This window comes from Liolophura sinensis, chromosome 6 (genome assembly GCF_032854445.1).
Source record: "Liolophura sinensis isolate JHLJ2023 chromosome 6, CUHK_Ljap_v2, whole genome shotgun sequence".
Lineage (NCBI taxonomy): Eukaryota > Metazoa > Mollusca > Polyplacophora > Chitonida > Chitonidae > Liolophura > Liolophura sinensis.
In genome coordinates this window covers 42,471,419-42,525,795 of record NC_088300.1, presented here as the reverse complement: position 1 = coordinate 42,525,795, position 54,377 = coordinate 42,471,419, and the positions used below count along the sequence as shown (strand labels likewise).

Below are 54,377 nucleotides of genomic sequence, written 5' to 3'. Positions count from 1 at the left end.
TCTTCATATACAGTTAGAAAATCACATTTTTCTTTAACTTCACTTACATGAATGTACATAAAACATTTGTTCATATAAATTTATTTATTTATTTGATTAATGTGTAACGCCGTACTCAAGAATATTCCACTTATACGACGGAGGCCAGCATTATGGTGGCAGTAAACCGTGCAAAACCCGGGGAAACCCACGATCACCCGCAGGTTGCTGTCAGACCTTCACACGTATGGCCAGAGAGGACGCCAGCATGAGCTGGACTTAAACTCACAGCGACCACATTGGTGAGAGGCTCCTAAGTCATTACGCTGCGCTAGTGCCCTAACCAAGTGAACCACGGAGGCCCCCTGTTTAATTAAAAGGGAATCCAAACGTTTCAATAGCTCTACGCAATTTATATGCTCTAAGCGATTTTTATCTCATACTGTACACAATTATTGTCTAAAGAATACAGCATTAAACTTTAAGCTAGATTTGATGCATGTTTGGTCAATTTTGGCAATTCATGGGAAAGGTCTTTAACTATATTTTATCAAACTTATTGTGAGAAGAGTGCTTTGTTAATACAAAATATTCAGTATGATCAGTGACAAATATGTTTACTTCATCAGTATCTGTCTTTAGATGGAACAGCTTTTCAAATATACAATTCCAGTAATCTGTACTTATAAGGATGCCCAGCTGGCCATTGACTGGACACTGGTCAAGTTGCCCTCCCATCTCATGAATGAGCGATCACAACATTCACGCCAAAAGACGCTATGGGATATGCTGCATATTAGTGGCAAGAGTAATTGTAATCCGCAATCCACTTGTATAAGTGAAAAAAAAAACTTTGCAAATTAACAATTATATGGTGTGGGAGAACAATCATCTTAGTCCAACCATGTCAAAGATGCGCAGTGAATTCCACAGTTTAGCGAGGTTTTCATAAATTTGCCTTGCTGGCCTATCTGAAATTGATCACAAAACATTGTACCCCAACTATTTAAAATTTGAATTAAAATTTATTAATTTTGCATTGTGTCTGATCTTATCATTTCAAATTATTGTAGTTATGATTTTTTTTCTGACAACCATAAAAATGCAGCTGATTAAACCAGTAGTATCCAGTTCTAACTCATGTGTTAAATAAATACACATATACACAGATATAAATGTTACATAAAACCAGCTATGTCAATATTCATAGACAAGATGGTCAATGTGACAGCTTAAAATTATAAAAATGTTCAGAATAATAACACATTTTAGAAACTGGAATCATGGACGAGAAGTACATGTATAGTAGTAATTTAGGGAGAAAGAGGCCATTGTAGTAGACTGATCATGCCAGACCCAGGACATTTCACCCTATGGACATTTTCCCCTGGGTCATTTCCCCCATTATATCCCAAGGACATTTCCCCTGGGTCATTTTCCCCTATGGCCAATTCCCGTGGACATTTTCCCCTGGGTCATTTCCCCCATGGCCAATCACCGTGGCAATTTCCCCCAATCCCAATTGCCCCCACGGACATTTTCCCCTGGGCCATTTCCTCCTATGCCCAATATCCTGTGAACATTTTCCAATGGGTCATTTCCCCCTATGGACATTTCCCCCTGGGTCATTTCCCTCATAGCCAATCCCCAGAGGACATTTCCCCCTATGGCCAATCTCTGTGGACATTTTCCCCTGAGTCATTTCCCCCTATGGCCAATCCCCGTGGACATTTCCCCCTGGGTCATTTCACCCAGTGGCCAATGCCCAGTGGACATTTTCCCCGGAAACATTTCCCCCTATGGCCAACCCATGTGGACATTTAACTGGGAATAGTGACATCAAGTCAGATTGGGTTCTACATGTATCTGTCTCCATATGAAGACTGGGAATTAAACGAACAGCTTTGCTTCATCATCCCAGCAGGCCGTGAATAAGATGGTATGATATCTGCATAATGTTATGCATATTAAGTTAGGTTAGAATTTTTTCAGAAACAACACTGAGAAAAGTCAGAAATTTTTGACTGACAGACATTTTATGAAAGAAGACCCTAATTTTTGCATAAGCCACTGAAGGCCCCAATATATATACAAACCCACAGTGTATTATGACTGTGGAGGAAGCCAGGGTGCCTGGAATAGCCACCACAAGAGCATACATCAAGAATGTTACAAAACATATGCAATATCATTGATTCTCATCACTGTTAGTCAAGACAATATCAGCCTCCCTCATCGTCGCTGGAGTTTCTGACTGGTCCTTCTTCTTTTTCTCTTCGTGTTCACTGGTGACATGGATAACTTTGACGTCCATCTCTGTGAGTTTCTGTTCGGCCTGTGAGGACAGCTCTCTGGCTTGTCTCAAGTGTGACTGACATGAGAACAGCTCCTCACCTGTCCTGATAGCTGACACCTCAGCGCCTGTAATGAACAAGACTAGACTTCAAAAACATGGATGAAGCAAGGAAATAACAGTATACTGCATTTCACCTAAAGGGTGGCCTATAAAAGTTCACTTTCAGAAGCACATGAAGCCCTTACAATGATACTTTTGATGCAAACACTTAAGCTTTTTGGATATCAAATTAATGAAACCTAACAAACAAACTCTGGAGTGGCTCTATAAGGCTGATGAATCAAGCAGAAACAAACAATATGAGTACTTTGAGAAAGGCTAAACTTTAGGTAGAATGCAGCACTGATTAGTTTTCTGCCACATTTGTTTGTCAATACAGGTAAATGTACGACTAAAGCTGTAACATACGAGGTGTGTTAACAGATCTGAATGTTTCATCTGGTACTTTTTCATCTTTTACAACTGTGATGATTCAAAAAAGGGGGGCATGGTTTAAAATCATGGCAAATATTTCAGCAAAATCAATACAACTTACCAAATACATGTGAAGGTAAAAAAATGGATTACAGCTTGGAAATCTGACATTTTCTTTTTTTTCATTTTGTGGAAGAGACAACCAAGACTTATTGATCATATGGCCATTCCAGATCCAACGGCTTTTCTATAAAAGGGCCACAGTTTGGTGAACAGCTTTATATCCAGCAAGAAAATTAAAGTTCCTATGGCCTATGTTGTAGATGTGTGAGACCAATGTCTTGATAGACACTGGATATGTGCAAACTCTTTGACTGTCAGAGAAAGCTGCTATGCTCAACTGTCTATGTCTATAATGTATGCACGAATCCTTTGAGTCTAGCTACATGATACTCTTGTAATTGTATGTTAATGAGTGACTGTGGATTAACATCATATTGTGGTGAGCAAATGTATCTTAATGATACTGTGAATTAACACCATATTGTGGTGAGCAAATGTATCTTAATGAGTGACTGTGGATTAACATCATATTGTGGTGAGCAAATGTATCTTAATGAGTGACTGTGGTTTAACACCATACTGTGGTGAGCAAATTATCTTAATGATACTGTGGATTAACACCATATTGTGGTGAGCAAACATATCTCAATGAGTGACTGGAATAACACCATATTGTGGTGAGCAATTGTATCTTAATGAGTGACAGTGGATTAACATCATATTGTGATGAGCAAATGTATCTTAATGAGTGACAGTGGATTAACATCATATTGTGGTGAGCAAATGTATCTTAATGAGTGACAGTGGATTAACATCATACTGTGGTGAGCAAGGGAATCTTAATGAGTGACAGTGGATTAACACCATACTGTGGTGAGCAAATGTATCTTAATGATACTGTGGATTAACACCATATTGTGGTGAGCAAACATATCTTAATGAGTGACTGGAATAACACCATATTGTGGTGAGCAATTGTATCTTAATGAGTGACAGTGGATTAACATCATATTGTGGTGAGCAAATGCATCTTAATGATACTGTGGATTAACACCATATTGTGGTGAGCCAATGTATCTGTGACATGAAGATAATTGCTACCTACCAGCCAGAAAGGCAGCCTGTGCCAGACTGTTGAGGACATTCTCCACTGAAAGGAATAAAAGCTCAAGTTCCTGTGAATAAAAAGGGAATTAAACTTATTTAACACAATTTAATATTTTTCACTTTACAACAAACCCCCTTTATTTATTTACTGATTTGATTTGAATATTTATATTTATATTGATTTATGACATACTAAAGAATGTTTCATTTATATGATGACAGTCATTTTCATTTATTTATTTTATTGCCATTTACCAATATACTCAGGAATTTTCACTTACTTCTATACTACTATTCTTAGGTACATAATGGTGGTCAGTTGTATGGTTAGAGGAACTTGGAGTGCCCGGGGTAAACCATCAACGCCTGTCATGTGACTGTAACTCCTACATGGGATGTACAGATATACATAATGTACTGCTGGAAGATTAGGGGTCAGTGGCCTTATGGCCATTGCTCATTGCTTACTTTCACTAAAGTCCCACAAACTGTGAAAGTGGTCTAATCTATAAATCTTGTGCCCTAGCAATTAAAATCAGTCACCTTCATGCCAGAGGAAACCATACCCGTACCACAAAATATCACCAACACCATATTAATAAGTTTAAAATAATAACAGCTACCCTGGAAAAAAAGGAGACACAAAGATTAATTGCATTATCAAAATGATCATTACCTGTTTGTTCGCTTTCTTCTCGTTCACAAGTTGCTTCTGGTTGACAATCAGATCCCATATCTTGTTTTGCTCCTTTTCATCAAAATTTAGAGCTGACAGATGGAAGTCAAGAAGACTTATAAGTACATACACAGCCTGGAAAGATGGCGACAAAAAGCCTATTCTAAACAGCATTCATGAATGGTTTTAATCATTCATCAAAACAATCTGATGTGACAGATCTTGCTAAAATGATAGGCAAGTCAAACTCCTTAAAGTATCTGTCTACATTCATCATGAACAATATCCTTATTTGATTTGTTTTTTTTTGCTTTACTCAAGAGTATATGACCTATATATATGTGATATTTATATTCAATTCTTTCTTTGTTTGATTGAGGCTTCATGTTCCTTTCGCCATTATTTCAGTCATACCACAACTGTGTCTTCTTGTAGCAGAAGGGACCCAATGCGGACATGTTTGCTGCCTCCACTAAATGACATGCTGAAGACACTGAACAGGTCACCCTATCCAGTTACATTATAATGTCACCACGCAGACCAGAGCTTTGTCCATTTGGGACTGAGCCCTGGATGAGTCTTTATGAGTTTTACACTCTATCCACTACCATATGCCACCGCAAACAGTTTATCTATATGAAATTTATACATTTACATTTCTTACCTCTGCATAGTCTTTCTCTGCATCCAACAGAGCTATGAGAGTCTGATGGAATAGAGCGGACGCAGAATCTATGGATAACGCACAAGCGTTCCGTATCAGATAGGAGTGTGTCAGCTTGTTGGCATCTGGCCCCTGAAACACAGGTTGACATTAAATGCATAAAAGTTTACTTTATGTAGAAGTTTATTGTGTTAGAAATATGACATCTATTCTGATAACATCTAGCCTAACACTTACAGGTGAAAAATATCATGGAACAGCTATTTAAACCGTGTCCTGGTGGCTGCCTAAAGGGGATAGAATTTGATTCTGTGAAACTGAATGTTGATTTGGAACCACACGACTATGCATTGTACGTAAGCCTAGCTCTGATGGGCCGTCTCTTCATCCTAAAAGATAACGGTCCTAATGACAATAATGCTACCTGTTATATAACCGTACCTGCTTTAAGTGCTATCTGTCACACATCGATGTTGGGGCGGATAAAAAGTGTCTGCCCGTACTCGTTATTGACTGAAATGCTCATCGGCCAGATGTCCCTCTTCCAATCACTAGTAAACCCAGCAGAGCTGAAACTATGTCGTCATCGCTACTAGGCACATAACATAAAAGCCATGTTGATCTTGCAAGTTCTTGACAACCCGCTTATATCGGAAGAGGGACATCCGGCTGAGATGAGAATTTCAATCAACTACGAGTCGATTTTCAATCTGTCCGATGTGTGACGGACAGCACATAAAGCAGGTACAGTTATTTGACTGGTAGCATTGTTGGCATCAGGGACGTTATCCTTTAGGATGAAGAGATTGCCCGTCAGAGCTAACGTAAACCTAGTTTAAAGCTGTCAAATTACATGTACCACTCGTACAATTCAAGTCCTTATAAAACCATTTCCGGTCATGGCAACTCCTAAGATGCAAAGGTGTACTCGAAGCGAACGTGAAATAGCAATACAGTACATTTGTATTAAATTATTATATGTTCATTTCACAAGAACTGTCGATCGTATCTGGGATTAAGAAAGACGGATTCGTCTATCTTAATCCCAGGTCGTACACATACGAGGCACACATTGTTTCCACACCTTCAACTTTTCTTTGTCATCAGGTGACGCTGAATTAACTACTGGCGCTGCAAACAATGCTGATACAGAAATACGTCTCCCGTGACGTAAAAGTTTGGAGCGTAACACCCAACATAACCGCGACCTTGCAAAGACGTGGGTGTTTTGTAGCAGACGAAGTCCACGTGCAAAATTCATATTGTATCGATTTTTAATGACAGAGCCGCATCAGCGTATTAACTACTCGTCGGTGTTTTTCTTTCGGTTTTACCACAGAAATATATAAAAAGTTTGAAACCCCGAAAGAGATTATTATTGATGAAATTAGCCATTGGATACCTATTACTTGGATTACTGCAACGCCAGACTAATTCTGCGCGCTACGTATTGCGGCTTCAAGGTGTGGAGATATCCAAGATGTCTGCGCCCAGAACGATAGCGTTGCTGATCTTCCAGCTTTCCGCGCTAACACTGTTTGGTCCTGTTGCGATACGTTCGGACGAAGGGTTGAATCTTGAAGATGATAACTTACCCGAAATTGGTAAATTCTGAGTCGTTTGCACAATTTTCTTTGTGTTCTAACATGTCTTGCCATTGTAAAGGTGCCGGTCACAGTTTCACTTTCACTCAGCAGCTGTTCTCGGGTACTGGTAAGCCAACCCGGCTTCACTACAGTTCATCAGTACCGAGTCTGTAGTCTCAGGAAGACTTCGGCTGATCATTTTCTTCATGTTCAGCTGCCATATGGCAATGTACATGTACCATATGTTTTCTGGAGGTTGCCGTTGCAGATTACGAAAAAAAAACAGGTTGTATTTTATTTAACTGGAATGGAAAATTCTAGCCAGGACAATCAACGCTCAACATGTTCGACCATTTAGCAATGTGTGGCTCAAATCACCTGTGATCTGCATCTCAGGGAAGATGAAATTTCCATGTTTAGATTCTGTATTGGTTGCTTGATTTGAAGAAAAGACTCAAACGCACACCAATGATCCAAATTTACTTACTTATTTGAAGTTTTCAGAATGTAAGGTGATTAAGAGCCATGCTCATTCATGTTTGACATGTGCAGAAACCCCCTGTCGGGAGTGACGAGTCGTGACCTTATAGTTTCACGTAAGGAACCAGACAAGTCCAGGTCACCTGTTTACTATACAATGAATGCACCACCCACATGTTATGTATGATTTGATTTTGCGTTGTATTCTTGTTTCGGAATTCAGCAATTATTGGTGGCGGCATTGGAGGGACTACAACAGCATATTACCTGAGGAAGCTGTTTGGAAACAAAGCCAGCATTGACCTGTTTGAAGCCAAACAGATAGGTGGTAGAGTGTCAACTGTGGTTGTGAATGGGCGTGAATATGAATCTGGAGCCTCCATCATTCACCCCAGAAACCAGTACATGGTCAACTTCACAAAATTGTTCGGTAAGAGTTGTTTCATTTTTTGTATGTTCAGTACAAGGTAAATTTTTTTTGTCTTCATATTTAGCTCTGTGTGATAATTGTTCATCATAAAATACATATTTTACTGGTTAATAAACCTACAGAACTTAGTTTTTAATAATAATGAACATTAAAGTGGAGTCTTCACCACATAAATGTAAAAGGTTCACAAGCTTTTAATCCACATGCTGGGATCAGTGTTGAAAGCTTGTGAAACCTTATACATTTACGTGGTGATGCCTGGACTTTATTACTACTATTGTTGAACACACATGCGACGTTGAGTGTAAAATAGTATATAACTTAAAAGTTTTTGTTTGTGGTAAAATCATGATAAATGTGTATTACTGTTAGAATTGTCAGTTAGTTTAGTTAGATGTGTGGTTATTGTATTTTCACCTCCAGGTCTGAGAAAACGTGAAGGACATTCTGAAAAATTAGCTATATATGATGGAAAGAAGTTTGTCTTCACGGGTAGCAAGTTCAACATTGCTACTATGGCCAAGATGTTCTGGCGTTATGGGATGGATGTCTACAATATAAATTCTTGGGTTGAGAACATTTTGGACAAGTTTGAAAGGTCAGCAGAATTCTAAGTACCTGTGTTTCAGTTCTTCAAATCGCCGCTAATGGTGATTTGAGATATTGAAATATTTCATTCATTATAATAATATGTGTGTGTATTTTTCACTGGATACTTTCTTGCTGTGCAGGATATGTTCTTATGCAGGTTTTCTTGTGTATATAACTAGTAGTGACAGTTTTGGCATCTCCTTTCATTTTTAGACTTGTAAAAAATGCAAGAACTACAATTCTGTATTATTATGATGTATGTTAAATGGCATGCTAGCAGTCCACTGTAAAGTGATGTTTTCTTGCCTTAAATGGACATCACTTCTCTATCATAAATCCACATGTTCATTGTCATTTTAGGGTTTACCATCACTTAGAAGATGGAATTGCATTCTCTACAGTTGAAGGTCTGCTTGAATCTATGGATGCTAGCTTTGTTGATCTTACCAAAAAAACAATTAGAGAAGTTCTCAAGGAGGATGGATTCTCAGATTTGTTTATCGATGAGCTAGTGACAGCTGGTATGAGAGTGAATTACGCACAGGGTGCAGAAGTGCATGGATTTGTAGGTAGGTGGCATTAAAGTGAACATAAAGGCCTCCAGTAAATGAGTTAATTCCTAAATGTAGTTTTCCGGAGATGTTCTGAAAATATTAAAGCAATTATACACTGTTTAATTGCAAAATAATTAGCAAATGATCATCACTAACTAGCCACTCATTTGGTGACACCATTTTGCCGTGTTATAGCTACATGTATATAGCATGACCTTGCAAAACTTAGAAGCTTTTCTGTACCATCAGCATTAATGAATGTGTCAATGAGAAAATATAAACAAAAATGCCAGATACCCAACTGAAGAATTTTAGCTTTTCTGTTCTCAAGCAACCGATGTTTCTTTTAGTTTGGCGGTCACTGTCAGGGCGATCTTCGTGGGCACAAACTTCCTCTTTCAGTTTCAGTTCTGTTCACCTTTGTCCTTTGCTGGCTTGGGTGTCAACATCAGGCTTAGCTGGGTTTACTGATATTAGGGCATTTAACGAACTTAGCAGGATCTTCTCATTTAGGACTGTTACTTGTAGATCCTGGGAAGACTTTGCTAAGGGAAAGTAGTGCAAGGTCACAATATCTTTCTCAAGAAATCACTCGCTCAAGGTAATTTTCTTGGCATCTCACCCTGACCAGTTACAGCAGTCTTCTGTCCAACATGGAGGCATTGTCACGCGGATAGCCATTTTCAGTTCCCTGCACATAAATGGGTAGTCCAGATTGCTTTAGTTTAACACTTAAAATACCCTCAAATCTGATTTGTTGCATTAATATCTGTCTATAAACTTCATGAAGCCACATTGAAATTGAAGAGCTTATAGTTTTTTTGATCTCACAGGTTTTTTGGTCTTCACAGGAAGTTTTCCTACGCAAGTGGTGTTTTGTCATCCCATTTTCGAAGTGTTCTATGTTCCCGCCATTTCATTTTGAATACCGTCATTTATATACGTAAACATATACAGTTTTCTAAACTAACACGTGTTCAGACCTCATTCTCGCATTATTGTCACTGCGTAAGTCTTACAGATAACTGACAGCTTACAGAATTCAACATTGACCAAAAAGATGAACTTAGTTTCATTGACCTACCCCTTGGAACAAAAAGTTTAGACTAGCAGATGGAGGCTCAAAATTTTACATACCATCACATGCCTAGTGAGGAGACTGTGCACTTTAATTTGAACTTTTAGGTTTGATTTTGTGGCTAAACCATTACAGCAAAGCCATCATAAAGTCATGTGCTGGTATAGGTATATTCACAACACTTAAGTCTAATCTTTTTACCACGGGTAGAATTCAAAACAATTACTAAAACAACAGGTGGTTGGATCAGGTCTCTTCTGTGATTAACGGGTCCTACAAACAATGTTGGAACTTCAAAGGCTATATCCAAAGCTGGGCAAAGTTGTGATTTGCATATCAGTACAACTTGGCTGTTTATATCTGAATACGCTGACAGTTTTAGATTAACCCTTCCTCCCCAAAACTTCCATGCAAAGAATGATATCATTAGATCATGAAGGCCTTCATTAGTAAGGTGTGAAGACATGTGTATGTTTTGATGCAAAAAAAATGGGTGAAAATAAATTTTCTTACTAGAAGAAACGCTTGAGATGGACCCATTATGGCGAGTTGATCGGATTACACACAACAGACGACTGATTTCTGGCGCGAGTGTATCCATGCACATCGCTGGCCAGTTGACACGTGCCGTCTTTCTATATTGTCTATTTTCATATGGCTTAGAACCATCAACCAGCGCTATCCAACTTATCTGATCAGATTCCCCTACTGCCTCTGACCCTGTTTTGTCAACTTTCCCTCGAGCATTCCAACCAAGAGTGCTGATTAGCTTGTCGAAAAGCTCATTGAATTACGATAATGCTGCAGTAGCCGCTGATCAGTTTAATATTTAGAAAGATGAGAGGAATGGTTGGGATTTATATGTTCCTTTATCTGAGAAGGTAACATCAGACAAGGTGCCTGTAAACTGAGACTTGATGTTGAGTTGTCAAATGGGTCTGTTTTAGGATTTTTATGGTTTATAATTGTAGGTAGTGTCAGCTTGGCAGGGGCGCTCCCTGGGCTGTTTTCAGTACATGGAGGCAACAGACTGGTGCCGGAGAGAGTTCTTCAGGCTTCCCAGGTAAACTACCTACCAGCTGAGGTGACTAAAGTCTCGCTGGTCCGAGATCATAACAACAACGTCAGGTATGATCTCAGTTTTCAGCACAGTGACCTCCCCCATGGGGCGGAACCCATGTCCGTTACGAAACAGTATGATGTTGTTGTCATTGCAGCACCACTGCACAAACGTGTGAGTGACATCGCATTCTCTGGATTCCCAAAACCCATTCGCTACGCTCAAGAGGAATTTCATAGAACTGTTGCAAATTTTGCTTTAGGGTCCGCCAATATCTCCCACTTTGGTAACTATGGCATGGGGGACTTTCCTACAGCCATACTCTGCAACAATTTGGATTTGTTTTTTAATTCCTTTGCTCAGAATACACCTGTGGATTTTAGTTCTGAGCGGGATAGCATGGAATCTGAGAAGGGTTCAGTGTGGAAGGTATTTTCCAGTACCCCACTGTCTGAGGAAGAGCTTTCGCAGCTTTACGAGGTCCACAGTAAGACGAGCGTTGTTGATTGGTTAGCATACCCAGAATACACACCAACAGAAACTCTGCCGTCGTTCGTGCTGTATGATCAGTTGTATTACGTCAACGCAATAGAGATGGCAGCGTCTGCCATGGAGATGAGTGCAATTGGGGGTAGGAATATCGCACAGCTAGCCTTTAACCATTGGCATGGTTTGTTTGATAAAATAGATGAAATCAAGGATGCACCAAGTCATGAAACACCAACCAGTGATAAAGATGAAAAGAAGACTGAGTTATAGTTAAAAGTAATATTTTATTCTTGTGAAATTGTTGATGTTTATTTTGGATAAATATTGGAGGTGATTTTGAGATTTTCTCACTTATACACGTAACAAATTATTTGTTGTGTTGCCTGTTACTGTAGTTCAGCTGATTGTTTGTCATTATAAGTGAATGTTATATCATGTCATTAGGGATTAAATTTTACTTTAATTTGCCGCAGAGACCTAAGAATATGACGATGTTAAGCCTTTTCTTGTTATGTGTAATCAAGCTGTACTTTGATTTTCTGTACGGACTAACAGATATCACTTACTGTATATGTCATGAGTAATCAAGTCTTATTTTGATTTTCTGTATGGACTAACAGGTATCACTTACTGTACATGTCATGAATGATGAGTAATCAAGTCTTATGCTGATTTTTTCTGTATATCACTTACCGTACAAGTCATGAGTGATCAAGTTTTACTTTGATTTTCTGTATGGACTAAGAGATATCACTTATTGTTCATGTCATGCATGATGAGTAATTAAGTCTAATCTTGATTTTTTTGTATGGACTAACAGATTTCACTAACCATACTTCATGAGTAACCAAGTGTAACTTTTAGTTTTCTGTATGGACTAAGAGATATCACTTATTGTACATGTCACGAATGATGAGTAATCAAGTCTTACTTCAATTTTCTGTATGGACTAAGAGATATCACTTATTGTTCATGTCATGCATGATGAGTAATCAAGTCTTACTTTAATTTTCTGTAGGGACTAAGAGATATCACTTACTGTATATGTCATGAATGATGAGTGATCAAGTCTTACTTTAATTTTCTGTATGGACTAACAGCTTTCTCGTACCATATGCATTATGAGTAATCAATAGAACTGTGTAAAGTTTTGTCTTGTTACGTGAACGATGAAGTCCTTCTTTTGTGGCAGTAGGTCATGACTTTTTCATTTGGATAAAATGTCCATCTCCCTTGTTTAATGAGGCTGTATGATATCTCATGCTGTCAGGAGAATTTTAGGTACCAGGTTATTTTTTCTTTGTATAAATAGAATATATAGAAGTCATTAAACTTGCCTTTCACAAGCATGACATATGCCTTTATAATTGGCCAAGGGTTAGCGGTTTACTCTGAGTAACCCTCTTAGGTTCGCCCACAATATACTGGCCACCATTTTGCAAGTGCAAAATTCTTAAGTATGGCATTGAAGTAGAGCAAAAAAAATAATAAAAATTTACTGGTCAGATTCACAAATATGTGATAAACCTCATACTGTGTTCTATCCTTTAATAACTGTGCATTCCATTAGCTGTAGACATTGTTGTCATGGTTTAATTTTACACTTATTTAAATGTGTACATATTTATAGAAGAATGTAATTTTTTTACGTGATTAGGGTTTGATTTTTCTCAGGCATACATATGAATGGAGACGTGCAAAATGGACATGATCCATACATTATGCTTTAAAACAGACAATAAAGGAAGGGCCAATTACTGCTCGTCCCAATGTCAGCATAATGTGACTGCATGAGGTGTCTTGTCTGGTGTCATCAGCATGATTGATTGAGTGAGATATCCTGTGTAGCCTTGTCTGAGTGGTTGACTCTTGAGGTTTTGTGGCTGGTGTCTTCAGCATGGTTGATTGAGTGATATGTCTAGTGTCACCTGGGTGGCTCACCTGAGTGGCTCACTGTCTTCAGCATGGTTGATTGAGTGATATATCTAGTGTCACCTAAGTGGCTCACTGGGTGAGATGTCTTGTCTCGTATCATCACCGTGGTTGACTGAGAAGACTCATAGTTTCTCTGATGTCATCAGCATGGTGAAGTTTCTTCTCTGGTGTCATCAGCGTGGTTAGGTTTTTTGTCTGGTATCATCAGCATGGTTAACTGAGTATTAAAGATGTCTAGTATCATCAGCACGGTTGACTGGGTAAGGTCCGTTGTCTGGTATTATCAGCGAGTTTAACTGGAAAAAGTGGCTTGTCTGGTGTCATGAGCATGGTTGTCTGGGGGAGGTGTCGTCTGGCATCATCATCATGGTTAACTGGATCAGGTGTCTTGTCTGATGTCATTGGCATGATTAAATGGGTCTTATCTGGGGTCATCAGCATTGTTGACTGTGTAAGGTGTCTTGTCTGGTACCATCAGCATAGTTAACTGGGTGAGGTGTTGTATCTGGTGTCATCAACATGGTTGACTGGGTAAGGTGTCTTGTCTGGTGTCATCAACATGCTTAACTGAATAAGGTATTTTGTCGTGGTATCGTCAGAATATTTAACTGGGCAAGGTGCCTTGCCTGGTAACATCATCATTGTTGACTGGGTGAGGTGTCATGTCTGGTGTCATCAGCATGGTCAACTGGTTAAGGTGTCTTGTCTGGTGTCGTCAGCATGGTTAATTGGGTAAGGTGTCTTGTCTGGTATCATCAGCGTGGTTAACTGGGTAAGGTGTCCCGTCTGGTGTCATGATAATAGTTGACCGTTAGATAGCTTGCTGCAAGAAGATGGTATGACCAAATTAATTAAGAACTGTGTTAAATTTAAAACAAAGTGAACAAGAATGAGTCATTTCATTTGAAACAGCATTCATCATGCATTTGTGTAATAGGCTTCAGCTTTATCTGGGTATTGTGGGAGCTATTGTCTATAAACAGGATTAGAAAGCATTTTGTACTTATCTGTTCTAAATTATTTGATTGTATTGGAGTTAAATGAACCAAATTAAATTTTGTTTATTGATTGTGGAGTGTATTAGAAATTACATGATGTACTGTGTAAATTATATGATAAATAGTTATATTCATAAAAGAAATCACATATTTGTGATTATACATTGCATTTATGGCCTACTTTTCTAAACTGCCTGCGTAAATTTTATATTTATAAAAGTGATATCAGTTTCTTCCATGAAAATCTGTTATCTTTGTCACTTGCTTCTGATACATGTGTAGCTTATAGTGGTGATCAAAGTGACAAAGGAGACGTACATGCATACATTTATTTCTGTCATCAGATTGTTACGCTCGCATATTTCAGCAGCTGGATGTTGATCTGATTTAGATTAGGCATATTATTTGTATTCAGCAGGAACGAGATGAAATGATCAAAGCCTTATAGGTGGTACCTTTTCAACTCCTTTCTCAAGTTTTTATGAAAGTTGAATTATTCCTGTACCTTTTTGTGGACAGGCATTAGTCATTCTGTGGTTAAAAACTGTTTATGTGAAAATAAAATGTTAGGTATGTGAGGAATCAAGCAGAAATTAAATAAATAATACACCTGATTAAAGAGGGGTTTTTTTTTGTTTGTTTGTTTTTTTTTTTGACAAAAATTGACATCTTTGTACACATTGATTGTGACTAAAGAAAATTTCGCTGTGAAATGTTGTTTATGGATGTTTCATGCGAGAGTATTTTGCGGCAGTCATACGGTTTACTACTTCTGAACAAGGGGCACACAAGGTACAGGTTCAATGCCGGTCTGGTACAGGGATTTTGTCTTTGTCCTTAGCTCTTGTTATTTGTATACTTATGTAGCCTTGGTGATATTAAGTGGACGTCCATTGAAATTTGAAAACCAATTTTTCCTCAGGTAACAGGTGGGAAAGTTTGTCAGTAACATGCCAATGGTTTGTGGTTTACCCCAGACACTTGTGGCTCTTCCACCCATAAATCTGCCTTCATAATGATTAACTTTTTTTGTAACATTTCTGTCTCCTATCCATGTTGCTTTGTCAGCATAATAAGATAAGCATAAGATGATGTGTGTACAGATATGGTGTCCCAAGAAGAACTATACAAATATGTGCTTAGATGCTGCATTCAGTGCTGATGCTGTTTTGTATGTTAATACGCCACTGTTAACAGACTGATCAAAGTCTATACCTGCCCCTTTGATAAAAGTAACCAGCTCTTGGCCGTCTCCACAGTCTGTCTTCAACATGCCTGTGGTATCACCACCCCTCATCAGGTGTCCGCACTGCAAGGCTGGGTAAGTAGTCTCTGCTCAGTTTAACACCTTCGAATTAACATGTTGTTTTAATATAAATCAGGTATGAAGAGCTATATATACTCCACTTTCTTCTCTTGTATTTTTGTTATCTGTATTGTTTGATGGGATTTCCAGGCAATACCAGTGATGTATTAGTAATTTACAGTACGTCACGTATAATTTCAGGGAATTGTTTTGACATCTTAATCATCATGGGTGAAATTTGAGGTCATTTTAATATCGTATTTATTTGTTCATTACCTGTCGTCAGCCATGTACCCTCAAGTGGGGAGCTGGTGGAGGGGGTGTATGCGGCTAACTGCCAGGCCTGTGGGCACTTCTTCAAGACCAGAGCTGTTCCCACCCCCAAGTCACAGTTTAGCTTCACTGTGAATGGCCAGACCCACACAGGTAACTATAGGCATCTTATAAGCCCTAAACCCTGAACAAATTCAACCATAGTGCATGTCTTAGCATGTTGGAAGAATGCTTATGCTGTATAAGTTGAATTTGTGAAAGATTTAGGGGGTCTCGCTTTGATGAAAGTATTTTCAATAAAAAATTGCATTTATGCATTGAGAAGTTGTTTGTCTATTTATTTATTTATGTATATAGAAATATAAAAATCTTTGAATATGTTTTCAGAGACCTCAGTAAAAAATAATTTTAGGTAGAAAATGTGTCATTGAGAGCAAGTATTAGAGCAACTTGTTGAAAGCTAAGTTTTAGGTCTAATATCTTGTTTTGTGTTTTCTGTTACAATTCTGTTGAAGGAGTTTTGAGTTTGAACTCTTTTATAACTGAAGGTAAATAAAAGTCATACTGTTCCATGTAACCTGTCAAAAATATCACACAATAATTTTGGATTACTGGTACATTTACTATAACATGGAGATCTGGAAAAAGTTTCACCAAAAATTATGTAGAATGGACGAATGATCCAGAAAGTTGAGGAGCTGAGCAGTTGTGAAGGAAGGAAAGGGATGCTCAAAACACGGTGAGATGGATTGATAAATTAATATTATCAGAAGATTTAAGTCACATGATACAGAACTTTTTTTGACTTTAATGGGCGTTTGAACTTAAAATTCCCTCACTGCTTTGGTGGCCCAATGGTTAGAACATCCACCTTGAAGTTTGGAGACCCATAATAAAATCTTGGTCAGGTGATACAAAGACTAAAAATGGTACTTGTTGCTGCCCTGCTTTGTGCTCAGCACTGAGATGTTGGTTCAGGTAAACAGTGTCATTGTTCTGTGACTGGGTGTCATGTCTGGTTTCTGCAGCATAATACTTGAGCAGTAGCAGTACTTTGGTGGCATGGTCCATGCCACAAAAAAACTCAGTATATGTAAACCCAATGACTCTTGTCATCATGTGCCTGAAAAATTGTAAAGTATGACATAAAACCCCAAGTATGCATGCATTCAAAACTTTGTTGTTGACACAGACAAATATGATACAGAAATTGGCCAGTGTGTGGCATTCAAAAATAAAGTTAGCTAGTGTTTTTTAAGTTTGGATTTAGCTTGTTGTTAGGAAGTAGGGCCTTGTAATGTGATGTGGGAAAGCTGTGGGATCTCGGCATTCATGTTTGTCAGAGTCGGTGCAGTGTGGTGGTGTCACGTTTGCTCTGCATTGTGGTGTGTAGTGCAAATAGAAGTGTTAGTGCACAGGCATTAGATGTAACTACCAGTACATTTGTATGTGTATCGGGAAGGGGTTTTCCATTTTTTCATGGAAATTTGTGCAATCCATATCTAAGCTATTATTTGGCATATGATTCTCTATGTCGTGCAAAGTTTGCAAAATGACCTGCAACTGTGCGCCGTGAGGTGATCTTGTCTGCCCTTGTGCATATTTTCCGTTCCATTGATTAGTAAATTTGTGTTGGATATATTTTGACAAATATACGGGAAATAACTCTGGTATAATATGGCATATGTTTCTTATACTCGCATAAATTGTGTAGGATAGCCTGAGGTGATGCACTGTAACATTACGTTTTTTTTTTTTACAGTTTGATTTTTTAAGTAGTTGTCTGCAATTTTTCTGTACACATGTATCTCTGGTATGATATGGCATACATGTAGGATTCTCAAAGTTACACAGGACCCTCTGTGGCCGAGTGTATCTCTGGTATTATACAGCATACATGTAGGATTCTCAAACTTACACAGGACCCTCTGTGGCAAAGTGTATCTCTGGTGTGATACGGCATACATGTAGGATTCTCAAAGTTACACAGGACCCTCTGTGGCCGAGTGTATCTCTGGTATTATACGGCATACATGTAGGATTCTCAAACTTACACAGGACCCTCTGTGGCCGAGTGTATCTCTGGCGTGATATGGCACAAATGTAAGATTCTCAAACTTACACAGGACCCTCTGTGGCCAAGTGTATCTCTGGTGTGATACGGCATACATGTAGGATTCTCAAACTTACACAGGACCCTCTGTGGCCGAGTGTATCTCTGGTGTGATATGGCATAAATGTAAGATTCTCAAACTTACACAGGACCCTCTGTGGCCAAGTGTATCTCTGGTGTGATACGGCATACATGTAGGATTCTCAAAGTTACACAGGACCCTCTGTGACCGAGTGTATCTCTGGTATTATACGGCATACATGTAGGATTCTCAAACTTACACAGGACCCTCTGTGGCCGAGTGTATCTCTGGTGTGATACGGCATACATGTAAGATTCTCAAACTTACACAGGACCCTCTGTGGCCGAGTGTATCTCTGGCGTGATACGGCATACATGTAGGATTCTCAAACTTACACAGGACCCTCTGTGGCCGAGTGTATCTCTGGTGTGATATGGCATAAATGTAAGATTCTCAAACTTACACAGGACCCTCTGTGGCCAAGTGTATCTCTGGTGTGATACGGCATACATGTAGGATTCTCAAAGTTACACAGGACCCTCTGTGGCCGAGTGTATCTCTGGTATGATATGGCATACATGTAGGATTCTCAAACTTACACAGGACCATCTGTGGCCGAGTGTATCTCTGGTATGATATGACATACATGTAGGATTCTCAAACTTACACAGGACCCTCTGTGGCCGAGTGTATCTCTGGTATGATATGGCATACATGTAGGATTCTCAAACTTACACAGGACCCTCTGTGGCCGAGTGTATCTCTGGCGTGATATGGCATAAATGTAAGATTCTCAAACTTACACAGGACCCTCTGTGGCCAAGTGTATCTCTGGTGTGATACGGCATACATGTAGGATTCTCAAAGTTACACAGGACCCTCTGTGGCCGAGTGTATCTCTGGTATTATACGGCATACATGTAAGATTCTCAAACTTACACAGGACCCTCTGTGGCCAAGTGTATCTCTGGTGTGATACGGCATGCATGTAAGATTCTCAAACTTACACAGGACACTCTGTGGCCGAGTGTATCTCTGGCGTGATACGGCATACATGTAGGATTCTCAAACTTACACAGGACCCTCTGTGGCCGAGCGTATCTCTGGCGTGATATGGCATACATGTAAGATTCTCAAACTTACACAGGACACTCTGTGGCCGAGTGTATCTCTGGTATTATACGGCATACATGTAGGATTCTCAAACTTACACAGGACCCTCTGTGGCCGAGTGTATCTCTGGTATTATACGGCATACATGTAAGATTCTCAAACTTACACAGGACCCTCTGTGGCCGAGTGTATCTCTGGTATTATACGGCATACATGTAGGATTCTCAAACTTACACAGGACCCTCTGTGGCCGAGTGTATCTCTGGTATTATACGGCATACATGTAGGATTCTCAAACTTACACAGGACCCTCTGTGGCCGAGTGTATCTCTGGCGTGATACGGCATACATGTAGGATTCTCAAAGTTACACAGGACCCTCTGTGGCCGAGTGTATCTCTGGTATTATACGGCATACATGTAGGATTCTCAAACTTACACAGGACCCTCTGTGGCCGAGTGTATCTCTGGCGTGATACGACATACATGTAGGATTCTCAAACTTACACAGGACACTCTGTGGCTGAGTGTATCTCTGGTGTGATACGGCACAAATGTACTGTAGGATTCTCAAAGTTACACAGGACCCTCTGTGGCCGAGTGTATCTCTGGTATGATATGGCACTCTCAGAAATTTGCTGTTGCCTACCACCAATGTGGTCAAGGCTATTAAGTACACTCAGTCTCTTTAAAATATATTAATATTGTGAAATGGCTGATTATGCTATGTTTATATTGTCCTGTAGGGGACGGATGATAAACATCTTTGCAATCACTGATTGCTTTCTTGTTGTCGCAGTTAAGTAAGTCAGAGCTTGTATGTACCAGCAGTGACCAATCATTGTGTTATAGGTAAAACAGTGAGGTTTTAGTGCAGAAAGAGCAAGCTGGTGAAAACAATGATATGCATGTATTTTGGAGGCTGATCCTGAACTCTTTGTTATCACCTAGAGATAATGATGACTGATGCTGGAGATATATGTAGATGACAAAGCAGTTTTAATTGTTATCATGCTGCATTGTCAGATAGACATGAGTGCTGCGATTGTGTAGAGAGTGTCCAAAAATGAGGGCATTCAGAACATCAGCAGAATTTCTGTATGATACTGCCCTGTATGATGAAACGCTTGTCTGATGTACATGGCACGATCTGCAACATCAGATAACATAATATCAGTTCACCTTATTTACCCACAACTGTAGACATTGTTTTTCTCAACATCCAGCCCAGCATGTAGATGTACAGAAAATTTCAATGCCAGTCCATGCAATTTTCTTTGTATATTCTGAAATATACATATATATGTAGGCAATTTCAACCAAATTTGTTGTTTCATGTGGATAGATTTAGTATAAAATCATAATAAAAATTTTACTGATAATGTAGATACTAAAAACACTGTTGCAGTTCAAACTGTGGACATTTTTGAAAATGAAGGAAAAGAAGAACACATAGTGTTTTACTAAGTGAATTGAATCATTATTTACTGTGTTTGGCCAAAAATTTTGAACATCATTAAATTACTTATTTTGGCTAATTCTTAATTCTCAGAGTTTTGTTCATATTAGATTTTTTTTTTTTTTTTTGATTGGTGTTTTACGTCGTACTCAAGAATATTTCACTTATACGACGGCGGCCAGCATTATGGTGGGCGGAAACCGGGTGTTCATATTAGAAAGATGATTTGAATGCCACGTGATATCCTACTGGGAAAATGGAAATATAGTTGATATTTTATGTGTATTATTTGCCCTAAAATTGCATTTTTTTTCATGTGATTCTTAATAATCAATCAATCAATTCTTTTAGTCAATCAGTCACTCACCTTTTGTGTTGACAGTGGGTAACCAGTTCTCTGCAGGGACCACACTGAATGATTTCCTGCGAGATACCGGCATCTCTCATGGGACGAAGGTTATGTGTCGGGAAGCTGGGTGTGGCTGTTGCACCGTGGCTGCAACCCTCAATGACCCCGTCACAAACAAGCCCAAAACCATCAACATCAACTCTGTAAGGACACACAGGCTTGTTTCTATAAGCTGTAAACTTAAGAAATCAGACTGACATGTTAACAATTTACTTTGTTCCAGGTTCAAGGGTTGTTTCTTTAAGCCACAAACTAAAGGATTTGGAGAAACTTATTAACAACATGTATTTACTCTGAAAGGATGAGTAATAAGTGGTGATTCAGTAAAAAGACAGAAACTTAAGAATGATCCATTGTTGATTCAATGATGAAAAAGAGAGACATCATGATAAATTTTTAATCATGATTAAAACTGCATCAAGTAAAGTTATTAAAATGTTCTCTCTACCTATTCAAAGACGGCAAAAATACTTACTTCTAAAACACTAAATTTGAACTTCTGACAGCACCATGAACCGCATGAAAGAAAAGAGATCAGAATGGATTATGTACGTGTACTTCATGACGTAAAAGTTTTTTAAACCAGGTTTGGTTTAGGCTAGCTACTGGAGTTTCCGATTATTCTGGCGCATGCTTTTCCTTAATTGTGCAGTATCTTATTTCTATAAATATGTGAGACAGTAAAAATTGTTTGCTTTAATCCAGAAAAATTGAATGCAGAAAAAATGTTTTATTTTCTTTGACTATTGAAGAGTTTTTTTAAAACACTTTTGGCAGATGAGATAATCACTAGGATTCTTCAGGTCAAAATGCTCAGCATGTAAGCATACATAAATCTGCATGTTCCTTTCCATTTTCGATTGAAGCCATAATCGTTCATTCATTCACTCTGTTCTGCAGTGTCTGTGTCCACTGTACATTGTGGAAGGCTGGACCATAACCACCACTGAGGGGCTGGGAAATGGACGTACTGGCTACCATCAGATCCACCAGCAGCTGGCTGCCCATAACGGGACTCAGTGTGGCTACTGTAGTCCCGGCATGGTCATGGCTATGTACAGGTAAGACAGTATCAGACTTCATCAACCATAACCACCACTGAGAGGCTGGGAAATGGACGTACTGGCTACCATCAGATCCAGCAGCAGCTGGCCGCCCATAACGGGACTCAGTGTGGCTACTGTAGTCCCGGCATGGTCATGGCTGTGTACAGGTAAGACAGTATCGGACGTCATCAACCATAACCACCACTGAGGGGCTGGGAAATGGACGTACTGGCTACCATCAGATCCAGCAGCAGCTGGCCGCCCATAACGGGACTCAGTGTGGCTACTGTAGTCCCGGCATGGTCATGGCTGTGTACAGGTAAGACAGTATCAGACGTCATCAACCATAACCACCACTGAGGGGCTGGGAAATGGACGTACTGGCTACCATCAGATCCAGCAGCAGCTGGCTGCCCACAACGGTACTCAGTGTGGCTACTGTAGTCCCGGCATGGTCATGGCTATGTACAGGTAAGACAGTATCAGACTTCATCAACCATAACCACCACTGAGGGGCTGGGAAATGGACGTACTGGCTACCATCAGATCCACCAGCAGCTGGCCGCCCATAACGGGACTCAGTGTGGCTACTGTAGTCCCGGCATGGTCATGGCTATGTACAGGTAAGACAGTATCAGACTTCATCAACCATAACCACCACTGAGGGGCTGGGAAATGGACGTACTGGCTACCATCAGATCCAGCAGCAGCTGGCCGCCCATAACGGGACTCAGTGTGGCTACTGTAGTCCCAGCATGGTCATGGCTATGTACAGGTAAGACAGTATCAGACGTCATCAACCATAACCACCACTGAGAGGCTGGGAAATGGACGTACTGGCTACCATCAGATCCAGCAGCAGCTGGCCGCCCATAACGGGACTCAGTGTGGCTACTGTAGTCCCGGCATGGTCATGGCTATGTACAGGTAAGACAGTATCAGACTTCATCAACCATAACCACCACTGAGGGGCTGGGAATGGACATACTGGCTACCATCAGATCCAGCAGCAGCTGGCCGCCCATAACGGGACTCAGTGTGGCTACTGTAGTCCCGGCATGGTCTTGGCTATGTACAGGTAAGACAGTATCAGACTTCATCAACCATAACCACCACTGAGAGGCTGGGAAATGGACGTACTGGCTACCATCAGATCCAGCAGCAGCTGGCCGCCCATAACGGGACTCAGTGTGGCTACTGTAGTCCCGGCATGGTCATGGCTATGTACAGGTAAGACAGTATCAGACTTCATCAACCATAACCACCACTGAGGGGCTGGGAATGGACATACTGGCTACCATCAGATCCAGCAGCAGCTGGCCGCCCATAACGGGACTCAGTGTGGCTACTGTAGTCCCGGCATGGTCTTGGCTATGTACAGGTAAGACAGTATCAGACTTCATCAACCATAACCACCACTGAGGGGCTGGGAAATGGACGTACTGGCTACCATCAGATCCAGCAGCAGCTGGCCGCCCATAACGGGACTCAGTGTGGCTACTGTAGTCCCGGCATGGTCTTGGCTATGTACAGGTAAGACAGTATCAGACTTCATCAACCATAACCACCACTGAGGGGTTGGGAATGGATATACTGGCTACCATCAGATCCAGCAGCAGCTGGCCGCCCATAACGGGACTCAGTGTGGCTACTGTAGTCCCGGCATGGTCTTGGCTATGTACAGGTAAGACAGTATCAGACTTCATCAACCATAACCACCACTGAGGGGCTGGGAATGGATATACTGGCTACCATCAGATCCAGCAGCAGCTGGCCGCCCATAACGGGACTCAGTGTGGCTACTGTAGTCCCGGCATGGTCATGGCTATGTACAGGTAAGACAGTATCAGACTTCATCAACCATAACCACCACTGAGGGGCTGGGAAATGGACGTACTGGCTACCATCAGATCCAGCAGCAGCTGGCCGCCCATAACGGGACTCAGTGTGGCTACTGTAGTCCCGGCATGGTCATGGCTGTGTACAGGTAAGACAGTATCGGACGTCATCAACCATAACCACCACTGAGGGGCTGGGAAATGGACGTACTGGCTACCATCAGATCCAGCAGCAGCTGGCCGCCCATAACGGGACTCAGTGTGGCTACTGTAGTCCCGGCATGGTCATGGCTATGTACAGGTAAGACAGTATCAGACTTCATCAACCATAACCACCACTGAGGGGCTGGGAAATGGACGTACTGGCTACCATCAGATCCAGCAGCAGCTGGCTGCCCATAACGGGACTCAGTGTGGCTACTGTAGTCCCGGCATGGTCATGGCTGTGTACAGGTAAGACAGTATCAGACTTCATCAACCATAACCACCACTGAGGGGCTGGGAAATGGACGTACTGGCTACCATCAGATCCAGCAGCAGCTGGCTGCCCATAACGGGACTCAGTGTGGCTACTGTAGTCCCAGTATGGTCTTGGCTATGTACAGGTAAGACAGTATTATACTTCATCAACCATAACCACCACTGAGGGGCTGGGAAATGGACGTACTGGCTACCATCAGATCCACCAGCAGCTGGCCGCCCATAACGGGACTCAGTGTGGCTACTGTAGTCCCAGTATGGTCTTGGCTATGTACAGGTAAGACAGTATTATACTTCATCAACCATAACCACCATTGAGGGGCTGGGAAATGGACGTACTGGCTACCATCAGATCCACCAGCAGCTGGCTGCCCATAACGGGACTCAGTGTGGCTACAGTAGTCCCGGCATGGTCATGGCTATGTACAGGTAAGACAGTATCAGACTTCATCAACCATAACCACCACTGAGGGGCTGGGAAATGGACGTACTGGGTACCATCAGATCCAGCAGCAGCTGGCCGCCCATAACGGGACTCAGTGTGGCTACTGTAGTCCCAGTATGGTCTTGGCTATGTACAGGTAAGACAGTATTATACTTCATCAAGTTGTTTTGATGAGCAATTGTAAGCATTGAAATCATGTTGTGCAGGTGCCTGTACAGATAATTTAGACCAGTGAGTTTGTTAGCTTCCTTAACGTTATCAATGGAACTGGCCAGGCCATAAAGTGTGGTTCTGTTGAGGGAGTCAAAAATCGTGTATTTGTTAGCAGAGAATACAAATAGTGAAATCTGATAATTAGTGAATTGCTGCATACCTTGAAAATCTTTGTGGACGATCACCATGGATGAAAATCAAGATGTCTCTCAATTTTTGTTGTGGCCAGTTTCCTGCAGAAGAATCCATCCCCAACCATGGCAGAAGTGGAGGATCACTTTGATGGCAACCTTTGCAGGTGTACAGGTGAGATTATGTGGTCAAAAAAACACCATTCAAATAAGTAAATAAATCAAACTCATTGCTGTAAGTATTTAACACTTCCAATGTATAAATCAGAGATTTGTATCCGATATCTTTTATATTTCTTTCAACCAGTATTTTACCTGTTGAAAGACGGACGTCTGGCAGGTAAACGGTGAATAAGTAGTTTACAATTAAGTTCCATTGTTTGCTGAGATGCTGCAACTGGTTTCAGTAGTACAATAATAGCTCTTTCACACCTGGCATATTTCAGGTTATCGCTCTATTCTTGATGCCATGAAGTCCTTTGCTAAAGATGCCCCTCATCATTTGAAGGCAACTGGTGTGGACATTGAGGTACATGTGTGATCTGAAGAAATGATCTTAGTCCCTGTTAATAGATTCTATGTCTCCAAACCAAGTACATAGACTATGCTACTATAGTGTCGTCTATAATGACATGGGCATTGAAGGCCATATATACATGTAGTTGCTCTCCTTACAAGCATGTAAATGCAGATACCCTCTAAACCAAGTACATAAACTTTGCTACTATAGTGTCGTCTGTAATGACGTGGGCATTGAAGGCCATATATACGTGTAGTTGCTCTCCTTACAAGCATGTAAATGCAGATACCCTCTAAACCAAGTACATAAACTTTGCTACTATAGTGTCTTCTATAATGACGTGGGCATTGAAGGCCATATATACGTGTAGTTGCTCTCCTTACAAGCATGTAAATGCAGATACCCTCTAAACCAAGTACATAAACTTTGCTACTATAGTGTCTTCTATAATGACGTGGGCATTGAAGGCCATATATACGTGAAGTTGCTCTCCTTACAAGCATGTAAATGCAGATACCCTCTAAACTAAGTACATAAACTTTGCTACTATAGTGTCGTCTATAATGACGTGGGCATTGAAGGCCATATATACGTGTAGTTGCTCTCCTTACAAGCATGTAAAAGCAGATACTCTCTAAATCAAGTACATAAACCTTGTTACTACCATGCCTTCACAAGTCACATGCTTAGTGTGTATTCCGTGGACATGCCTTTTACTGGAGAAATGTTCATGTGAGAAAGTTTTATGACGATTTCCTAGTTACCAGTAGTCCAAGAATGAGTAATGTAATTCTTGTTTGCTGGTAATTCAGGACATAATGTCATTTACAAGAGAAATATTCATACCCTTAGAAAGTTTTTTTGATAATTGCCCAGTGAGCCATCTGTAAGATAGTTGTAGTAATTGTTCAATGCTGGTCTTTCAGGACCTGACTCGAGTGTGTAAGCGTACTGGGGAGCCTTGTCGTGGTCAGTGTGGAGGGACTGGTCCCCTGCAGATTGTGTTTGCCAGCAGTGTGTGGTATAAACCCACCTCTCTGGCAGACCTCTACAGCCTTCTGAACCAACACACCAGGGACCGAGTCAGAATGATATTTGGCAACACAGCCTCAGGTCTGGTTATTACATAGTGATTTATCCTTTTTATCACCTTGTGATTTATCATCTGATTATTACTCAGTGATTTATTTTCTGATTCTTATTTAACAATCTTCTGTTTTCTGATTATTACATAGTGATTTATCCTCTGATTATTACAATGAGTCATTTTCTGATTAGTACATAGTGATTTATCCTCTGATTATTACAGTGAGTCATTTTCTGATTATTACATAGTGATTTATCCTCTGATTATTACATTGTGATTCGTCCTTTAATTAGTAATATGTATTCTTCCTGTGATAAAACTGTGATAGAGATTTCAGTTGTGGTAGATTTAAAGGATATATAATAAATAAAAGTACCTGTTGATGTAAAGTATTTGAGGCTCTATCAAGACTTCAGATCAGTGGCTTATGTGAATTATCAACAGTGTTATGACAAGTATGTATTGCTGTTAGGAAGTTGCTGCAGTAAGCATATTTCACTTTTAACATATGAACCTAGAACTGGCTCAATGACTCTCCCTGCATCTGACCAACTCTTGACCAATTCTTGACCACTGAGATTCTGCGCTTAAGTGCAATTCTCTCTTATTCAGGTGCAATCTCAAGCCAGACACAAGTATTTCAGTAAGCTTAATGTAATTTTATTAAATTTTATCACCAAGTTATCACCGTGTTGTAAGAACTGCGGTGCAGAAGGGTGATTAGTTGGCGAGAACTCACGTGGAATTATATTGATTCATTGTTAATCACACGTAATATTATGTGATTTTTTTCACCAGGACAGTAATTCATGGTAAACACATCTGTGAAGTTATAGGAGATCTACATGTACTGCATTTGGAACTTGACCAAGGATACCATAAATCTGACCTCTGCTGTATAAGCAAAACAGTCAATAAATATTAATCTTGGTTAATTAATTAATCAGTGCTAAATAAATGTTGGTAGGGAAGTTGAGCAATTTTACTATTGTATTAGATCCCAATGTATTCAAACGAATGTTCCAATATTTAGGTGTCTACAGTGACTTGAAGTTGGACAACTTTGACACGCTGATCGACATCAGAGATGTACCAGAGTTAAACACTCATACTGTAAGTGTTTACATAATTGTACACTGGTATACACCCATACTGTAAGTGTTTACATAATTGTACACTGATATACACTCATACTGAAAGTGTTTATACAACTTTACAATGTTATACACTCATACTATAAGTGTTTACTTAACTGTTCACTGTTGTACTGTAAATGTTTGATACTGTAAATGTTTGCTTAATTTTATACTGTCATACACTCATGCTGTACATGTAGGCCTAAATGTAAGTATGTACATAATTGTATACTGCTGTGTAGGACATACATCAGATTTACAAATGTATTCACTCATAGTTGGAGTGTTTACGTAAATTGTACATGTATCCTTCATAGCATGGCCAAGCGAAGTGTGGGTTCAAACCCGATCTTGGGTCGGGAATGCATAGATTCTCCCACTCAGAGTTTGTGGGGCATAGCATGGTGATAATAAGAGGTCAGCAACAGTCCTTCATCATTAACAGCTTAACATGTTGTTCATGGCTTTGAGTTTGCCCCTGCCTCTTGGGTTTGCATCACCCGTAAAATTGACTGCCGTCTAATATGAAATTAAAAGTTCTTGAGTTTTGCATTAAATAGCAATCAAATAAATAAATATATCAAACAAAATAAATTAATAGGGAAATGAGTGAGATGTTGTTTTTGGTTTGTTTCTACACTTCTGATTTGAGAAGATGCCATTTTATCATGATTTCACCCTGAGGAAGATACCAGCTTCGATTATTGGAAGTTACAAAAATGTTATGTGCAGCTGTCGGGAAAATATAATTGTGTGACTGTAGTAGCCTTTTTAGATGAGGATTACACCCTTAGCTAAATTCTAGACACATTTTTGTGAAGAAGTGTGTATTTTGGTGAAGTAGTGTGTATCTTGAACAATGAAACATGGTCACTTTTCCTAAGGAAATTTCAAGTAGGGCAGCTTCCTCTAACAAAACAGTCAAATGCTTTGAAACTAAATTGTCTGTTTTGTAAACTGTTATTTTCTAAAATTATTAATTTGTTTTTAGATTGGAACAAATGTAGTGCTGGGCGGTAACATCACCATAACAACAGCGATTGACCTTCTTCGTGAAGCATGTAACAACACATTGTTTAGCTACTGTTCTCTTCTGGCAGACCACATGGCACGAGTTGGAAATACCCCCCTCAGAAACGTAAGGTGAAAATTGTAAAAATGTTCAGTTGTCATGCCCATCTCTCTGACTTTAGGCACATTTTCATTGACTACATTGTACTTTTTCTTAAGTATTGGTCTGACTTTTGTCAAGTTTGTACTCATGACACCAATTTACATGTATGTACATAAAAACATGATGTGTGTACAGCCGTTGTTGGCTGGAGTTTTGCCCCTTTATGCACATCACCGTTGAACACTGGCATTGCAAACTATGTATATCTATATGTGACTGATTTATTTTGCATAAATAAAAGGAAAAAATTGCATATGATTTATAAATGTGGGAATCACCATGGAATAGTTGAAAGATAAGAGATTTGGGCTCAGCCATTAAAAAAAAAAAATCAAATGTTTACTTTCTGTTTTCTAGGCTGCGAGTGTTGCTGGAAATCTAGTGTTAAAACACTACAGCCCTGACTTCCAATCTGACATCTTTGTAGTATTTGCTGCAGTGGGAGCTATAGCCAACATAGGTTGGTAGGGTAGACTGTATTTTGTGGCTAGTTCAAATATCCTGAACTCCTTAAGATTTTGGGGAAATTTAGGAGCTGACATATTTAATCATCTCATTATAGAATGATCTTGGAAATAAAAAGTATCATAGGAATGTATAAGCTACGCAGTTTGGCCAAAATTTTTACACATAATATCCCAGATATAACAGAGTCCCAAGCATAATGAACATCCTAAGTGTAATGATGTCCATTCCTCGTTAAGTGTTCCCTATAAATAGGGTGAACTGCATATCCTAATGCCTCATGCCGTATAAAAGAGCAACGTTTAGTGTAATTTATGAACATTTTTAATATGAATTTGGAGGCAAAACTACATTGGTTGAACTGGCCAATTTCAGGGCTTCACAAAAAGTGTAATTTTATCAGTCTACACAGAATAATGCCTTGGGAATATCCTTCAGTAAACAACTGCTTACCTGCGAAAAGGTTGAAGAATAGGAGAGTTTCGAGTTGGAAATCTTTTGTCGTCTAAGGTAGAAACAGCCCAACTGTGTCATGTGACCGGTGAAAAATGTTAGTCACCCTTTGTTGAAATTTACTTACTGATCACCTAACTCACCTTTTTTGAAAGGCCCAAATGACACCTTTTTCCTTTAGAAATTTCTCAAGATCACAAACATTCAGCTTCTCATTTTTCTCTATCATTAGTCCAATGTAAATTATTTTATAACACTTTTTTCAGACACCCATGTTGTCATGACGGTGATCAAAAATAGTTGCTTAACATTTTTGACAGGTCACTTGATACAGTTGAATTTTTTCTGCCTTCAACGTTTGAATTCAAAATTCCCCTTTTAGGGTACCAAGGTTTGAAGGCCATAAGTAATGTTTTAGTAGGAGGGGAAAGATAGCTCACTGGACACAATATGAATTACATTTCATATAGGTTATCCAAGTCACCAGTCAGGACAACAGTTTAACATATTACAATCAAACTTCTTTGTACACTACGTGTGTTCTGTGTTCTTATTTGTTCTGTGTATTTTTTACATTCATGTATATATTCTTTTGTGGGAATAATTACAGTATTTTTGAAACAATGTGTTAATAGCTCTTTGTAGACTGATAAAATTTTACTGTGAAACCATGGAATTAGCCAACCCAACCAATTTAAAAATGTGCGTGAATAGAACAATGTGAATCATGTGAAAGGGCTGGAGAGTTAGAGTAATCATACTTCAGTGTACCTAGCTCAATCATTAATAAATTGATAATAACAGAAGTGTTATTAAACACCTGTTTATTATACACCATGGAAATTCTGTCTTATTCCTGATCTTCATGCTTGTTGGTCATTTCCTTTGAACTCTAATGCTTTCTAAATAAGAGTTTATGTTTTGACTCAGATCAAGCAGATCATTGTTTTACTGATCTTGATTATTTCTCAGCTTCTTCTGTGGATGGGAAGGTGACTCAGTACAGCATGCTAGACTTCCTCGACCTTAACCTTGCCCAAAAGGTCATCCTGAGTATAGAGCTACCTCCCTTGGATGCTGGTGTTGTGGTCCGTTGCTACAAAATAATGCCTGTAGCTGTGGTGAGAATTTTTTTTTTCTTTTTTTTTTCAGTTTGTTTGGGTGATTTTTGAAATGAAAGGCTTTTTCATTTGTTCATGTTACATCCTTTTATATAAATTAACCTTTTAATACACAACTGTTATGCACCGTATCACCCAGTAGTATTCATCCCTATTCTATTCTATGTACAATGAGCTACTGGCCAGTCCTGTTTTGAATATTTCTGCAGTTTAAGTATATTAAGAACAAACTACAAGTGATGATTTGGGTCCCAGTGCATAAATTTATACATTAAAAGACTAGGAGAGTTTCAAGATCATACTCTTTTATCATTGAAGGTAAGAACAGTTCTACTGTATTATGTGATCTGTGAAAAATGTAAGGCAGCCTTTGTTCACATTAATTTACAGATCACTTTCTCTCACCATGTTCACAATTCTTTCCTTCACAAACTTCACAAACGTTCAGGTTTTCAGTTTTCTCCATCGTTCGTCTACTCTAAATAACCTTTTGTCAAACTTTCTTCAGATGCCCATACTATAGTAAATGTGGGCAATAATGTTGCCTAACATTTTTGACAGGTCACATAATACAGTGCGACTTTTTTTTCTTTTAGCAATAAAAGAGTTTTAACTCAAAACACGCCTATTAAGATAGTGAAGATTGTATAAGTTAAAGACTTAACTGATTAGAGTGTTTGAACCCAGCTCTTGTTACCTTGGCAATGGATTTGAGTTTAGCTTAAGCCAAAGCTGTACATTATTGCTGTCTTACAGGTGAAATGTTCTGCAGTAAACAACAGTCAGATAAGCAAATAATGATTTCGCTGTTGTTTTTCCCCAAACAGAATTCTCACTCGTACGTGTCAGCAGCGTTCAGATTCCCTGTGGACCGCAGCAACAATTGCACCATCACAGCCAAGCCAAGCATCGTGTATGCGGGAATTTCATTCACTCTGGTTAGTTCACATTGATGTTTCATCTGGGATGGTAGTGGGTTTCCCCCAGTTTCCACCCACTATAATGCTGGCCACCATCGTAAGTGAAATATTCTTGAGTACAACATAAAACACCAATCCAAATAAGTAAGTAAGTATTTCATCTGAAATTTTAGTCAATATATTATTGATTATATTAAATGTCAGAAAATCTCCCCCCTACGATCGAGCCACCGTTGACCTTGAGACGCCACAGTGGTACATTCCCTGCAGGCATATGAGGCTTCTCTGTGTACAACACACACCACAGGAGACAATCGCTATAATTTTACAACTAATTTCGAGATTATTCCATGATCAAGTGTGGCTTTGCTACTGCAATAACAACAACGCAGGGCATTTTAAGGTTACATACATGGCCTGAAAATGCCACAGATTGAGAAAATATGGAGAAGATCTCATCAAAAACACCCATGAATTTTAGAGGACTTGATCGTAGTCATATGAGACTTGCTAATTCAGCTATGTCTGCTAAGATAAAAGGCCGATGGATGAAGCTAATCTATGACTCGATTTAGTCATATGATAGCTTCAGGAAAAACACACAGTGGGTGGACCTAATACATGGATTTGTCAGTGTTGTGCAGGGCTTTTCAGTCCAGGCTGGCATTCATTGCATGACATCACCCAACCAGGGCTCCACGTGCCGACAAGATAGGCAGACAGTCCAACTGTATTGAGTTTTTTTTAAGTGGAACTAAGTTAAAATAATATTTTTTAAAATGTAGTTTACATACTAACACAGCAAAAATATTGTGCCTAGGGAACATTTAGTATGAAAATAAAAGCGTTGGGGTTCACCTTTAAGGGTTGTTTTCTGTTTTCTGATGACATATTCTCAGTTTCTTCTGTGACTTTCTGTTGTAGAACAATGCTGAGAAGACAGAACAGTATTTGGTTGGGAAGGCTTTGGGAGATGCACAGACACTGAAAGGTACTCCTGTAGATATTCAGGTTTGGGGATATCCATGAAAGGAAATTTTTCCTCCCAAAAAAGAAAATAAAAACACTTTTGAAAACTGGGTGTTCATTCAACTACTTATAAAGTCAAATCATTACCCGGATATGACGACTCAGTGTACATGTAAGTTGGAAAGCCATTTCAACTCAAATCATATTACCCAAATTCCTGTTTTTGCCTGACATCTAATCTTTTTCTCGTATCCAGTATGCATGTACTGTGAGGTTGTAATCATCATCCTGAGATGTATGTTTGCATCACAAAACTGTCTTAAAAGTAAGATAAATTGATAAAGATTGAGATTGATTTTGCATTGTATTAAATCTGACATTGAAGGTTTTGGCGGAAGAACGAAAATGAAAATTTTTGATCCATTCCCCTTTTGCCTGATGTGACGTCACGCGAGAACAGAGGACATCCTTTGTCAGTGACACGTAGCCATAAGCAGTGCTGGATTTTTAAATCATCTTCATTTCTAGCATAAGCGCCTTACTCAATGTCACAGCTGCCTGATTCCATGTCACATCAAGAAAATTTTACAGAAACTACCAAAGATTTTGTTTTTGAGGACTTTTCTGGGTTGAATAGTGTTGTTCATCACAAATCCAACGTCCTTGAGGATCCATGCTGTTGTTATCCCTGTGACGCCAGTGGATTTTACTGACCTTTGCCTCTAATGCAGTTGACAATCTGTCTCACTACAGTACAGTACATGAACATCACCCATCATACTGATGTTGTTTTATTTCAGGTGCCCTTCAGACTCTACAGCAGGAAATTAAACCAGATGAAGACCCGCTGCTGTCCAGCGCAGCTTACAGAAAGAGTCTGTGTCTGTCTCTCTTCTACAAGGTAACACATCTCAGTAATATGTCTCTTCTACATGGTGACATGTCCCAGTAATATGTCTCTTCTACAAGGTAACATGTCCCAGTAATATGTCTCTTCTACATGGTAACACATCCCGGTAACATGTCTCTTCTACAGGGTAACACATCTCAGTAATATGTCTCTTCTACATGGTAACACATCCCGGTAATGTGTCTTTTCTACAAGGTAACACATCCCAGTAATATGTCTCTTCTACAAGGTAACATGTCCCAGTAATGTGTCTCTTCTACAAGGTAACATGTCCCAGTAATGTGTTTCTTCTACATGGTAACATGTCACAGTAATGTCTCTTCTACAAGGTAACACATCCCAGTAATGTACATATATCTTCTTCAGTGGTAATGTCTCTTCTACAAGGTAACATGTCTCAGTAATGTGTCTCTTCTACAAGGTAACATGTCTCAGTAATGTCTCTTGTACAAGATAACACGTCCCATTAATGTACACATATCTTCTTTAACGGTACTGTCTCTTGTACAAGGTAGCATGTCCCGGTAATGTCTCATCTACTAAGTAACACGTCTCGGTAATGTCTCTTCTACAAGGTAACATGTCTTCTGGAATTTAACACATCCCCAGTAATGTCTCTTACTAGGCATCAGGTACATTTCTGTTATTTGTGCAAGTTAACATCTACCGTTTATGTGTCTTCCACCAACTTACATGTACATTATGGAAATTTAAGCTTTTTTAACTCCCCAGTCTAAGGAATGGTGTGTAAATGTACATACTCAGATGGAAGGTTAAGCATTTTTTTTAGCTCCTTTGTCTATCTATATGTAAATGTACATTTGTGAATAGAAAGATAACCTTTTTTTCAGCTTGTAGTCTATGGAATAATGTGTAAATGTACATATTTGGATGGGAGGTTTTTTGTTGCTGTAAAATGGGCACTCATATAAGGATTGAAGGTTAAGCTTCTTTTTTTTTTTTACAGCCATAGAAATTTTGTTTTTTATATTTATATACTTTTAGTTGTGGGATTATATGTATATGAACCACGTTTCAATTATTTTGCCTGGTCACTAGTTTGAAATGGTAAAACTATGCCTTGGGTATCAGTGGTCACTCTAACACTTGCGTGATGATATTTCATGACAGACATGTCTGGTGGTTTGTGGGAATGTGGTGGGATCACGCATCAGAACAGGGGGAGATAACTTAGTTAGACCAGTAAGCTCTGGCAAGCAGGATTTTCCAACAAAACAGGACGAGTGGCCACTGACAAAGCCTATCCCAAAACTGACCGCCATTAAACAGGTTGGTGATCTTGAAACTCTTGTATAAATCATAAATAAATGGGCGGAATTATTCCATGCTATATAGAGGATGTTGCTCAGTGAACTTTGTATAGGGTATATATTTTGTAAGATTTGTAAGTAAGATTTGGAAAATCTTGCTTATCTTTCACAAGATAAGTATTCTTTTGAAATCAAGCCTAACAGTGAAATAGTATATTTATTATTCCATCAGTGTGACATTCAAAATAGGGTTTTGATGAAATTTGATAATTAGCACATTAATACTGTTTAAACTCATTCTATTTGAAGTGGGTTCAGTCAGATCCGTTTTACGTGGATGGAGTCTTACGTGGTAACATAAGGAGATACATGAACAGCTAGATTCTGACGTAGTTTTCAGATTTGTAGTTTTAATTGGTTTTTATTATGTTTGTATATATTCTGTGTCCGGAATGTTCAGTCCTCAATCTCACACATCCTAAAAATGAGGCTGATGATGAAATTCAGTGTGTCACACTCACATATAATTTATACTCACAACTATGCTTGAGTAACATCTAACAGGATCTGCTGCTGTTCCATCTGATTGTGATGTGTTACCTGTTTGCAACTACAGGCAGCAGGAGAGGCGGTCTATGTGAATGACAAGCCACTGCGTGTAGGAGAGCTTCATGCGGCCTTTGTGACCACCATTGTGGGAAACGCCCGCATCCAGAGGATCGACGCTTCCCCGGCTTTGGTTAGTTTTGTATTCTTTCTTGTTAACAGAAACATACTAACCTAAAGTTAGTCATTTTCCGATGGTTCTTCAGTATATTTACTCTCTGTAGTGTTACAACATGTAGGAGTATGTGGTAGTTACCATCTGGGGTTAAGGTGTTCACTGTAGATTATCACCCATGGGGGGGGGGGGCATCTTTTATCACAAAAGTGGCAACATTGCTCCAAAATGGTGTCTGTTAGCTCTTTTTAGCGTTTGAGCCGGAAAGAGATTTTAAATATTATAATGAAGTTAATACAATTGTAGCACTTCATGCAAGTGGGCTTGTAAAACTATTTGTTTCACTAATTGTAATAAGCCGCTATATAATATCCAGTGCATCACTTGAACACCTGATGTGTCACTGGAACATCCCAATGCATCACTTGAACACCTGATGTGTCACTGGAACATCCCAATGCATCACTTGAACACCTGATGTGTCACTGGAACATCCCAATGCATCACTTGAACACCTGATGTGTCACTGGAACATCCCAATGCATCACTTGAACACCTGATGTGTCACTGGAACATCCCAATGCATCACTTGAACACCTGATGTGTCACTGGAACATCCCAAGGCATCATGTGAACACCTGATGTGTCACTGGAACATCCCAAGGCATCATTTGAACACCTGATGTGTCACTGGAACTTCCCAAGGCATCATTTGAACACCTGATGTGTCACTGGAACATCCCAATGCATCACTTGAACACCTGATGTGTCACTGGAACATCCAAAAAGCATCACTTGGACATGTTACTTGAACATACGTGGTCACATAAATTCCAAAACAAAGCACTTAGGATAAATAACTTGTGGCAAACAATGGAGCCAGTGTGTAATGTCAGGTAAGTGGCTAAGGGTAGAGGTTGTAAAAGTTGAAAATTTTTGAGTATGGCATGAAACAACAATCAAAAAACTAAGTATAAACCAAATTGTGTCAACTTAAATGTGGAATGTTTTAAACTCCTCGTGATTTCAGGCCATGTCAGGGGTGGTGAAGTTTCTGTCAGCACCTGATGTTCCCGGCACTAACAACTGCTTCCCGGGATCCGCGGCTGGTGAAGAGGTAGGTTGATTTGCTTGGACGGAAAGTCTTAGGACTGGCTGAATAATGTCCATGATGTGGCCTCCAGGCCTGTGTATAGTGGCTGGAGACTAGATGGACTAAGTTTTCAGGAAATTCTGATGCGTGGCTGAATATAATTGAGTTATAAACTCAAATGTATCGTCAATAGGTGTACACATACAAGTATGCAGATTTTTGAGGAAAGTCTGAAGGTTGGCTGAATGTAGTCCAGCTAAGGCACATGTAACCTGCAGGTCTGTGTATTCATAAAAAGAAAATGAGAAAGGGCACTTACACGTACATGTACCTTGCTGTAGTGCAGAGCAAGGTCATCAGGGAACATTTAGAAAGTGACAGTTTTGCAGTCACCGTGTCACAAGATGACAATGTAAGGAAAAATGCTAAAATCAGTTTAAAACTAAAGAAAATATAATTCTGACTCTGTGCACTGAATATTCATATATGTGATGGTTTGCTCTAAATTCTGTCTGGATTTTACTTTCAGCTGTTCTGTAGTAACCAGGTGTTGTATGCTGGTCAGCCTGTAGGACTCATTGTCGCAGGTAAGGTTAAGTAGTAATCTCTTTGTATTAATACATCACGGTCAGGCTCCAGAAGAAAGGTGCGATGGTCCAGAGATGTGTTTCATTTAATACTCTTTAATACTCTAGTAATTTGAATGTATTAAAGCTTCCAGAAAGCACAACTGCTTTAGGTGTAAATATTTGATAGTTGATGTAAATTATGTGTGGCATAGAGTATGGCTCGTTAAGTTTTGATTTATTTTTGAAAATAAATCTGACTCTTTGATGTTAAATCTGTCAGTTTGATGAAAAGTCTATTTGATGTAAAGTCATGTTAAACTGGATTGTTTGATGTAAAGTATGATTGATCAATGTAAAATCTGACTGTTCCAGGTTAATTTAGAATGTTCCATGTAAAGTCTGACTGTTTTGTGTGAAGTTTGACTATTCCATGTACACAGAATCGCAGCAGATAGCTGATGCAGCAGCAAAGATGGTGAAGGTGTATTACACAGATATACAGCCCCCTCTGGTGGACATAAGGGAGGCAATCCGACAAAAATCCTTCTTCACTCAAAACATGCCAAAAGAAATGAAGATCGGGGATGCAGCCAGTAAGAACATGTAGAGACATTGAGGGAGAGTTCATGCGTTAATGTTTTGCCTTTTCCCCCAATAACCTACTGCAATAAAATTCATCTCACAAGGTGTTTCCTAGGATCTGAAATGTACGACCAGCCTAAACATAGGTCATACTTGCAATTCTATGAAATGAACTGTAATGTTTTTGAAAAGTTCAGATGAGTTACTGGGTGTGACACATTGATAAAATTTTGTTGTGCTAAGTGTTTTAGATCTGATACAAACTTCAAAGTAACTGCTTGTACATTTCCTGTTACTGCCTGTGACATCAAGGGCTTTCATTAAAGTGCACCTGATGTAATTTGTATATTCTGTGAACTTACATAGTGTTGTTGTTGTTGGTGTTTTAAGGTGCAATATCCTCGGCTGCCCATCAGATCACAGGAGATATTCAGTTTGGGGGACAGTCACATTTCTGCCTGGAAACCATGGTAAGACTTTGACGTTGTGAAACCAATTGTCATTAATCATTTACAGGTATACACCGGTAAACAACTGTGACTTAGGTTTGGGCTGGTGTGGTATCTTTTTCTCCACTAAAAAGTATTTTTTGAAAGCCATCAAACTTCATTTCTACAAATCCTAATTTCCACTATGTTCACAGATATGCAGATCTGAGCCGACAGAGGTTGGCATTTCTGTGTTCCCCGCCACCCAGTGGATTGATCTCACCCAGAAGGCTGTGGCCATGGTACTGGGCATTGAACAAAACAAGTAAGTAACAGGTAGATAAAGAAGACGCCATTTTGATGTAGGGTGGATTTGTAGTCCTTAACTTGAATTTTTGCATCCAAGTTTAGTTGTCCTCTGAATTAAACTGTTATTTTTTTTTTCACTAATATACTATGTTCAAGGAATTTAAGAATCTAAGGTGACATATGTAAACTACATGTACATGCTAAAGTATGTAAGTGATAAATTTATACATCTTTGAACCAAGACTTATTTTATTATGGCTCTTCTTTCTGAGAAATAAAAGATCTTTTGATCTTGCTTCTCTGCTCTCTAGGATTCAGATCGAGGTGAGCCGATTAGGTGGGTCATATGGTGCTAAACTGACACGGTCCTTCTCGACGTCTTGTGCCAGTGCCTTAGCTGCTCATCTCCTCCAGAGGTGAGCATCACTGTAGGCTAAACATCAACACCTGTAGCACAGAGATACTTCAGCTCCTCTCAAACTACATGTGTGTGAATTTATCTCGACTTCAGCTCCACTGTGTTCATTAGTTGTTCCAAAAATGGGAATTACAGAATACTTTGTTCCACAGATTCAGCAAGATTCTTTCAAGGATTTATTACTGGGGTTGATTGAGGGGTAATTGATTATAAGGGTAAATGCAGTTATCAATGCATGAGCCATGGAAAAACTGCAGCGAATGAAGTGAAGTTATGTGTGTGAAGTTATCTTACCACAAGCTGCTCTTAAACTACAAATGTATGAAGTTATCTTGTCTTAGACCACATGAGTATGAAGTTATTTTGTGTACTATGTATTGGCTTGGAATTCTTTTAAGCCAATATTACTTCACTGGAATTAAAAAGAAATTTTATCTGATATTTAACTCAAGATTCAAAGATTGAAAAGTCAAGGTGTTTTAAAATGATTAGCCAAAGGAATATATCTTCCAGGTTTTTCTTTTCATGGCAACTCGGTTTTGAATTCCTTGCACTTTCACTTTTTGTAGCATGTCATACATTTTAAACATTCTTAAATGTAAATAGTTAAAGAAAACTGGTAATGATGGAATTTTTGTACATCTGTAAGAGGAAAGCATGCAAGCTATATGTTTCATCTTCATTGACATTGTTCTGCTTTACATTTCGTGTCTTTTTAGACCTGTGAAGCTGATGATGAACTTCAACACCCAGATGGAGACGACCGGAAAAAGGCCATCCTACTATGCTCAGTACAATGTGAGATTCCTGAACATGGTTTGGTGCCGTCTATTTTTGTTTTATTTATTTATTTGGTTTGTGTTTTACACCGTACTCAAGAATATGTCACTTATACGACGATTGGCAGCATTATGGTTGGAAGAAACCGGGCAGAGCCCGGTGGAAACTCACAACCATCTGCAGGTTGCTCGCAGACCTTCCCATGTAAGACTGGAGAAGAAACCAGCATGAGCTGGACTTGAACTCACAGCAATCGCATTTAGTTTGATGTGAGGCTCTTTGGTCATTGCTCTGCGCTGGCGTGCTCACCTCCTTGGTATGTATTTTTGGTCTTGAAGCACCCCATAGTAGAATCCTCATCAGAGTTTGGATGGCTGTGTGTGATAACTAACCTAGGTAATGTTTCAACCGTCTGATTGCTGTCTGCTGGGAGTAAAGTCATGTGACAATATCTTTGAGGTGGACAGTTTGACATGCTGTTCATCAACTAGTCTTATCACTCAGCCTAACAATACGACTATATTGGAGCGAAATAATCTGGGAGACCGGCATCAAACATCAGTTCCGAATATGTTGTATTTCAGGTGGGTGTCTCTGATGCAGGTCTCCTACAAGGCATAAAGCTCACCTACTACAGCGAGTGTGGGGCCCTGCCTAATGACCAGCTGGCTGGCGGGTTCTCTTACTTTGGTGATAATGGTGAGTCCTTGTATTGAAAGCAAGCACAAGTATTCTTGGACATCCATCAGCAGAAGCTTACATGAACTATTTATACACGTGTAGTGCTTCTAATAATATTATTTTGACACCGAGCAGTGTTAAAGTCCTCATGACAGTTAAAAAAGTTTTATTCATGATTTGAACACTATTTACTGCATGGTGATCACAGTTACTGTCAGTTTTATTCATGATTTGAACACTATTTACTGCACTGTCATCACAGTTACTGTCAGTTTTATTCATGATTTGAACACTATTTACTGCACTGTCATCACAGTTACTGTCAGTTTAATTCATGATTTGAACACTATTTACTGCATGGTGATCACAGTTACTGTCAGTTTTATTCATGATTTGAACACTATTTACTGCACTGTCATCACAGTTACTGTCAGTTTTATTCATGATTTGAACACTATTTACTGCACTGTCATCACAGTTACTGTCAGTTTTATTCATGATTTGAACACTATTTACTGCACTGTGGTCCAGTTACTGTCGGTTTTATTCATGATTTGAACACTATTTACTGCACTGTCATCACAGTTACTGTCAGTTTCATTCATGATTTGAACACTATTTACAGCACTGTGATCCAGTTACTGCCGGTTTTATTCATGATTTGAACACTATATACTACACGTAGATCACAGCTACTGTCATTTTTATTCCCGATGTGAACTCTATTTACTGCATGATGATCACAGCTGCTGTCATTTTTAATCCCGATTTGAACACTATTGACTGCACATCATCATAGTTACTGTCATATTTATTCCCAATTTGAACTCTGTTTACTGGACGGTGATCACTACATCACTATTTACTATATAGTGATCACAGTTAATGTTTTTTGTTTCACAATTCAAAAACTGTTTGTATGCATCCATGTTAGTTTTAGCTGTTACCTTTGTGTCTCACTGATTTCTTTTTCAGTCTACAACTGTCCAAACTGGGACATCATTCCTGTGGGGGTGAAGATGAACACCCCGCCCACAACCTATGCAAGGGGACCAGGTAACAGTCTTGTTTTTGTCAAATATCATAATTATTTATGCTTCATATTTTATGAAACTGATTGAGTAAGGTGAAAGGTCCATGGCCTGAGATACTGTGAGTCATCCAGACTGCTTGTTATGTATAGGCTACTAATTCAGCATGTCCTTATCAATATATAAAGGAAGTTACAAGCAATTAAGATCATTACACTCTGAGCAATTGAACGAGAAACATCCCCACTTCTGACAAAATCTTCTCTAAGAGTCTTAGGCTGAGAATTTTTCTATCTCCCCTTATGTAGTAACCTGGCTTTTACATGTTTATTGGCAGGCAAAGGTTTAAGTTTCATCAGTCTCTGAAGCTAAGCATAGCACAACATTCTAGTACACACACTTTTGTACGGGTGAAAAAAAAAACCTGAAAATGTGAAATTAGAATTTTCAGTGACAGGATAATTTTTTGTGTACTTATTACTGATTTATGTTTTCGGGGCAAAATAGGATGAATATTTCTAGGTACCCTATATGACCTAAAATTTCGCCCACTAAAGAGCATATTTAGAGATAAATAAATGTTGCAAAATATTGTATCTGCTGCCTAAACATTTCCAGTAGAATATCAACCCATGTTCCGAGCAGACCTCAAAAGATCTGCTAAAGTTAATAGTACCCTTAGGATCAGGAAAAATGGGCAAGTTAGCCATGGACGAAATTTTGTGGTCATTAGGATAAAGGGCAAAAAGCGAGGCTTTGAATTCATTTATTGTTTTGTAAAGAAGCCATCTTGTGGTAAGACAACAAACAAATTACATACACATGTGTCCTGTAGAGACTTGCCCCACCCCCCTTACCTCCATGCATGTGGAATCATTCTACGGATCATTGTAGGAGCCACACCTGCCATCTTTGTCATGGAAACCATTATGGAACATGTTGCTGAATCCTTAGGGAAGAGTGCTTTGGAGGTGAAGACCCTGAATATGTACCAGAAAGGCCAGGTGAGAGATCAGGTGGTACAGACTTAGCTGTGTAATGGTGCAGCTGATGTGTACAGTCTAATCCATGGGGAAGTGTGCTGTAGAGGTGAAGACCCTGAGCATGTACCAGAAAGGCCAGGTGAGAGATCAGGTGGTATAGACTTACCTGTGTAATTGCACAGCTGATGTGTACAGTCTAATCCATGGGGAAGTGTGCTGTAGAGGTGAAGACCCTGAGCATGTAGCAGAAAGGCCAGGTGAGAGATCAGGTGGTACAGACTTACCTGTGTAATGGTACAGCCGATGTGTACAGTCTAATCGCTGGGGAAGTGTGCTGTAGAGGTGTAGACCCTGAACATGTAGCAGAAAGGGCAGGTGAGAGATCAGGTGGTACAGACTTACCTGTGTAATGGTACAGCTGATGGGTACAGTTTAATCCCTGGGGAGGTGTTCTGTGGAGGTGTAAACCCTGAACATGTAGTAGAACAAGTGGTACAGACTTACCTGTGTAATCGTACAGCCGATGTGTACAGTCTAATCGCTGGGGAAGCGTGCTGTAGAGGTGTAGACCCTGAACATGTACCAGAAAGACAAGGTGAGAGATCAGGTGGTACAGACTTACCTGTGTGATGGTACAGCTGATGAGTACAGTCTAATCCCTGGGGAGGTGTTCTGTAGAGGTGTAGACCCTGAACATGTAGTAGAACAAGTGGTACAGACTTACCTGTGTAATGGTACAGCCGATGTGTACAGTCTAATTGCTGGGGAAGTGTGCTGTAGAGGTGTAGACCCTGAACATGTACCAGAAAGACAAGGTGAGAGATCAGGTGGTACAGACTTACCTGTGTAATGGTACAGCTGATGGGTACAGTCTAATCCCTGGGGAGGTGTTCTGTAGAGGTGTAGACCCTGAACATGTAGTAGAACAAGTGGTACAGACTTACCTGTGTAATGGTACAGCCGATGTGTACAGTCTAATCGCTGGGGAAGCGTGCTGTAGAGGTGTAGACCCTGAACATGTAGCAGAAAGGGCAGGTGAGAGATCAGGTGGTATAGACTTACCTGTGTAATCATACAGCTTATGTGCACAGTCTAATCCCTGGGGAAGTGTGCTGTAGAGATGTAGACCCTGAACATGTAGCAGAAAGGGCAGGTAAGAGATCAGGTGAACTGTCAGTGTGTATATTTTCTCAGAGTGAACTATCAGGGTGTATTTTCTCTCAGAGTGAACTGTCAGTGTGTACTTTCTCTCAGTGAACTGTCAGTGTGTACTTTCTCTCAGTTTGAACTATCAGTGTGTACTTTCTCTCAGTGTGAACTATCAGAGTGTACTTTCTCGCGGAGTGAACTATCAGTGTGTACTTTCTCTCAGAGTGAGCTGTCAGTGTGTACTTTCTCTCCACGAACTATCAGCATGTACTCTCTCTCATTGTGAACTTTTAGTGTGTACTTTCTCTCAGAGTGAACTGTCGGTGTGTATTTTTTCTCAGGGAACTACCAGCGTGCATTTTCTCAGTGTGAACTATCAGTGTGTGTTTTCTCTCAGTGTGAACTGTCAGCATGTACTCTCTCTCTCAGTGTGAACTATCAGTTTGTATTTTCTCTCAGCGAGAACTGTCAGCATGTATTTCCTCTCATTGTGAACATATCAGCGTGTACTTTCTCTCAGAGTGGACTATCAGCATGTGCTTTCTCTCAGCATGAACTGTCAGTGTGTACTTTCTGTCAGTGAACTGTCAGCATGAACTTTCTCTCAGTGTGAACTATCAGCATGTACTTTCTCTCAGAGTGAACTGTCAGTGTGTACTTTCTCTCGGTGAACTATCAGCATGTACTCTCTCTCAATGTGAACTATAAGCATGTACTCTCTCTCAGAGTGAACTACCAGCATGTACTTTCTCTCAGAGTGAACTGTCAGTGTGTACTTTCTTTCGGAGTGAACTGTCAGCGTGTACTTTCTCTCAATGTGAACATATCAGCATATACTTTCTCTCAGAGAGAACTGTCAGTGTATAGTTTCTCTCAGCGTGAACTATCAGCATCTAGTTTCTCTCAGTGTGAACTGCCAATGTCTACTTTCAGTGTGGACTTATCATTGTCTGCTTTCAGTGTGAACTGTCAGTGTCTAGTTTCTCAGTGTGAACAACAGGTGCATACTTCTTTTGGTGTTTACCACATTGTGTAAGTGCGTGCTTCTCTCATTGTGAATGACAGATGTTCTTTTTGCCACAACATCAGTTACTAGCCCTGATGTCAAAAGAACATGGGTGAATCATTCAACTATGGCCACCTTTTTATTTGTTCTTGACTTTACATATGGCAACATACCTGTTTTCTTTACATTTTTTTCAGAAAGCCTTCAACAACTACACGTTGTCGTACTGTAATATCCGTGAGTTGGCCAGCAGCCTGAGTACCTCGGCACAGATTGCAGCTCGTCAAGCCGCAGTGGACGTCTTCAACCAGGTACATATACCATGACTCTTACCTGTTCTGTTGATCAGTTTGTTAGAGATGGCTTGCCTTCTACCTGTATGGCATGTCCATTGACCTCTCTCATGCAGGTGAACTTTGCCCTCATATCGGTAAGTTGGTCAGTTTCTTGTAATGTATCAGGGTTAATTCCAGAATCCTGATTCCTTCATCCATTAAATTCACACCACGTTAATGAAATGTTCTTGATTGGGGTGTTAAACACAAATCAATCAGTCAGCATGCAGAAGTGCTGCACATGTGCCAATGATAGTCAATACTTGTGATGAGTGATTTGTTGCTTTTGTATGTTGTATAGTTATACCAAATATACATTTCAGTTTATTTTTAGAATTCCATCAACACATTACCACTGGAATTACCACTTGATATTTTGAAGGATTAGTGCCCGGATTTCGTTAATGGTCCTTATTAACCTGTTTATTAAAGAGTATATTTTTGGAAGGGCCTCTGAAAAATGCAATATTGACTTTAAATACACTAAAAAACAATAGATTTACTGCTGTAACTGAATTTAAATAGTGAATTATTTGATAATGACAGAACAACAGATGGAAGAAGAAAGGTCTAGCTGTTGTCCCTACCAAATACATCATGGTCAATGATTCCAGCTACAATGCCTTGGTGAACATCTATGCTGGGGATGGAAGTGTGACAGTCACTCATGCTGGCATAGAGAACGGCCAAGGCATCAATACAAAGGTTGGTGTGTTCCAAGACTAACATGTTTCTGCATTTAACCCTATTAAATACAAGTCAATCGCAGAAAAGCCTATTGAAGCAGAGTAAATATCAGTAAACACTAATGAAAACCCAATAAATTCAAGTAAATCCTAGTTAAATAAGCAAACCACATAAGTAAACACTAGTAAACCTCAGTAAAGTTCAGAAATCCCCTGTTGTTTATAAGATTGACTTAAACTTTATTATTAATCAATCTTAACCTCACTTAACACCTGTTATTCAGGTAGCTCAGGTGTGTGCTTATGAGCTGGGAATTCCCCTGGACTCTGTGAAGGTTCTGCCGACCAATTCCTCAGCGAATGCCAACACTGCGGTAACTGGAGGGAGCACCACCAGTGAGCAGAACTGCGAGGTATCGTGGCCATCATTCCTCAAAAACATTTATGTGATTAATGACTTAATTTGTAGGTCATTTTTTAGGGTAACCACCTTTCTGGTCTACAGTTTGTATATATGCCTCATATCTTTTCTTCATGTGTGCTTCACTCATGCATTTCTGTTTCATGTCAGCATAACTATTTGCGTAAGATATCAGGACAACTCTTAATCACCAAACTGTGTGATAACCTCTCCCTCTACATCTCTCTCCCTCACAGGCTGTTATCTCGGCCTGTATGACCCTCAACGCCCGCATGGCACCAGTTAAGGCCACCATGCCTAATGCAACATGGCTCGAACTTGTCAAGGCTTGTTATCAGAAAGGAGTGGACCTCAGTGCATTAGCATGGTGTGTTAGATAACTGATTTAATGATAAGATTATCACAGTTAATACATGATTTACAGCTATATCTAAAATATTTATATTTAAATGTATTTTTGAAGTGAAACTTGAAATTTATTTCCATGTATTTCTGGCAAGTTTTGAAAAGAAAAAAACAAATACATGTATTTGGCTAAATTCTATTAATTTACAATACATGTCTTCAGAATAAATTTTCACTGCCTGTGTGGCTCCAAGTATTGGATATTAGCATATCTGCCAGGCCACCATAAAACTGAACAAAGGATTACCCTTCATCAAAGGCAGATTTTCTGACTGGATAATGTATTTGTGTCACTCAGGGTGTATGGTTCCAGTGACAGAATGTATCAGTGTTACGGCATCACCTGTACGGAGGTAGAGTTAGATGTTCTCACCGGGGAGTACTTACTGCTACGGTCAGATATCCTGTATGACTGTGGGGAGAGGTGAGTTGTCTTTCATAGCTTTGCATTTATTTCCCTCCACTTCAATAAACCTTTAAGAGTTAGCGGGGTGGAGGGTGGAAAATAGTCTGGCTTGTGTCATTTTCATTGCCGTGGTAGTTTTCATTTTTTTTTTATCCAAGAACACATTTTTAGCTCGCCTTATGAAGTAAAGAGAGGTATTGTGAGATGGGGATCAGATCCGATTGGTGGCGGTGTCCAGTTTGGTTAAAATTTTTGGCCAGTCATAGGGTTGCACAGGCCACCAGTAGTCCACAGAATGCCAATCATTGGTAGGGTTTTGCATATCAGAGACCATGGAAGTCTTTTACCTCCTACCTCAACATTTTGCTCAGCTATTCACAGGGTTGTAATTGACTCCCACAGTACATGGATTGCCAAATGCAGTTCGCGATTTGCATATAAAAAGACCTCAGTGGTAAAGTTGTGTACCAACTGCCACAGTGTCTTTTACCACCACTGCATAATATATGGATATATATTGCCCTGCAATCGATATGCATACAATAAAACAGTCATAGCTATGACAGTATAATCATTTTGGTCTTTCTTGTTGATTTAAGGGAAAGATCTTAGCACTAAATAATTAGAGGAGAATATCTGTGTATGACAGTTTCAATATTTGAACATATCACATGAGTTGGACATTATGCAGTTTTACAAACTGCTCCATCAGACGAGTCACCAGTATTCTCTGAATGCCTTGCTGAATAAATGTTTTTAATCTGTATAATGTTGACACTTTTAATTGCCACTTTTAAAGTGCATGAAAACTTATTATTCAAAACTGTATTGTACATATTCATGTATGATGACTAAACAGTACATGATCAAAAATTTCGCCAATGACTATGTCAAACATTTTACATGATTCTGAGAGTTCTCTTGATGATAAAAAAGGTGTTTTGGTTTGTTTGCATGGTAAAATTTATTTATTTATTTATTTGATTGGTGTTTTGCACCCTACTCAAGAATATTTCACTTATACAACTGCAGCCAGCATTATGGCGAGAGGAAACCGGGCAGAGCCCGGCGGAAATCCATGACCATCCACAGGTTGCTGGCAGACCTTCCCAAGTACGGCCGGAGAGGATCCTTGGTAGAATGATATCCTGCCGGAAAAATATCAATTTCAGCATCAAGAGTAATATTTTATGACATTTATTTGCCTCTGAATTTTGTTGATTTGCAGTTGTGCACAAATATGAGAATGACGAAAAGCATCAATCAGATTACTGTATAAAAACACCAACATTTATATTAACTGTTAAACCTTTGCTTGTGATTTATTGTTGTACGACAGTATGAAAAACTGATTAATCATATCATAACTTCTTTATAGGTCGAACTGTTAGATGTTCTGAGGCTGGATGTACACAAATATGGGTACGTCAACAAAATCAGATAACATTCACAGCATTCACCATTTTCTGTGCCTTATTTCTGTGTGACAGCATGAACCCTGAAATAGACATAGGTCAGGTGGAGGGGGCGTTTGTGATGGGCCTGGGGTTGTGGTTGACAGAGAAGATCAAGTATGATCCAGTGACAGGACGTAACCTCACCAACACTGCCTGGGTAAGACATCTGTAACACATTACCTGAACAGTTCAAATATTCACCTTCAACATACTGAAACCTTTGACCTCTTCACCACTGCCTGGGTAAGACATCTGTAACACATTACCTGAACTGTTCAAATATTCACCTTCAACACACTGAAACCTTTGACCTCTTCACCACTGCCTGGGTAAGACATCTGTAACACATTACTTGAACTGTTCAAATATTCACCTTCAACATACTGAAACCTTTGACCTCTTCACCACTGCCTGGGTAAGACATCTGTAAAACATTACCTGAACTGTTCAAATATTCACCTTCAACATACTGAAAGCTTTGACATCTTCACCACTGCCTGGGTAAGACATCTGCAACATATCACCTGAACAGTTCAAATATTCACCTTCAACATACTGAAACCTTTGACCTCACCAACACTGCCTGGGTAAGACATCTGTAACACATCATCTGAACTGTTCAAATATTCACCTTCAACATACTGAAACCTTTGACCTCTTCACCACTGCCTGGGTAAGACATCTGTAAAACATTACCTGAACAGTTCAAATATTCACCTTCAACATACTGAAACCTTTGACCTCTTCACCACTGCCTGGATAAGACACCTGAAACACATTAACTAAACTTTTCAAACATTTACCTTCAACATACTAAAAACTAAAACTTCACCTGTTCACAACATACTTGAAACTTTGTGCTTAGTTTATTTACTCAAGAAAAGCTCGGTTTTGGAGATTGTATGATACAATCTAGTGTCTATATTTGACTTTGTTCTGTATAATATATGTTGTTCGGTACGCTGGAAACATTCAGTAATGTTTAGTTCAGATTTTGGAAGATGAACAGTAAAATGGACTGAAGTGATATTGTGTGTAAACCTGATGTATTATAAAGATACATGTTTGAGGTGAAAGTTTATAATAGACACCTAACTGAAATGCTTTATAGACTACATTGTAAATGTCAAATGAGCGTCATTTAAAAAGCAATTTTAGTCATCATTCAAGATTTTAATTCAATGATAAGTTGGTTCAATATTTGAAGTTACCTGTGCCAGTTTTCAACACCGCACTTTGTGCTCTATCTAGGAAGCAAAACTTTCTTGTAATGATAATACTGCCAGATTATAAATAATTCTAGCTAAGACATTTTCCCATTTATTGGCATGTCTGTGGTTTGATGCAAGCACTGCTGCGTGCTATGTTACAGGAATACAAGCCTCCCTCAGCCAAGGACATTCCTGTTGACTTCAGAGTACAGCTGCTGAAAAATGCACCCAACCCAGTTGGTGTTCTCAGGTCCAAAGGTCAGATTACTGATGAGTTTTATATCTGGAATGATGTTTTGGAGGTGTTGCTCTTGTCGAAACTTGTTGACACTGTCAACAAATGGTACTTGACCTAAAATTTCATCCGTGACTATAAAAACCTACTCATTTTGCTTGATTCTAGGAGTTCAATAATCTTGAAAAGGGTGTTTTGATGTGTGTGAAGAAGACAGGGTCATATCCAACTGGGAACATGTAAATTTCAGCACTAAAGTCATTTTATTTATTTATTTCATTGGTGTTTTATGACACTGTGAACAAGAATATTTCACTTATAAGATGGCAGCCAGCATTATGTGGGAGGAAAACAAGCGCAGCCAGCCGGAAACCCAAGGGTATCACATACAGCAAGTCATCACGAGAAGAAGCCAGCATGAGCTGGACTTGAACTCACAGTAACCGCATTCTGGGTCTGGGTCTGGGTCAACTCCATTTGATTTGCTGTGTTTAGAGTCAGTGTTTAGATACATGCACCTGCTTTTGCCACAGTTAACAGTGAAAATAATTGCTTTATAGATGAAGTGACTTCATGCATTTCCTTTCTCTCTGTTTGGGTCAGCCGTGGGAGAGCCACCCCTGTGTATGAGCTGCTCTGCTTTGTTTGCCCTCAAACATGCAATAAGCGCCAGCCGCAAGGATGTTGCACAGACTGACCATTTCCCTCTAAGTGAGTATACTTTTATTCCTCAATAAAAAATACCTGAGTAATGCTTGATACTATTTTGTCTTGGCTGTTCCTGACAAATTGCTAGTGAGTCAGCCATCTCATCTCACAGAAAACAGGGCTTTGTTGGTTTATCCCAGGTCATCTGTCATTTCCTCTGATATCTAACTTATGTGTCAGTTATCATTCTATGGTTGTTAGGTGTTGTTTCACGTTAAATATTATGTCATGGCTTTATATCAGCGCATTCCATATTTGATTATTGCTCTTTGTGAAATTATCATGGCATATAAGTGAAACATTCTTGAGAATGGAGTAAAAAAAACCAATAAAATAACTCATTCCATACAATATTACTGTTTCATTTTAAGTGAAAGTTGACTAACACCCGTTGATTTTTGTTCCACTTCTCTTGTCATCCAATGACAGTAGTTCCATGACTGTTGACTATTGTTCCATGTTTTGTGGAGAATTGCTTCATGAGTGTTGGTTTGTTGTTTCTTATCTGTTGGTCATCACAAGGACATTGGTCATTGTTCCTTGTTATGTGAAAGATGCTTCATGTCCTTTGTTTTGTTCTTGTTGTAGATGGCCCAGCTACAGTGGAGAATGTCCAGCAGCAGTGTATGTGTGGTCTGGACCAGTTTGTGTACCAGTAGATCCATTACAGTTTGGAACAGTTTTAGTTGTGTGTGTGGAAGATATTGAAGTGATCAAATACATCACGGAATCTAACTGAAGACTTCAACATACCAGTATCAAGTATGATGATAACCAATGGTTCTAAGGAAGGCCTCCGTCGTGAATTGAATTTATATGGTGAAGTGTTTGAATGTTTGACTGTACGTTAGAAAAATAAGGCATTAAATTGTTTGTTAATCTTTTTCCTGGTCTGTATAGCTATTTTCTTTGCTTGATATGTTCAGCCAAGTGCTTCAACTTACATGTGATATATGATAGCTATAATTATTTTATTATTATATGTATTTATATTGTAACATGATAGGCCCTATTGAACTGCAGTTGCATACCAGGATGTGCCAACAACCTCAGATATGTGTACTGTTTATAGAATGAATGAATGCTTGGGGTTGTAAGGCATTTCAACGTTGTACACGTTGAATATCAGTCGTTGATATGAGTATTATTGAGTATCAGTTGTTGATATGAGTATTATTGAGTATCAGTTGTTGATACATATACGATATATACCAACCTTTCCTCTGTTCTATATATAAAGCACTATATATGTAGGGTTTTTGTATGTTATGTTGTCATATGCAAGACAGGTTTAGTTATGAATCAGAACAAGATTACCTTGGATTAGTATACGTGTACATTTTACTGTTAATGCAACACTGTACACGCACCATCATGGCCCAGTATGTCTTAAGTCACATATTATGCTGCTTTAAGCAGTTGTTCAATTTTACTTGTGTACTCTTGCAAACATACATGTATACCCTTACCAGTATTAACCCACCACTTACAGGTGTATCAATATTAGTGTAGGTACTGGTGCAAACATAAGATTAAAGCACGCTGATGAACTCTCATATCATTCAAAATGAAAGGACAGGTTAGCTAGCTGAAAACAGGTATTTTTGTTTATGTGATTTCATCAGTTTGTTATAAATGCTATTTGTTTTGTCTATTCGTACAGTAAAGCAGTGCGATGCCTAATAATTCCTCAGCTATTTACAGTACTGCAGTTGAATGTTGCTTATTTTCACAGAATCATCCACTCTGGAATGGTCAGATTATAATTGTATTTCTAGTCAAGCTCCAATAAATTACAGCAGGGAAGAGTTCAAAAATTTGTCTTGTACATTATCGTTGGTGGAAATGCTTCTGTGACCTGATTAAAATGTTTTACCCCAATTGAATTGTTCCACTTGTTTTTACATCGTGGATATAGTGTGGATGTCAACCAGCTATTAGTTGCATTAAGATGCCACAATGACTCACAGGACCATGTGAGAAACTTAAACGTCAAGGGAAAAACGGAACTAAGCCTATGATAGACCATTGGCTATAGGACCATAGAGCCATTGGCTGAGACTTTGTTTCCTCGTATGAATTAGTGGTTTTGCCCAGTCTTAACATTTGTACAAGACCAGTTGTCCTCCACCAGTATGCTAAGCATATCTGTACGTCACACGAGTTTATCAGTAACTTGGAGTTTCCTCCGCCCATAACATGGTCTCATCATATATATGTCAAAATTTCTTGAGTGTGCCTATGATCAGTTGAACTGCAATCAAATGACTACATTTCTTGAAACAAATGCTCCTAGTGAAATGATATAAGTGACCTTCATATTCATCCAACAGAATAAAGGTTAACCATTCATTAAGGAAGCACCTTTCTATCTCTTAAATCTGAATGTGAGGGCAGTTTGGGACTGGCCAGATTATGCAGTGTAAGTTTTGCCATTTTCATGTCCAAATTTCTCAAAATAAGACTTTCTAGACTAAGACTTACTCAAGAATATTTCACAAGAATGCTGGTGGTCAGCATTATGGTGGATTCAATCTCTGGTCACTACATCACTCCTCTGAGGCATTATTTCGGATGACCGGTGGATATGGTGGATGACTGAAGTTGGTGAAGGATTGCTTAAACTCCAAATCAGCAATCAACTGTTTCAAACCTTTGTGTTGCAATAGCGAGACACAAACATTCAAATTCTTATCAAGGTGAATGGCTGAATGGCAGGAAATCCAGTGTTGACTTGTTGACAATTTTTATTTGTCACAGAAGATTAAAATTTTCCAATATAAAACATAGAGGAGAAAACAATATTTGTATGGAATACTGTTAGAGAAACCCATCTGCTAAACAGGGACAGGCACACCAAAGGTTATAGTCCTGGCACTCCCTTGTGACACTTAACAGGGACAACACCAGTACAACATCAAGCAGATACAATTTACAGACAGTTCATATGCTAAACAATATCCATACATCAGAGCTTCACGTTACATGTAATACAAAAATGGTATTTTTCATACTAACAGCAGACTGGTAAGATCTGAGAAAAAAACAAACCTCTGAAATCATCTGACTTCCTTTCACATGCACATTCACAGTTCTATCATACACACCAACTTTATGAAATCTGAACAGCCAGCAGCCACACTTCATACTTCTGACTCCTCACCTGCAAGTGATGAAGTCAAACGGACCAACTTTTTTGGATTTTCACAAATTTATACAGTTCACTTCTGATCTGAACATTGAAGCATGCTGTTGTCTACCATCATGAAAAACAAAACAATCCTTAAGAAACCATCTTTGTTCACATTATTATCTATGATTCATTGAGCTCTATGTCTAATCAAACATATGTCATCATCCAGCACAACTCCAATAATACCCAGACGTGCTGTTATAAAAATCCATTCAGTCATAAAACAAAAATTATTAT

The 54,377-nt window shown here is 39.3% G+C and overlaps 3 protein-coding genes across 3 annotated transcripts; 2 read left to right on the top strand and 1 right to left on the bottom strand.

Moving 5' to 3' along the window:
- Positions 1 to 1,557: 1,557 nt before the first annotated feature.
- LOC135467230 (uncharacterized) lies at positions 1,558 to 6,520 on the bottom strand. Its single transcript, XM_064744994.1, has 5 exons — positions 6,344 to 6,520; positions 5,260 to 5,391; positions 4,596 to 4,730; positions 3,918 to 3,987; positions 1,558 to 2,400 (listed from the first exon to the last, which is right to left on the bottom strand). The coding sequence occupies exons 1-5, from the start codon at positions 6,518 to 6,520 to the stop codon at positions 2,168 to 2,170; spliced, it is 747 nt and encodes a 248-aa protein (XP_064601064.1). The 3' UTR covers positions 1,558 to 2,167.
- Positions 6,521 to 6,739: 219 nt separating this feature from the next.
- LOC135467229 (prenylcysteine oxidase 1-like) lies at positions 6,740 to 13,201 on the top strand. Its single transcript, XM_064744992.1, has 5 exons — positions 6,740 to 6,863; positions 7,549 to 7,755; positions 8,179 to 8,353; positions 8,707 to 8,915; positions 10,950 to 13,201. The coding sequence occupies exons 1-5, from the start codon at positions 6,740 to 6,742 to the stop codon at positions 11,795 to 11,797; spliced, it is 1,563 nt and encodes a 520-aa protein (XP_064601062.1). The 3' UTR covers positions 11,798 to 13,201.
- A 2,530-nt stretch (positions 13,202 to 15,731) lies between these two features.
- LOC135467228 (xanthine dehydrogenase-like) lies at positions 15,732 to 51,952 on the top strand. Its single transcript, XM_064744991.1, has 35 exons — positions 15,732 to 15,781; positions 16,053 to 16,192; positions 21,128 to 21,297; positions 22,055 to 22,215; positions 25,406 to 25,482; positions 25,754 to 25,836; positions 26,754 to 26,940; positions 27,948 to 28,027; positions 29,042 to 29,188; positions 29,582 to 29,684; positions 31,115 to 31,263; positions 32,091 to 32,201; positions 33,108 to 33,174; positions 33,953 to 34,053; positions 35,194 to 35,352; positions 35,950 to 36,072; positions 37,085 to 37,171; positions 37,677 to 37,734; positions 38,157 to 38,309; positions 38,689 to 38,768; positions 38,942 to 39,051; positions 39,347 to 39,451; positions 40,173 to 40,251; positions 40,818 to 40,932; positions 41,890 to 41,970; positions 42,840 to 42,949; positions 45,281 to 45,394; positions 45,965 to 46,123; positions 46,389 to 46,517; positions 46,762 to 46,892; positions 47,229 to 47,354; positions 48,827 to 48,950; positions 50,166 to 50,262; positions 50,843 to 50,950; positions 51,536 to 51,952. The coding sequence occupies exons 1-35, from the start codon at positions 15,732 to 15,734 to the stop codon at positions 51,604 to 51,606; spliced, it is 3,945 nt and encodes a 1,314-aa protein (XP_064601061.1). The 3' UTR covers positions 51,607 to 51,952.
- Positions 51,953 to 54,377: the final 2,425 nt, after the last annotated feature.

Bases quoted from the DNA above. Each gene is read 5' to 3' on its own strand.
- LOC135467230 (XM_064744994.1), bottom strand. From the start codon at position 6,520: ATGAATTTTGCACGTGGACTTCGTCTGCTACAAAACACCCACGTCTTT. The intron at 5,392-6,343 runs GTGTGGAAACAA...CCTGTGTTTCAG, and splicing joins ATGACAAAGAAAAGTTGAAG to GGGCCAGATGCCAACAAGCT. The intron at 2,401-3,917 runs GTAGGTAGCAAT...TGTTCATTACAG, and splicing joins ACAGGCTGCCTTTCTGGCTG to GCGCTGAGGTGTCAGCTATC.
- LOC135467229 (XM_064744992.1), top strand. From the start codon at position 6,740: ATGTCTGCGCCCAGAACGATAGCGTTGCTGATCTTCCAGCTTTCCGCG. The intron at 7,756-8,178 runs GTAAGAGTTGTT...TTTCACCTCCAG, and splicing joins CAACTTCACAAAATTGTTCG to GTCTGAGAAAACGTGAAGGA. The intron at 8,354-8,706 runs GTCAGCAGAATT...TTGTCATTTTAG, and splicing joins ATTTTGGACAAGTTTGAAAG to GGTTTACCATCACTTAGAAG.
- LOC135467228 (XM_064744991.1), top strand. From the start codon at position 15,732: ATGCCTGTGGTATCACCACCCCTCATCAGGTGTCCGCACTGCAAGGCT. The intron at 29,189-29,581 runs GTAAGGTGAAAA...TCTGTTTTCTAG, and splicing joins GAAATACCCCCCTCAGAAAC to GCTGCGAGTGTTGCTGGAAA. The intron at 47,355-48,826 runs GTGAGTTGTCTT...TCTGTGTGACAG, and splicing joins CTGTATGACTGTGGGGAGAG to CATGAACCCTGAAATAGACA.